This window comes from Lycium barbarum, chromosome 10, assembly GCF_019175385.1.
Source record: "Lycium barbarum isolate Lr01 chromosome 10, ASM1917538v2, whole genome shotgun sequence".
Classification (NCBI taxonomy): domain Eukaryota; kingdom Viridiplantae; phylum Streptophyta; class Magnoliopsida; order Solanales; family Solanaceae; genus Lycium; species Lycium barbarum.
The window spans coordinates 114146330-114218418 of NC_083346.1; the positions used below are offsets into that span (position 1 = coordinate 114146330).

A 72089-nucleotide genomic window follows, 5' to 3' on the forward strand; every position below is an offset into this window, starting at 1 on the left:
GTATTTTATCTCTCCAGGATACAGGTTGTGGTATTTCTTCATTCACTTCGGGAAATGAAACCTGATTGTTCAAATGTGCTTGCAATACGACATTCATCAATAGCTCGTTATTTTGCTCAAGCACAAGAAGACATTGCTCGGAATATTTCTCAGATATTTTACCCGTTCTTTCTGCTTCAGGAGTGAAGATTAAAATTTTACCACTTCGGGAGTAAAGTTTACAGGTTTACTACTTCGAGGGTAAATTTCAAGGTCTTACTACTTCAAGAGTAAATTTCAAAGTTTTACTACTTCAGCAGTAAAATTTCAGAATTCTACTACTTCGCGAGTAGATTTCAGAGTTGTACTACTTCAGGAGTAGAATTCAAAGCCTTACTACTTCAGAAGTAAAATTCATAGTCTTACTATTTCGTGAGTAGAGCTCAAAGTTCTGCTACTTCAAGAGTAGAGTTCAATGTTTTACTACTTTGGGAGTAAAGATAAAATATTCAGAATATTTCAGTAAAGATAAAATATTCAGAATGTTTCTTCTCAATTATTCTACCTCTTTTGGAAATGAATCGTGATATTTCATAATCAAATGCACGTTCATATTTATAGGCTTTATTACATACTATCACATTCACTTCAGGGAATAGATATACATTTATAGCTTTCATCAAAAGTTCTCATTCTTCAAGAATGGAACACAATCATCTGAGCGTGCAGGCCTTAAGCATTATCAAATTGTGATAGCTTAGAATCTCTTTTAAGATATTGCTACTTCAAGAGCAAATCGAGGCATATATATGATGTAGAGAATTTTTCTCCAACACATCTTCAATTGTAGCCACAACAATACATAGGAAATATTTTCACTTCTGGTGACCATATATTTCTTGCAAACTTTCGTTTAGCCATTAAGAGACATGAAATTAACATCATAATCCTTCTTAACAATATTGTTCTTCAGGAACAAATTTGAGGCATAAATGATCCAGAACCAATTAAGTTGCCATGGATCAAATGAACCCAACGAGTTGTACTATTAGTAGCAAACTTGTAATAGCCATATACACTCCTTGTGAGGCTATGCTTATTGTGTAAAAGCATAAATTAAATAATTTAAATATTCATTTGCAAGCTAACCTTAGTGTTGCAGAATATTAGTATAAAAGCTTTCGGCAACTTTGGTACCACAGACATGAGATTGAAGTGTTCAATGATCATATTTAAATTGGGTTACCTACCGTGATGACCAGTGGTATAATATCCATAGTTGACAAGGATACATAATTACATATAGTAGCTGCCAACAAGCCCTGCCGGGCAAGCAAATAAACAACGAATTCGGAGTCCAAATCTTCTCCCAACCATAAGTATTTGCAACTTTCCAAAGTAAACACTCAATTGGTTAGAGTTTCGTGCTGATAACGTGTTATAAAATAAAGATTATAAAGTAAATACACAGGAGAGAAGTATATAGAGAGGAATTGATTGTATATGTAACTTCTACAAATGAACTCCTATTTATAGGAGGAAATAAGTGAACAACTTGGTGGCCATAAGTGAATGGTTACCTACCGTGATGACCAGTGGTATAATATCCATAGTTGACAAGGATACATAATTACATATAGTAGTTGCCAACAAGCCTTGCTGGGCGAGCAAATAAACAACGAATTCGGAGTCCAAATCTTCTCCCAACCATAAGTATTTGCAACTTTCCAAAGTAAACACTCAATTGGTTAGAGTTTCGTGCTGATAACGTGTTATAAAATAAAGATTATAAAGTAAATATACAGGAGAGAAGTATATAGAGAGGAATTGATTGTATATGTAACTTCTACAAATGAACTCCTATTTATAGGAGGAAATAAGTGAACAACTTGGTGGCCATTAGTGAATAACTTGGTGGCCACACATACTTGGTGCCCAAGTATTTTGGTGGACATCCAACTTACAAGTAAATTCATGGACAAACATATTAATATTTACAAGTTTCAAGTTATCTCCCCAAATCTCAATTTTGAAAAAGGTCCTAAAATTTCTCACTCTCAAAAATTATCTCCCCAAATCTCTTCATTTATAATATAAAACTAAGCATTGTATTTGGACATTTCGACAAAATAGGAGAATGATTAGATAACCACTGTCCTTTATTCAATTTATTAAAAAAGGCGGACTGAATTCTTCATATAAATATATTTTTACTCGTTCTTAATGGTGTATAAATGTTTTCTTTTATAAACAAGAAAACATTTTGTTTAGAATATGTATACATATAGCATTAGTACGGTATACATTTGTGTATAAATGTTTTCCTTTTACCATTTACTTGAGATACATTAATGCATAGCTTGAAAATATGTATACATAGTATTAGTACTCTCTCTCCTAACTTTCAATCAAAATTAACCTAACAAATTAGTATACATTTGGTCTGTATTCATCTAATAAAATTGGTATACATTTGTTTGCATTAGTATCTTTAAAATTTTACATTGGTTTGTCACCTAACAAATTTGCATACATTTGTTTGAGCCAAGATTCATATCTATTGATCCGTATTCACCTAATAAATTTGTATATATTTTGTATTGTACACATTGATCCGTATTCATTTGTTTACATTAATATCTTTATACTTTTACGTTGGTATACATTGATTCGTACTCGCCTAACAAACTGTATACATTTGTTTGAGCCGAAATTGGTGTCCATTATGTATCAATATTTACGTATACCACGAACATCAAAAAATTGGATACAACTCATATTCAATCAATGCAATTGTATCAATATTCATGCATACCGTGAAAGCGTGAACATTAGAAATTGGGGATACAACTAAATTTAGTTTCAACATTCATTTTGGGAATATATCAAGAGCACGCCACGTTATACACAGTATAAAAAAATAGAAAATAAAAACTAGAATCGGGATTGTTGTTCTCTTCCAACAGAAAAAAAATCATGAAAACGAGAAATTGAAACACGGGATTCGCTTTTCTCATAGTGTGCTTACTGCGGGACTCGCTGGAATTTATAACGACCCCATTGGAACCCAATGACACCCAAATTGTCGTACAAATCTTGACAGCCCTCGCTTTTCAATTTTACCAGCACAAGTGCAAACATCAAGGCATCCATATTGACAAAGAAAAAGAAATACGAAGAACGCTCCTTTAAACTTTGCAAACAATTCCACCGATGAAATAAAGCATATGCTCTACAAATTTTCCGAAGAAAGTGCAGCTTGATTAACGTTGCACCCTTTTTGATAATATTAAAAAGAAAAAGTTCTTCCCCTATTTTGGGGGGCAATTTGCACGATTGCCCTTCGCTGGGGTGGTCTTTAATTTTTACCCCTCAAAATGGTGGTCTTTAAATTCTGCCCTTCAGGCAGAATTTGGCCTGCACAAGCAGAATTTCTGTCCGTGCAAATTCTGCCAGTGCAGCCCAAATTCTGCCTTAAGAGAGAATTTTGCTGGGCAGATTTGTAAAAAATTCTACCTTGAGGCAGAATTTTGCAAAGTATGTCTTGCGTTTTTTTTTTATTTTAACTGAGCTGGAGTTCGAACTCATAATCTTGGGGTGTTAGGTCAGGGGTAAAATTTAAAGACCACCAATTTAAAGGACAAAAATTAAAGACCACCCCAAATAAAGGGCAATCCGCGAAAAAAAAAAAGGATTTTTGGGCGTGATTGCGTGATATGAAAAAGAATATTCACTCCCCTATTTTTGTGCGGACTGGATACACAAATGGCTATTGTATGCCAATTCTTTTAGGTTTCATTTTGCCAAATAGAAAATTGGTTTAAAATATGTCAATTTTATCTAAGGAGGGTTGTATGTACATGTCAATTTCCCAAAATAAGGGGAATTTTACACCCTTTTTTTTTTTTTTTGCGTGGATTGTCCTTTAAAGGCACTGATCTTTAATTTTTGCACCTCAAATTGGAAGTCTTTAATTTTTGCTCTTCGCCTAATACCTCGAAGTTCTGGGTTCGAATCCCGGCTCAGTAAAAATAAAAAAGACTTTCACAAGATAAAGGTTTGTAGCAAAATTAGGCCTATTCAGGCAAAAGTTAGGCCTTAAGGCAGAGGGCAATCTTTACCCAAAATTAGGCTTTAAGACAGAGGTTTGCAAAATTCAAACTAAGTAAGAAAAAATTGTTTGCCTTATGCATGAAGGCAAAACTCTTGCCTTAAGGTAGAGTTTGCCTTATACCTGGAGGCAAAACTAAGGCAGAGTTTGAAACTCTGCTTGAAGGTGCAAAACTCTGTCTTGCGATTTTTTAAAAATATTTTGAAGCGGGGGTCCGAACTAGGAACCAAGAGGTTTTTAGCGGGCAAAAATTAAGGACCAACAAAACATTAAAGACCACCCCCGAATAAGGTAAATTTCAAAAGTCTTTTCTTCCATTCTTAAGTTGCGTGCCAAGTCAAACTCTCTCACATAAATTGGAAAGGTGGGAGTAGTTAAAATTCATAAACAATTAATTTTTTAGCCCCATAAAATAATTACTGTAACCAAATTTCAAACTTTACATTTAAAATTTCATGTAATATTTTTTCAAAAAAGAAACCGAAAAGTGGTCACTAAATGTTATTTCTAAAAATAATTCATATTGTTTACAGGATTTATTGGCCGAGGAAACAATTTGGTATTTTGGTGCCATTTTAGAATCGATTTTGTTTTCTCTCGTAAGTTGCAAGTGTTTGAAGGTGAATTACCAGACAAAATCTTATTAATTGTTACCTGGATTGGCTAATCTTTGAAAAGGATAATAACTGCAGTTAAATTGAAAAAAAATGTATTTGAAGGTTATAATTGTGTTTGTTCATGAAATTAAAAAAAAAATTGAAAACCCTCACAAATTTCCTATATTTAAAAATTAATATAGTAGTATTCCATAATAAAAAATTTACTTAAAAAAATCTTTAAATATTACTCCCTCCGTTTCCATTTAATAGCCTGTTTGGCCAAACTTCTAAAATCAGCTTATTTTAAAAAATACTTTTTTTAAAAGTACTTTTCAAAGAAAACACTTTTGGTGAAAAGCAGTTTGTATTTGGCCAATTAATTAAAAAAACACTTTTGAACAGCAATAAGTGTTTGACCAAGCTTTTAAAAAGTGTTTCTAGTTGTATTTTTCTCAAAAGAACTTTTAAAAGTGTTTTTGAGCAAAAACAGTTTTTTTAACTTCTGAAAAACTGTTTCTACTACTCCCTAAAAACACTTATTTTCTCTACTTTTGGGAGGAAAATAAACTTGGTCAAACGGGCTATAAGTCTCTTACCTTACTTTTTAATTTGTCCAAAAAAAGTATTTCTTTCTATATTTAGTAAGTTGACAGTTCAAATATTCTACATAATAAATTTATAACCACAAAATTAAAAAAATTTAATTTATTATACACATCTATAATTTGAAACCACTATATTCAAAAGTCTCTCTTTATTTTTTAAAATTACGTATGTGATCAAATTAAGACACTTAAATTGAAACGGAAGGAGTAAAAGATACTTTTCCATGCTCCATTTCTATTTATTATTTTTCTTTTCTTCTTTATCAACAACAACATATCTAGTGTAATTTCACAAGTAGGTATGGGTGTGGTAGGATGTACGCAGACCTTATCTCAACCTTTTATAAGGTAGAGAGACTGTTTCCGATAGACCCTCGGCTCAAAAGAAACAATGCGTCAGGCCGTAAACGAAGATTTTCCTATGAGTTATGTCTTTGTCTGCTGTTGATTGGATAAGGTTGTAAAAAGATGGGTGTGAAAGTGCTGTGTTTACTGCTAAGGTAATTAGTTGGTCTTTCGTGTAAGGTTCTAGAAGTTTCTGGATTTTTACGAGTAGTGGGTTCGGGTCGGGTCGGGTTATTGGGTATTGGGTCTTTTGTTGCTTCTTGAGTTTAGAGGGTGTAGCTATGGAATCTGTGTTCTTGATGAGTTTTCGTTTTTTTATGTTGTTTTTAGCAGCCATAGAAGTTTGAAGTTTTGTGTTGAAAGTAGGATTTTTGGGTGAGATTTTCTGTTAAAGAATGAGAGAAAAGAGGAAGGGGAGAGGGAGAGGGAGAGGGGAGAGGGGAGATGGGAGGGTTTTGGCTTTTATAATATGGAGAGTGATGAAGTTTGGTTTAAGCAAACAAGACTTTCATTTTTTTTGTGCGGATTGCCCTTCAAAATCACTGGTCTTTAATTTTTATCCCTCAAATTGGTGGTGTTTAATTTTTATCCTTAGTCTAATCCTTCAAGATTTTAGGATCGAACCCTAATTTAGTAAAAAAAAAAAAAAATCGCAAAGTAGAGGTTTGCAAAACTCTGCCTTGCGATTTTTTTTTTTATTGAACCCGGGGTTTGAACCTCAAACCTCATGGTATTAAGCCAAGGGCAAAATTAAAGCCCACCCAAAATCTTTTTTTTTTGCGCGGAGTGCCGTTCTTTTGGGCTGGTCTTTATATTTTGCCCCTCATTTATGTCTTCTTTAATTTTTGCCCCTGCCGCCTGTTTAATGAAAGTTTTTTGACGAAATTACCCTTACCCCATTAAAACCCTTTCTATTTCGTTAGTTGCCCTTTTATTTTTTATTTTTGCTTCTTCGTTCCTCCTCTGTTTTGTGTTTGTCTTATCTGTTCTAAAATTTAGGTACGAATTTGGATCTTTTGCTCGTTTCAATATTTGTTTTTATGTTAAATTGTTATTTGTTGAATTGATATCTTTGTCTTCGTCGTTTTTATATTTAATTGATCCTTTTTTATTTAAAATTATAGTGTTTTGTTAAAGTGTCTGTATGATTTTTTGAACTTTAGTTTCGTTCCCCATGTATATATTTTGATTTTTTGAATGTCGTATTATGAATGTCGTAATATGTTTTAGTTGATTTTGATATGCGTTTTGGTTTTCTCTTTGTTGAATCTTTGAAGTTTTGCCTGTGAACAACTGTTTTATGTTGTTGCTGTTGTTTTTGTTTAATAATATGGTTTTTGTGAAGAATGTGTTTGTGCGAGGCGGCATATGCCTGTTCCGGCAGAATTTTTGTTTTTTGAAACTGAATTTATGCCTATTCCGACATAATTTCGTGATTTAAGTTAGTTTGTATGTGTTTTGATTTTTTGGTGTTTTTTCTTTTTGTTAATAATGTTGGTTTTTATGAAAGTTTATATGTTTTCCTGATTATAAACTTTAGTTTAAGATTTTTGGTGTTTTTTTTGTTTAGTAACCTGTGTTTTCATAAAGACTGTGTTTGTCTGAGACAACATATGCCCGGTCCGGCAGAGTTCTTGGTTTTTGAAACTGAAGTTATGCCGGTTCCAGCATAAAGTTATGCCTGTTCCGGCATAACTTCATGAATTAAGTTAATTTATGTGTGTCTTGGTTTTTTGGTGTTGTCTTGTTAATAATTTTTGTTTTTATGCAAGCTTATGTGTTTTTAGTGTTGTTTTGTTAATAATGTTTTGTTTTGGTTATGAAAAATGAAAGTTTGCCTCTCACGGCATACTTTGTAATTTTGTAAACTGAAGTTTTTCCCCTTCCAACAGACTTTTCTAATTCTTAACACTTGCGTAAATTTTTGTTTTGCTCATGAAAATGAAAGTTTGCCTCTAACAGCATACTTTGTTCTTTTGTAAAGTGAACTTCTGCCTCCTCCGGCAGACTTGTCTAATTCGTAACACTTGTGTACTTTTTAATTTTGCTTATGAAAATGAAAGTTTCCTCTAACAGCATACTTTGTTCTTTTGTAAAGTGAACTTCTGCCTCCTCCGGCATATTTTCTAGTTCTTAACACTCGTATACTTGATGTTTTGCTTATGAAAATGAAAGTTTGCCTCTAACAGCATACTTTGTTCTTTTGTAAAGTGAACTTCTGCCTCCTCTGGCAGACTTGTCTAATTCTTAGCACTTGTGTACTTTTTTATTTTGCTTATGAAAATGAAAGTTTCCTCTAACAGCATACTTTGTTCTTTTGTAAAGTGAACTTCTGCCTCCTCCGGCATACTTTTCTAGTTCTTAACACTTGTATACTTGATGTTTTGCTTATGAAAATGAAAGTTTGCCTCTAACAGCATACTTTGTTCTTTTGTAAAGTGAACTTCTGCCTCCTCCGGCATACTTTTCTAGTTCTTAACACTTGTATACTTGATGTTTTGCTTATGAAAATGAAAGTTTGCCTCTAACAGCATACTTTGTTCTTTTGTAAAGTGAACTTCTGCCTCCTCTGGCAGACTTGTCTAATTCTTAACACTTGTGTACTTTTTAATTTTGCTTATGAAAATGAAAGTTGCCTCTAACAGCATACTTTGTTCTTTTGTAAAGTAAACTTCTGCCTCCTCCGACATACTTTTCTAGTTCTTAACACTTGTATACTTGTTGTTTTGCTTATGAAAATGAAAGTTTGACTCTAACGACATACTTTGTTCTTTTGCAAGGCGAACTTCTACCTCCTCCGGCATACTTGTTCAAAACTTTGCCTGATTATTTTTTGTCAACTGAAGTTACTGTAATTTCAAGTCTAAGTCATTGAGCACTGTATACTAATCAAATGGAACGTATAAACTAATCAAAATCAGAACAAAGCAATAAATTTGATCAATTCTATGTTGTTGAGTAAAATTATGATTCGCAATGTTGAATCTCAACTGAATATCAGTTGTTTAGTTCATAGAAGATGATTTGTTGTTATTTTCAAATATTAACAAATCTAAACTTAATAAAGCATCAAATTGAGTTGAATTACGTTCAATTGAAATGCTATATATTATGTATTTACCTTTTCCGATGTTGTAGAAGCAAAATCAATGGAGATTTCTCCGGTGAAATGTTGAAATGATGGAACGATTGAAAGGTTTGTTGTTGGAATGATGGATAGGTTTAATTGGATGTTTGGGGTTCGTTACAGACTTTCAGGTTTTTATATGTTATGGGTAGGGGTAGTAACATCTTTTTCTTATTACTTTTAGCTCAGAAGGGCAAATATTAAAGACCACGCATTACAGGGGAAAAAATTAAAGACCAGCGCATTTGAAGGGCATTCGCGCCAATTGCCCACCCAGAATAAGAGCATTCCTGCGAATTGCCCATAAAGAACTTATTTTGGGGTGGTCTTTAACTTGGGGGCAATTCGCAATAATGCCCTTATTTTGGCGTGGTCTTTAATTTTTTCCCTTCGTTAGAACCCCTTAGTTTTAGGTTCAAACTCTTGCTCAGTCAAAAGTTTTAAAAAAAAATCGCAAGGTAAAATTTTGCTAACTTCAGACAGAGTTTGAATAAGGTAGACTTTTGCCTTCATGCATGCCAAACTCTACCTGAAGGTAAAACTTTGCCTTAAGGCTTGACTTTGATCCGAACAGACCTAAATTTATTACAAAATTCTGCTTTGTGATTTTTTTTATTTTATTTTTTATTGAGCTAGAATTTGAACCTCAAATCTCATGATATTAAGCTAAAAGGTCAAAAATTAAATATCGCTAATTTGAGGGTAAAAAATTAAATACCAGTGCATTTGAAGGATACTCCGCACAAAAAAAAAAGACTTTTACTTCAATATTATTGAGGCCCACAAAAACGAACTATTGGCCAATGATCATATTGTCCACTAGCCATTAAAATAAAAGATAAAATTTAATTATCTATAGTTTAGAGCGTCATAAAAAATGTAGTTGTCGTTTGCATCGTTGTATCAGACGAAAAAGTTGTATCGGGCGGGTATCAACTATATTAGCAAACGGGTATTAGTTTTATGAGCGAAAGAGTTGTATTCAAGTGTGTGTATCAGCTAGTTGTATCAGCTCATACAGCTACACGTGTTATTGTGTGTTTGCCACAAAACTCAAAATATAGCTGTTTTTTTAATTTTATTAAACTTAGCTATGTATATAGTAAATAAAGTCTAAATGTTTTCCACGTTACATAATATGCTTAAGTAAATAGGCAACCATAAATAGCTACTTTTCAGTCCTGAAAAAAAAAATACTATATTGAATTGCTTTGTCTAATAAGATTTTCCGATGAGTTATGTCTTTATCAGCTGTTGATTGAATAAGGTTGTAAAAAAAAGGGTGTGAAAGTGCTGTGTTTACAGCTAAGGTAATGAGTTGGTCTTTTGTATAAGGTTCTAGAAGTTTTTGGATTTTTGTGGGTAATGGGTCGGAGTCTGAATCCGAATCGAAAATGGATTCGGATCGGGTCGGGTCGTGGCGGATTACGATATGGGTGTTTTTTGTTGCCTCTTGTTTTTCTGGTCCTTGTTGATGATCTTTCGTTTTTTTATGTTGTTCTTAGTAGCCATGGAATTTTTGTGTTAAAGGTAGGATTTTTGGGTGAGAGTTTTGGTTATGGAATGAGAGGAAAGAGGAAGGGGAGAGGGAAGGGTTTTGGGTTTGTAATGGTGATGAAGTTTGGTTTAAGATTTTTTTATGGGATAAGTACATGACATAATAAACATATAGTGGGTATTGACATTTAGTAGCTATAGTTTAACTTAATTATTTCTCATAGCAAACATTTCTATATTAATGACATTTAGTAACTATATATATATATATACACGCACACAAAGTAGAATACCCATCACACTATTCATTTCCAACACAACGCTCCCATCTCTCTCTCCTCTCTTCCCCACTGTTCCGCCGCCGGCCACTACTGCTGGAGCTTCGGCGAAATCGATTTGCTCTATTTGAACAGAGCTAAAGAGAATATTGACGCCGCCATGGCTGCATAGCCAGAAAGGAAAGCAAGCAGAGCTCCGGTGAAATAGATTGGCGCCGGAGACGACACAACAACCACACGCCGCCAACCACCGCCTCTGTTTTACGCCGCCTCTGTTGCGCCATTGTTCTTCCGTATCCGATCGGAATTTTTCAGATTTGAAGGTGACGGTGATGACGACGGAGAAAAGAAGGTGAAGGAGAAGAAGATGTACACATATCTTATTAGAATTTTTGATCGGAAGTTTTTTCCAAATCTGTGTATACATACACTGTATACATATTTTTTGAAAGTTTTTTTTCCCAGATCTGTGTATACATATGGTGTATACATACACGGCATATAATATTTTTTGCGTTTTTCGAAAAAGATCTTTTTGCATACAAATGAATAGAGTGAATTAACGCCTGTATACAAATGAATACAATTAATTTTATTTTTTGTATTCAATATTTTGGGTGTATTCATTTTTTTTGGTGTACATATGTTGTATACAGTGTTTTTCGCCTGTTTTTGTTAATATTTTTGGTGTATTTATGTTGTATACGCCTATATTTGTTGTATACATATCGAAAAATATGGCGTGTTGTTAATTTTTGGTGTACATATGTTTTTATGTATTCATTTTTTACTCGCTGTATTTATGAATACAACAAGTCAATTTATGAATACAGATAATCATTTTCATGAATACAGTGAAAAAACAAGATTTTTTTTTTCGTTGTATTCATGAATACAGCAAAAATAAAAAATGAATATAGTGGAAAAAAACGTAGACAACCGTTGGTATCTGGATTATTGCTACAAAATGTAAATATTTTGGAACATTTGCTATGTGGCTTGATTAAAGTCCAAATGTTTGTCATTTATGTAGTTTGCCCTTGTTTTATTTTGTTTTTTGGGTAAGTAAACAAGGCTTTGGTTCAATATTATTGAGGCCCATAAAGACGAACTATTGGCCCATGATCATATAATCCACTACAAATAATTGCACGGGTGATCCCTCAAATGGAGTGCTCTTTAATTTTAGTCCTTTAAAATGGAACTTATGACTATAGAGGCATAAGTTTTTAAGGACGCGGATATAACTTATGGATATTATAATGTGTAACTTATAATTCTATAAGCATAAGTTTGATTTTGAAGGATAAAAAATTGAAGAGCTAACACATTTGAAGGCCAAAAATTAAAGAGCAACACATTTGAAGGACAAAAATTAAAGACCACCACAAAATAGAGAAAAAGTGCAAATGACCCAATTAGCTAGCGAAAAAAATATATTCATAAATAGTTACCGTTTAGAGCGCAATTGCGAAACGTAGCTACAATCTACGTATTTATTGAAACTCAGATGGAAAAGCTGTATCAGCTCATACAACTATGTGTGTATTGTGCGTTAGCTACAAAACCCAAAATATAACTACTTTCCGTAATTTTTTAAAACTATAGTTATGTATCGTAAATATAGTCTAAATGTGTGCCACGTCGTGTAATTTTTATTTTAAATAAATGGACAACCATAAATAACCACTTCTCAATCCTGTAAAATTACTACTACCTCTGTCCTTATTTATGTGATACACTTTCCTTTTTGGTCCGTCTAAAAAAGAGTGATACATTTCTTTATGGGAAAAGGGTAAAAAATATCTTTCTACTTTGGAAAAAGGGCTAAAAATATCCTCCGAACTTATTTTAGGTCAAAAATACCCCTCCCATCCTTAAAGTTTTCAAATATACCCCTGTCTTGACGGAAATTATCCCTCAAATAACCCGAAATCCTTTTTTAAACCCGCTCCATCATTTAAATCCGACCTAACTAAATAATAACCAATAAGATCCCCTTATTCCCCAATACGTAGGTATAAAATTTGAGGGAATTGGGGGAATAAGGTGATCTTATGGGTTATTATTTAGTTGGGTCGAGTTTAAATGATGGAACGAGTTTAAAAAATGATTTCGGGTTATTTTGGGGGATAATTTCCGTCAGGACAGGAGTATATTTGAAAACTTTAAGGACGGGAGGGTTATTCTTGACCCAAAATAAGTTCGGAAGATATTTTTAGCCCTTTTTCCAAAGTAGAGAGATATTTTTGACCCTTTTCCCTTTTTTATTTGGCAAGAATTTAACTTTAAATTTTATTTTTTACGATTAACGAGATGATTTATAATCACACAAATATCATTGGTTTGTTTTAGATTACAAGGTTCAAAAGCATTTCTTTATTTCTTAAATTCTATATCCAATCAAATTATATCGGATAAATTGAAACCGTGAGAGTACTACTATATTGAATTTCTTCACCCATTACTAACGAGAATAAACGCACTCACAATTGACTATTTCCGCAAATCCCATAGTCATTAGGTTAGACAACCCGAGGGACGGACAATTTTATAGCGTTTGAGTTTCTCTTGTTTGTTGTCACCTCAACCTCAGACAACACAGGAGAAAACAAAACAAACTCCTTCTTAAACAGCCAGTAACAACAAATGATCAGAGACAGAGATACATAGCTGATATACATATATATACAATTCTTGATCATTTGTACAAATTCTCTCTGTCTCTGTTAACAATTGTGAGTGAAAAAAAAAAATGTCAAAAGAAATAGAAATGGGTGATCACTCAACAGAGTCATCTCCTTTGATCCCTCCTCCTTTGATCATCACTCAACCTAATAATAATAATAATGATGATGATGATGATGATGATATAATAGACCTTGAAGCAGGTCCTGTTGAACAAATTCAATGCCGTATTTGCCTTGAATCTGACGGTTAGTTTTTTTTTTTTTTTTTTTTTTTTTGAGATTTCTCATTCATTATTTTACTTAGTGGGGTTCAAAGTTACAATTCTTGAGATCCCTTAATCTCAAGATTGTAAAGTATCTAAATTTCATAAACTGGAAATTCTTAGTGGACCTAGTTAGGAATAAGAGATAGACCATGTTGGTTATATTTACATTAAAATCAGTGTAGAGATAAGTATGGGATTTTAGAGATTCTCCAGTTTTAGAAAATTGTCTTATAATACAAATTCTTGAAATTTGCACCAAAGGGCGTGGCCCGGTGTTTAATGAAGTGATTGAGAACCATGAAAGTTCAATTTTTCAAATTAGGTGATTTTTTGCCATCTGTCTAAGCCTTGGCGGACAGAATTACCCGTATTTGTGTTGTTGGAGGTAGCAGGTACCTTGTGGAATTAGTCGAGGTACGACAAACCAGCCTGGACACCACGGTTACTTAAAAAACACATTTTTTTATAAAAATTAAAAAAAAATTGGGTAGGGAGTGGAAAAGGGCCGCCAACTAGTTTGGATAGAGGCGTAGTAGTTGGTCTGTGTGTAGTAATCACGACTCGTAAAAAAACTGCCTTTTGCAGTGAGTTGTGCAGTCAGCTGTTCTGAAAATTCTTAGTGAAGTGGGATTCTTTACGTTCGAAATTGAAAGGTTGGTTATTTATGAGAATTGGGTGTCCAAAAATGTGGCTTTTGCCCCTTCCGAAAACCTAAATTGTCCCAGCCTAAGTGCACCGGTTGCATTACGATGTTCTTCACATCAATGGGAGAGTGAGGCTGACTGAAGTTAAATTTTGTCTAGAAAGGTGAAAATGCAGGGTTGGTTATGTTTGTGTACTCTCCCTTAGGAAAGAAACTGGTTGTTAGGTTGTGTAAAAGAGATAGAAGAAAAAGCATTTTTCAGGAAAAGTGTTGTGTATTATTGTAGATGCCTGATTCTTCTTGTTGAAATCCTTGTTCTTTAGTTTATTCAAGTGCTTATTAGCATACATCTATATGATGACTCCATGCTTTTGATAATTGAGATGCTTGCAAATGTTTCAATTTGTCCTTTAGGTAGGGATTTTATAGCACCTTGCAAGTGCAAGGGAACATCAAAGTATGTCCATCGTGAGTGCCTTGATCATTGGCGTTCTGTCAAGGTACATTTTCAGCCTTTTCGATCAGCTCTTTTTAAAGGAAGTTTTGACTTATTATCTAGGTTTATGTTTTTAATTACTCTTTCTGGTTCTTGGAACTCGTCATAAATTCATAGATGAAAAGGATCAGGATTCAAATTGTATTTATGCGTGCATATATCTTCTTTTGGACTTGTTGTTTTACTTATAAGCTTTTGTTTTGTGTTTGTAAGAGCCAAATATTAAAATGATGGTGAGGCTTTATGAACCTGGTTAAGCTCGAACCACCAAAATTGCAATGTTATCTGCTCATAGCAATTTTTTTTTTTTTTTTTTACAGGAAGGATTTGCCTTTGCCCATTGCACTACTTGCAAAGCTCCCTATCATTTGAGAGTTCATGTTCATGCTGATAGAAAATGGCGAACTTTGAAGTTCCGATTTTTTGTAACCAGAGACATTTTGTCCATCTTTCTTGCGGTTCAGCTTGTAGGTGACTGGCATTCTTTAGTTTTGTTATTTGATTATTGAGATGTCTCTTTAATTCACTATGCAGAAAATATCTTCAATTGATCGCTTAATTTTCTGTTGCAGGTTATAGCTTCATTGGGATACATAGTTTACATCATTGATACATACAAGATGTCTTGGCTTCGTTTGATTTGGGGATTCGATAGTGAACTAAGCTTCTACTACATATGCGGTAAAACATTTTGAGCTTCAGTAGTCCACGTATATGTTTAGCTACGTATCTTACTTTTAAGTGCTTTATTGTCATTAGCATTTTTTCTGTTAATTGTAATGTCCTCTTTATCGTTTCCTATGGGATTTAAATCTTCTTCTTTGTTTTCTTTCTTTCCATCTAAATTATTTTTATGATTGATAATGTTTTTGAGAAATTTATTCATAAAAAATTTCTCAAGGATGGGGGGTTATCTACTGCAAGAACCTTAAGCTGCTATCCTTGTTTTGCTTCATTTAATGGTAAATTCTTTCTATGTAGTGAGGATCCTTTGTTGTCCCTGCTTGGACGAGAACCTTTTGGCATAATAATTGTCGGTTAGCAAAACTAAATTGCTTATTAGTAATATTTTGAGTACCATCCATGGTTTTTGCTGGAGAGATCAGACCGTGCACCACTGCTTGGCCCCTATCATCATCTTTTTTTCCTCGGCAAAAGAGAAGAGGAAGGAGAAAGGGGGCATGGGTTCTGAAAAAATAAGCAGCTAAAAAAGCTAATGTATTGATGAATCGTTGCTTAACACAAATAGCTAATATTACTTTAGTCACATTCCAATCAAGGTCTTTCCTCCTCCTTTTTTGACTAAACTCTCCCGTCACGATCACCGGTGTCCAAGTGTCAAGTCCCGAGGGCTTGTGTCTGCCAAGATCTTCCTTTTTTCTTTTTAGTCTTTCCTCACAATGAACCGAAAGGTGAGCCAGGTGAGAGGCAGGCGTCTCAAGGTTTAAGTCATCTTTTTCCATAGTAGTCATCCAACAAGACAGGGAAAGAAATAACTATCACTCGAGAAAGTGCCCCCCTTTCTGCCTTTCTTGCTTGATTCGTCTTTCATGTTAGTGTCTTTCCCGGACTGCGAGGTGTGAAGCTATATTGTACTAAGACAAATGAAAAATTTAGAAAATGAGAGATTTTAAAAAAAATAACTCCTAAACTCAAAACTGGACCGGAAATGCCCATTTTGAGACCCTTCATAGCTCATCTGGGGCAGGGAAGGGATCATGGGAAGCGTATACTGGCAGTGGAAAAAGGGGATTGGGGGGAGAGAAGGGTTTTTTTAACTGAGGTAGGTGTTAGTTGGGTGCGGGGAGGGTACGAGGAAGTTATTGGAGGCTGGCAGAGGGAGTGATCTGATGGGATGACCCGCGAAGGTGGTTATTGGTAGGGCAGTTCGCAAAAAGGGAAAAGGAAATGGAAGAAATAAGAGAAGCAGGAACATTTGTCATTCCAAGCTTATCCAGAAGGATTATCCTCCTCAGCTTACACTGCCGTCCTCCAAAAGGATAGTTTTATCAGGTCTATATGAATAATCTATCCTGCTAATAATCAGCGAGAGTTTTGTCTGTCCTTCTAGCGCATAGTTCATTAAATAAAGATCTTAGGCCTGTTTTCCTTTTGATTTTGAGTTTCTATGGGTGATACATTTTGTCCTGATTATTAAGATTTCAGACACGGATTGGAAGACCATTTTCAGAAGAGTGTTTACTTAGCTATCCTAGGAATTTGTGGAGTAAGAGGGTTACATTTTCTTCAAATCAAAGTCTGAACAACTTAAACTAGGCACAAAGTTCTCCACCTTTCCATTCCTTGGATTTGGTGAGCCTATTATATCCTCCCGTTCCTAAGAAGAGGGACCAACTCAAAGAAATGGAGAGAAAAAGGAAGCAGAAAATCCAACTTTCAGAAAAAAAAAAAATTGTAACGATTGATCTGTTTCTTGCCTTATCCAGGGAATAAACATCCCTTTTTGTCTGCATCATCAGGACATGGAAGGAATCTCCATGCTGCATTCCTATCAAGATAAAGATAGATTGCCCACACAAAACTGTCTCCATATTTCTCTGTACTAAATAAATTTGATGCTTAGCATTTTTCCTTCGATATGTAAACCTTTGTATGCTGTTAAATTTATGCTCTTGGTCCTGAACTTTTGCAGGGGCACTATTGTTTTTTGCTTTGCTTGGCCTATCTGGTTGCTTTATAACTTGTTACGACCGAAGAGTACGCAATGATTTGGCTCAGCCCTGCCGTGAAGTGTGCCTTTGCTGCTGTCATCCTGGGTACATATGACGCCTTTGATAACCTTTACTCTCATTTTCTTACTTTAACATCATAATAACTATAATACTGCAGTACCTTACCAGGTTTTTTTTTTTTTTTTTTTTTTTTAAAAAAAAACTATATTACTGCAGTCTTCTTTCTTCCAGTTTTCCCTTCTTCAATTGTCAAACCAAAAAGAAATAGAAGGATGACCTGCAGGAACTAGTTGTTCTCCACATGGCTTCGGCTCTATACTTGATATTGCTAGACTCTACAAAGATTATGCATTGATAGTCTCCTGGATAGGAACTAAAAAGTCCTTGTTTCTTCTCTGAGAAAGAAGAATCGTATGGTTAATTTAAGAGTTACATTTATTTGGGACTTATGTTGCTCGGACTCTCCAAAAATGTTGTCGTACTCGTGCTAGATCCTCCAAAAATGTACTACTTTTGGAGGATCCGTACACGCACCCGACAACATTTTTGAAGAGATTGAGCAACATAGTTTGGGACTAGTCTTGCTGCTATAGGACATGCTTCTTGTGTAAAAATCCATTTTCTTTAGATTTTGTTCTATATTCGACAGTTGTATAGAGATTACCAATACTTACATGCTAAAAGCATCCTTGAAACGTTTTGTATATCAGTTTTTTGATTGTTCGTTTCTTCCTGATCTTTATCTGCTGTAACATTTTGTAGAATAGTAACTCCGATTTTTTTTTTTTTTGGTTACGCTACTTTTTGAGGTTTAATAATGTATCATTGTTCTTTTTCGTTGGTAATGTCCTTGCAGAGTCTGTGCCGACTGTCATTTGCCTGGTACACTCTGCATGTGGACTGATTGTACCACATGCTTTGAAGGTTGTGCTAGTATGGCAGGTGAATGCGGAGGTTGCTTAGGAGGTGCTGGTGAAGCGGGGTTGCCAGTTTTGTTTATAGTGGCTCTGGTCATGCTTGGACTGTTTACTGTCATTGGCATATTTTACAGTGTTTTGGTGGCTACGATGGTCGGACAGAGAATCTGGCAGCGGCACTACCACATACTTGCAAAAAGAATGCTGACAAAGGTGAGTGAAATCCTTCTTTTCTCTTATCTTTTCATTGTTCTGAAGTGTTCGATAGCATATCAATGTCTATCCATGAAGGTGGATGTTGATCCATTTTTTGTAACCATAAATAATCGCCAATAAGAATTAGGTCGGTTTTGTCGGAAAATCCAAGTTATGACAATAAATTTAGTTTACCAAACTGTAGTGTGGGATCAACCCCAAAGATTTCGGTCAGAGCCGGCATATGCAAGGACATGAATAGCATTCACCTTTTTACTTTTCTTATAGCTGCTTCTGGCAGTACTTTGGATAAGATTGCAGACTTGCAAGTTACCATCACCTATTCATACAAAGTGTTAAAATTCCCCAAGTTACTGCAGTAAATATGCCATCTGATATTTATTCAACCACTGCAAAATGTTTGCACCACCTCTTTGTTTGGGTTACTGTATTGGGGGAGGCATTTCAACGTTCCATGTCATTCCTATAACAAGAATCTTGAGACATCCATTGTTTGGTCCAATGTATCCTTTGTGTTACTCTCTCTATCCCAATCTATGTCGGTTTTTTGACTGGGCACGAACTTTAAGTAAGGACTTTCAAAGTTGTGATTTAAAACAATCCATAAACATTTGTGTGGCTATAAAACATCTCACTAAGGGTGTGTTCGATATGGAGTAAAACATTTTCCAGAAAATGTTTTACAATTTTCTCATGTTCGTTTGGTCAAAATTTTGAAAAATATTTTCTTTTGGAAAACATTTTCCTCAAAATTAGGGAAAATGACTTCCTTAACAAAAGTAGGGAAAACAAGTTCACAAGTTCATTCCACCAACCACCCTACCACCACCCAACCCAACTCCAACCACTCCCAACACCCACCCACCCCCCCCCCCCCCCCCCAAAAAAAAGTTATTTTTTTTGGAAAAAAGGTTTTGACATTATTTCCCCCCACAAAAAAATTATTTTTTTTTGAAAAAAAAGGTTTTGACTTTTTTTTTTGAAAAAAAAGGTTTTGACTTTTTTTTTTGCACCCCCCCCACCCAGCACCCTACCCCACCCCCACAAAAAAAATATTTTTTTTGAAAACAAAGGTTGACTTTTTTTTTTGCACCCCGCCCCACGCAGCACCCTACCCCACCTCCGTACCCCCCACAAGCCCCACGCCACCCCGCACCCTACCCCCCCCCCCCCCCCCCCCCCAAAAAAAATGAAAAAAGTTGACAATTAAAAAAATTGAAACTTTGCGTGGTTAAAAATTAAAACTTTTGGAGGGGGTCATCGGGTATTGGGGGGGGGGGGGGGGGAGGTGGGTGGTGAAAAGTTTTTTTTTTTTTTTTTTTGTAGGGGGTGTAGAAACCCGCAAAAGACAATAAAAAACTTCAAAAAAAATTGTTGGGGTTGGGAGTGGGGGGGGGGGGGGGTTGTTGGTGTGGTATGGGTTCCACGCAAGGGGGGAGGGGGGGGTGATGTGGGATGTGGTCGTGTAGAAAATTCAAAAAAAAAATAAAATTAAAAACTTCAAAAAAAATGTTGTGGGGGGAGGGTGGGTGGGGGTAGGGTGCGGGGGCTTAGGGGTGGGTGGGTGGGAGTGGGGTGTGGGTGGGAGTATGGGGTTGGGTTGGAGTTGGTGAGGGTTAGGGGTGGGGGTGCAAAAAACAAAAACAAAAAAATTAAAAGAATTTTTTTTTGGAAGGGGGGGGGGGGGGGGGGGTCGTAGGTGGATGGGTGGGAGTGGGGTGTGGGTGGGGGGTATGGGGTTGGGTTGGAGTTGGTGAGGCTTAGATGAGTATTTTCCGGAAAACCTTTTCTATCAACCAAACGAACATGAGAAAATAAGTAAGAAATTCACTTATTTTCCACTACTCAAACGAACATGAGAAAATAAGTGGAAATTCACTTATTTTCTAGGAAAACATTTTTCAGGAAAACATTTTCCTTGGAAAACATTTTCATCCATAGCGAACACACCCTAAGTGTAAAATGAGAATTTTAAGGTTAAATTGTTTCTAATTAAAGTATGATATTCTTTTTGGAACAGACTAAAATGGAGAGTATGACACGTAAATTGAGACAGAGCATTTGTTAGTTATGGAGGAAAACATTTTCCAGAAAACGTTTTCCAATTTTCCTATGTTTGGTTGGTCAAAATCTTTGGAGAAAATAATTGTCCTATGTTTGGTTGGTCAAAATCTTTGGAGAACATTTTCTCTAGGAAAACAAGTTCTTGAAAATGACTTCCCTAGTGGAAGTAGGGAAATTGAGTTCCACTAGTGTCATTCCACATTGATTGGGTCTCTTCCCCCACCTTCATAGCCCCCATCCCACCACCTCCAAACTCTTAACCCCCCGCCCCTACCTTCCATAGTGTTTGCATAGATTATATATAAATGTTTTTGCGATAATACTTACGTACCAAACACAAAAAGATAGGTAAGAAAACCTTTCTAAAAAGAAAATAGGTAAGTAAACCACTTACTTTCAACATTTTCCTTCATACAACACACACTGAGAGGGAGTAGCGTTTTTCTCAATTCCCTCTCTCTTCGTTCTCAAACCAGAAACTCTTAAGACCTAAACTTCTAAATGGTTTATTATGTTCAAACTTTCTTTTTCTATTGCTTAAGCTTCAATATTATTACTCATTCTTTGTCATGGAACCCGTTTTACTGAAAGTTGTTTAATGTAATGCTAGTTTAATTAATCATCACGAAAGTGGTTCTGGTGTCGGAGTTGTGAAGGCTTTCATGAATCTCTCATGATTGCTGAATGATGGGGAGCCTTGGTCCTTGGAGAACAGTAAAGATGTCTTCATGTGACCTATAGGTCACAGGTTAGGAATGTGTCAGGGTAGGTTGCCTACATCACACTCCGTTGGTATACAGCCCTTCCCCGCACCCTGTGTGAACGCGAAATGCTTCATGCACTGGACTCTCCTTTTTACTCATGATTCTTGAATGATGGCTATTTATAATCACTATAGTATATTGGATACTAGGCTCCTGAGAATGTTTCTCATTGTTGTTTTAGGAATACGTCGTAGAGGATGTTGATGGTGAGGATACTGGAAATGATTGGTCCCCTCCACCTCTCCCACAAGAGCATGTTCAGCAACTGAAAGCACTTGGACTGCTGTGAAACCTGAAGGACTTTTACATAGTCGACAGAAACTAGGAATGGACTGAAACTCCATCTCATTTGGAGGCCTCCGTTATGGTCCTCAAGTTTTTATGCATCTAGATAACGTCAGAATTTTTCTCATTGTTTGATGGAAAATCTCATGAGTTCAGTGTTGTCAATTTTGTTCATAGTTTATGAACAATCGCATGTAATTGTCAAGAAAACTGATCATTCTAGTTCTGAATGATCTCATATGCAATTGTCAATAAAGCTGATCATTAATAACCTAAATCAAACAACAGGAAGTATTCTATATATAGTTCCCTTCAATGACTCTCTACAAATACTTCTATCAGATAAGCTAAGTTAAAAAGAAGTTGTCAATTTTGTATGTAGAGAGTTATACTATTATCCTCCTAGAAGACAGAGCTAGAGGGGCGAAAGGGGGTTTATCTGAACCCTCTTCGCTGGAAAATCATATTGTATATAACTCAATTTTTTTGTTTATGTATATATAGTAAATGATGAATCCCTTTAATGAAAATTCTGCCTCCGCTACTGCCTCCTAGGACTTAATATTCCACATTCTGATATATGGTCGAGGATGGATTCCGGTAAATCCAGTCCCCAAATGCCATAGTTGTGAACATTGGTGATATTATGGAGGTACATCAACAACATATTCATACTTGTTTGTCTTATAATAGTATCCAACGAATACTAACAGTGTTCACTTTTGACAAATTTAAAGGACCAAAATTGTTCAGAAATATATTTGAAGGGCTACTTTGAATCTACCTTCAAACATAAGGAACCATTTTTGTCATTTTCACGTATGCAAACATTTAGGAATATTCAAAGTTGATGGTTGAATTGTTCCTATTAAGCATGTTTGGAGCAATGGGTGTAGGGGTGCTTATCGGGCGGTTCGGTTGGATAATTGTGCTTAACGGTTCGGCTTATTGGATATCGGTTTTTAAATATCTCAATCCGCTAACCAACCAATAAGATATCGGTTGGTTCGGAGTGGATTTAGCAGTTAATGATCGGTTAGCGATCAGTTTATCGGTTAATTAATAAAGCATATGAGATTTTTTTTTCCTCTCTTTGCTCGGACTATTGCATCAATGCAAAATTATCGAAACACAAAAGGCGCAATATTGATAGTGTATAGGTTGCAAACTCACATTTGACCCTATTTGCTTCACATCACAAGGTTTAAATGGATGTATTACTCATGGTGGGTATTCTTGGGACACATGATTTTAAATTATTGGAAATACGAATTAAATTTTCACTAAAGTACCGTTATTAAATAAACTGTGTAGATTAAGTATCATATTTTCATATTAAAGCATGTCAATGTCCATAAGAAAACTTATTTTTCTCAAACAACCACTAATAATTCTATCTCGTTCTCATCTTCACTATAGAAAAGGGAAGAAACATCCAAGGAAAGTAAAAACGTTTTGAATGATTCTAGTTGGTAACATGAGATAATAAGAAACAAACACCAGGCAGAAACAATAAGGAAAATGAGAAATTGCTACCATGTTGCGGGAAGAAAAATGAATTTTAGGCTCAAAGATTAGTATTTCTAATCTTTAGTACTTTATATACATGGGGATTTATTTATAATTTAATTATTCTTAACGGGTTAACGGCTAAACCGATAAGGAAAATAAGGAAATCGCCCCCCGCACCGTTAAGCCGTTAACGATAAAATTCCAAACCATTCCCCATTCGTTAATCCAATTACCCGATACGAATAAACCAATAAACCTATTTTGCGGTTGGGTTATCGGTTGCGGTTCGGTTTTGAACAGCCCTAAATGGGTGTACAAAAAGCATTGAGCATGGAGCCTGAGGCGGATTCAAAATTTGAAGTTTATGAGTTTCTACGACGATCTCAAGTTAATATACAATAATAATAATAATAATAATAATAATAATAATAATAATAATAATAATAATTAGGTTTACAATCAAATATTTATAGATATACTGAATTTTTAATGCATATATGATTTGAGAAGAAGCTACTAAGTTCACGTGTGCACCCATACATTAGAAGCTAGATCCGCCTCTAATAGAATTGTTCTACAAATGAGTAAAAAGGCAAGAATGTCAATTTGTGCAATCTTTCCAATTCTAAATGAAGAGGTGGAAATTGGTCCAGTGCTGGAACAATTTTTTATAATTATAATCGTAAATTAGAAGAAGATTAAATGTGGTGATTACCTGAGAAATACTTTGGCAAGGAAAATGGAAAGCAACTGGAAAGTGGAAGAACTCCAATTTTATTTTCTTTATTAAGAGCACGATTTAAAATTTACTTAGTGAATAGTAGCACTTAATTACCTAAAGTCAAGTTTGAAGATCTACTAATTTCCTAGAAAATAAACCTCGTGTTTAAATGGTACGTGAAAAATATTTTTCAAAGAAATATGTGTATTAAAAATTTACAATAATATTAGCAAATCGGGTAGTGTTTTCCTAAAATTGAGTCTTAGAATTTATAATGATATCTAAAGATTTGTTGGAGCAAATGATTTAAAAGTTAAGATAAATTGTGAAAGAAATGAGTTTCATCCATAAGAGAGAGTGAATTATATTTCTTGAAAAACATTTTTCTAGTGTCCAAACATAAGAAAATGACTTTCTCATCAGAAAGTATTTACTTCCATCATACCAAACACGCCCAAACTCTAAACGGCTAGCTGCCAAGCCGATTCAACATTTTTTCAGAAGTGACCAACAACAACATACATAGTGTGATCTCACAAGTGGGGTCTGAATAGGGTAAGATGTATACAAACTTTACCCTTACCTTTATGAGATAGGAAGGTTGTTTCCTATAAACCCTCGGCTCGAAAGAAAAGACAGTGATGTGACAACAAATATCAAGGTAAAAAGCATGATTGACGTATATAGCAACCAACAACAAGTTTTACCTGTGTGTGCGTCCATTTTAGGTTCATTTTTTTTTGTCTCACAAAATGTTGCCTCACACTAGGGCTGTGCATGTTAACGGTTAAATCAATAACCCGAACCGATAATTGGGTTATTGGGTTAATGGTTCGGGTTAGTGGGTTAATGGTTCGGGTATCGGGTGGTGTTCTATAGTTATTGGGGTATCGGTTAGGGTCTCGAGTTCACCACTTTTGTTAACGGGTGAACCGATAACCCGATAACCATTTATTTAATTACAATTATATCTTTCCATATATAACCTTTCATATATAATTTGTGGAGTCCAGCCCAGTGAATTCATTCCATTATTACCCTTCCATATATAATTCCTTAGTAAATCCTAAGTCAATTTATTTCTCACTGGTGAAGTTAACTGTAAGGTTTTACAAGAACTTAACCCGAATGTCAAAGCTTCTAATTGCTTCCAAAGGTGTGAAACAAACTTTACCAAGCATCAAGTACCAAATGCTTGTGGAAATAACTTGCAGGCAGCTAACAGCTCCTCTCTACAATTTTGTGCCACTAATGCAACGAGTAAAGAGAGCAAAAATGAGGAGAGTTGTTGAGGACTCCAATGAAGAAGCATAAAAAAGACAACATTGTCAAATTGGAAAGCAGTCAGCAGGGAACTAGGATTCATGTAAATATGAAGAAAAAGTTTCAAGTTTTTAATGTCTTGGAGATGCCAGTCAGCTTCCAGTTTCAAACTCCATTTATAGCTAACTGTTACAGGCACTTTCTTTTGTAGCTACTTTATTCATTTTGCATCTCGTTAATTCGTTTCTGATTCTTCTTTGAAGATGAATTCTTTGTTCTTGAAAAAATTTCGTGTGATATCTTAACGTTTAAACCGATAACGATCAAAAACCGATTAACCAATAGCCCATTAACTGATATTTTAATGGTTCTTTAACGGTTTAACATGTCTACAAACCGATAACCGATAAGATTCACCGATAACTTTCAAACCCGAACCGAACCACCCGATACACGGCCCTACCTCACACAATTGATAGTTGTGTGAGGCACATATTAAAAAATTTCGCAACCATGCAATCATGATTTCCTTATTTACAACTCTGGCAATATAATAGCAATAGGTAAACATATTCTGAAAGAAATCAAATCAAATATGAGGGAAAAGAGTTACTCTATAACCAAAAAAAAAAAAAAGATAATTATCCATCCATACATTATAATTTGCTACCTAAAACAACAGGCTCTGCACATGGCAACATTTTGTACAGTCTCTAAGAAGAAAATCGCACTACAGTTTTTTTCTTTCTTTACACCCTTGTACAGTTACTCTATTTTCCGCGGCAGGGGCATCAGGTATGTTTACCATCTGAGCCTCACAGTTAACCTGCTTATATAGATATACCTCAAAACTATAATGTACAATGTTACAAACACCACATACATTTTTATTTTTAGCACAAGTTCCATCAGCAAGAGGTAGAGCTAAAGCTCTGGACACGAAAACAAAGACGAGGGTTACTCGTTCTAGCCTCAGTTAGCTGTACAATTTTCCTTCCTACACCATCTAAGCAGCAGCAGAATATGACGCCAGGAAGCTGATCCTCCTCTCTGCAAAGTAATTTCAAGAGCACATCAAGAATGGAATACGATAAAAGCTTCCACAAAGTAGAGAAATATAAGAAGCTCAAATTAAAGACGAAATTGAGAGGAAGGCGAAACAAAAACTGGAAGTCAGGTAGTGGGGTGGTTGAAGACTCAATCGAAGGGAAATGTTTTCCTGGAAAATAAGTGATTTTGCGAAACAAAAACTGGAAGTCAGGTGGTGGTTGAAGATTCAATCGAAGGGAAATGTTTTCCTGGAAAATAAGTGATTTTCTTACTTAATTTCTCATGTTTGGTAAGTACGCAGAAATTATTATTGTCCCAAAAGCACTTACATTACATATAATCTACACAGATACTACCAGGAGGGGGGTGGGGGTGGGGGTGGCGTAGGGCTGTGATGAAGGTGGAGGCTATGGGGGTTGTGGTGGAACGGGGTGTGTCGGAAGATGGGAGGAGTGAAATGCTACTTATGGAACTTAGTTTCCCTACTTCAACCAAGGAAGTCATTTTCCTCCCAAAAAGTTTAACCAACCAAACATGAAAAAAGTTGAAATTCTCAAATATCACACACCCAAAATATCGGCAGCCTACCATGCAATGATATATCAGTTAAATGAATTATAGACCGGTCAAAAATGGAACACTGGAAGTACGTTTTTTGACCCATGCTAGTTTGAAACGAAAGGACTCTGAACCCCCTCAACTTTACTTCTACCAACAGCCACAGACCAATACATCATTACATGTCATTTCACCCACCAACAATTCTGAAAATGATCTCAACTATTAGCTGTTAGAGAGAAATAGCTTTGACTCCTTACCGACACTCAGGTCAGGTGATTGCCAAGTGAGCAATTACATGCAGATAATATGACTTAAGATCATCAGAATGGTAAGTAATTGTCCTTGTGCAAGAGGTTGGGATATATCATATAGTCTTGAAAAGGAGAAGGGAAAAGAAAAGGCAAAAGAATACCTCCAGCAGCAACCAGTTTCTCTACACGGGCAACTATATGCTTTCCGTAAGTATATTTCTTCAGAGCATTTAGATGAACCTTGATTCGGTTGAGAATGAGTTCAAGTTGCTGGTCATCACAAGTCTCCAGCACTTTCTGTACTACATAGTTCGCAAACTGATCTTTCATCATCGCCTGTATATCAAATTAATAAAAGATTCAATTTGTGAACAAGTGAATAGATTTCCTTTCTTTATCCGATCAACCCAATTACCTATAAATATGTTGTGCTCTTAAAGCAGTCTTTTTTACTGACCTTGTTTCCATCTGCTACATGTGGACTAGTAATCTGTCTCTTAATTTTGGTCATCTATTAAACTCTGGTTAGTTAGTTTGTTCCTTTATCTTAGATTTTTCTCTACATAACTCTCAATACAGATACATAAATAAAGGAAGAAGTCTTATAAGTGAATAAATCGTTAAGAAGTGATATCCCATGCAAAGCACGGCTTATAAGCTCCCTCAGGAGGAAATTAGTAATTGTACCTGTTTTTTATCGGTGGCAAGTATATAAGTTATAGAGTACTCACAACCAAATCAACAGCACTAAACGGATCCAGAAGACTGACAAGGCCTTACTCATTTTAGTTAGTCAAATCCCAGCGCAGCTGATGTTGCACTTTCTCCAATATATACTTGTTAACTTCAATTAAAAGAGAAGAACTGGAAAAGTATATAGTTCTGCTGTAAAAGCTAAATGCTCCTACAAGGATTAATTGTTCTCACTAGACCATCTAAAACATAAACTTAAATCAGTCACATAGAGCAATTAAATCTAATTATCCTCCGAGAATCAAACAGTCACCGCTAACAGAATTTCCTGAAGCTCGAGTATGGCACTACGGAAGAAGCATCTGAGAAATTAACAAACCTGAAGAGGTTCATTTTCATCAGTGGTGCCAATCATCTCATTTACCAAGGTCTGACGTTCTTCGGGAGTTCCAAAGCTTAAGCACTTCTCCACAACATTGGAGGCAAATTTCTGCTGGCTCATCTGAACTATCTGTCCCTTCAGCTTACTAATTATTAAAGAACGCTCTTCAGGCTTCCCGTGTTCCAGTACATGCTGTAACAAAACTTGGCAGGATTAGAGAGGCAAGTAGAACATCTGAGCTAAAATAATAAGAGAAATAATCCACACGGGGGAGTTGATGACATTTGTCCCGTGTACTCTATATCCATTGAGACATGAAACTCATATGTCCATCGAGTGCAAATTGTGAGCAATAAATTTTTTACTATGTATGAGAAAATTGATGGCAATTCTAGAACACAACATCGTGTAGTTTTAGCTTGTATATAAAAACGCATATCCAAAAAATACGAGTAACTAGCACTAAAATTGTATTACCATCAAAGCGGAGATATGAATTAAGTAGTGAATACCCATCCATTCACATGTCAAGTAGGAGATGATAAAAAGGTTTAGAAACCCATTGAAAGGAAAGATGTCTAGTAATTCAAGGAAGGACTTCCTTGTGCCAAGGAGCTTCAAAGAAGTAGCAAAATACAAAAATATTGAGTAAAAGAACCAATAGTAGCTGGTCAACCAGCATTTTCCAAACACAACCTCTTGGAATAAAGGCATCAGTTGTTTCAGTATTCCGCAGACAAGTTGCACTCTCCTTAAATTAGCATACTCCTGACACTAGTTCGGTAAGGATGTTCACATGTAAGCTGAGAAATAGACAAACCTGAACAACATAATTTCCATATTGATCTTGCGCCAACATGCAAACTGCTTGCAAAATCTCATTCATCACAATGCTCTGGGTTTCAGGATTATGGCAATGTTCCAAGACTCTCTGTCATGAGAAAGAAAATTTAGATACGGATGTCATCCCATTGACGAAATAATGCACAAAAGAGATCCACAGATACTTAATTCTTTGACCTGTATGACCCGACATCCATACGGATGGGTGGACAATGTCACAACTTGATCGTAAAATGTGGAAACGATGAACTGGATAGCATCCTCTGGAATGCATTCGATGCACTTCTGGATTACATGATTCCCATTCTGATCTCTAACACAGCGCATAACATGGCCATCAAGCTCAGCGACCATTTTAGTCTGTTGATCCAGATCAACCACCTCTATGGCCTGAAAAATTCATAGAAGATGTGAAAACCTATGCCATTCAGCAATTCTACGGCATCGGAAGAATGATTAATACCAGCTGCCACTCAACTGAGATTACTCATCACAAGCAGGGACCGCTCGGTGAAATTTAGTAACATGAGGTAGACTAGGGATGTACAAACTTTTCAATCAGATGCATACAGGACAGATATACAGATCAGATGAATTCATTTTAAGTTCAGGTTTTAAACATGCCAAGACAAGAACATCTTATATATTTGCAGGGGAATTTTTTTAATCTGGATATATTTGAAGGGGAAGTTATGAATGCTATCACATTCCGATATTAGAATAGAAGGCAGGAGTTGGAGAGTTGTCAAAAGCTCAAGCAGACAGTATCCATTCTGGAAATATAATTCTTCAGTCTTACCAAGACCATTCAAAAGGTGTGTAAAGGAAGAAAGAAAGAAGGCAATATCACATAAAACCAGAACCAGCAATGTGAAATTCAAGCATTAGAACATTTCCATAGTGAGATGACAGTGGAATAGCACCAGTTCACAATTTCAAATAACAGCAACTCGATGAACTTCCCTAGTTTAAGACAGAAAACAAGATATCAAACCATAAATAGCAACGAGATTTGAAGACAATAAAAAAAACATTATTGTGAATCAGATAACTTTAAGAAATCGGAAGGATTAGAGCAGAGAACATGATGGCAACATCACTATAACTACAATAAAAGAAACTAAGATACCTTCTGGATTACACGGCAACCATACATCTGAAGGCTAAGGGTGAGTACATGCCCATCGAGCTGGTCAGCCAGTTCTCTTATCTGGGATGAACTTCCATGCTCGAAAAACTGGGAAATGTGAATAACAGAAGGCAAGAAGAAGGATACAAGACCCATTTGAGTAACAACACACTTTTTCAACGTAACCTAGAAGTGAAGACATAACATGAAAAAGACTTAACAAAGAAACACTGAGGAACATACCTTCTGGATCACATAATTACCAAACACATCAGTCATCAAAGAAAGGGCTTGCGGCATAATTTCATGGAAGACCATGTTTTTCTCTTCTATGGTAGCAGTCTCAAGTTTTTGTTGAATGAACCGACTCCCATACTGGTCCGCACTGCTCATACAAAATTTTAAGTAATGGTAAGAATTAAGAGGTTAATATGACATGAAGGGCAGTGCTGCTAGCCAAAAATGTATACCTGAACTGAACAACATGTCCTTCAATTTCTGATAGCTCAAAACACTTACTCTTATTGCTCTTAAACTCATCTAGTAACGAGGAAGCAAAGGTTTCACCCAAGTTAGAAATAGACTCGGAAGGCCAAGCACCCATGACACCACCAGCTAAGTTTCTCATCCCTGAATGAAAATGCATGTTTCTTTCCCCATACCTTACAGGACTACCAGGTCCAAATGGGGAATTTGGAAGACCTGCACCTGCCAAAGGGCTTCCAGGATATGACATATTAAGGCCAAGTGCTGGGTTCCCATAGTAACCATGATTTAAGCCACCGGATTTGCCAAGATAAGGAAGACCATATTGTGATTTTTGGGATGCAAGCAACGTCTCAAGATAAGCTTTCTGAAGCTCAATCAAATCCATGTATGAAGTCCCCAAAGATTCCCTATTAACCGTTGGATCATTGAGAGCTGCTAGTTGAGCAGCAAGATACTCAGTTGACCTCAAGTACTGTTGTAGGTACAACGGATCAACCTGAGACATTTGAGAGCCTCCCAAGGTCTGATTACCGAGTCTATTAAGATTCTGCAGTTCAGCTGCTGCAGCCATTAAATTAGGACCCAGACTCAAACCGCCTCCCATTACACGAGCATCAATTCCACATGCACCCACCGGAGAAGCTACATTTCCCAATACGGAAGGAAAATTACCAGCCCCAAGCTGGTTTTCAAACATGGACGGTGATGAAGGGTTCATACCATAACCACCTAAAGCATAAGCAGAAAACGCTGAATTAGGGCTATCGACAGTTGGATATTGAGATGGAGAATTTCCTCCACCGTTGTGAGTTGGCGTAGAGGGCCCTATCAAGTATGCAGCAGAGGAACCTGCACACTTTTTTGCATACGGATGTTGCTTCATAGGATTCTGACCATTCTGCAATCGGAAGAGGTTCTGATGATCATCAATTTCATTATGAATTTGAGACTTTTGATGTTTCCCTTCATCTCCCATATTAAGACTCATGCCAGACAAAGCAGCAGCCAAATCAGCATGCTCACCCATATGAGATGAAACATCCTCTAGTGATGCCATCCTCCCTCCTCCAGCAGAAGGAATACGAGGACTAGGAGCTCTAGCCACACGCTGAGGATCAGGGGTGGTACTTCGTGACAGTGCTGAGCTGACATTCTGGAGGGTAGACATGCCTTGAACCTTTCCCCGAGAATGTAATGCATCCAAAGATGCCATATCATGATGGAGATGAGCAAATTGGGACTCAGAAGGATCAACAATATCATCATATGCGCGGGAAGCAGGACGTGATGGATGCCTCGATGTTGTCTGGCTCATATTATCCTACATTTTATAGAAGTCTCAGAATCAGAAATCCATAGCCAGTAAGATGAGACTCTAAAAGAAAAAAACAGAACTTCATTAAGCAAGTACAAGTTGACCTCTTCTTTAAGATATTATTGATTTAATGAAAGCAAAGCTGACTCAACATCAAGCAGTTGTGATTAAAGAATACAATTGCTGCTACCGGACCTTCACAATACACTAGAAGTGCCATGTTTGCAACTTTAGAATGTCAGAACTTGCATCTTAAGAATGCAATATGATTTCTATGCAGTGACTCCAATAAGGAGATGAAATAAAAGCTGCCAGCTCCAAACTTCCACAACTAGTGAACATGAAAAAGAATTAAATGACATCACGAAATGAGACTTTTGCTTCTCAGAAAAGAGGATAAAGCAGAGATGGACACTCTCACTAACATGTGTGACTTGAAAATTAATGCACATTGAAAAAGATAATGGTTCATGAAACTCTATGAATGCCCTGAGTACATGCTCTTCCAATTAAGCAAACAAAATATTGCACAGGTTAGAATTATAAAGCCCGAGAACAAGGTTTCCCAAGGCACCGAAGCAAACCACACAACCCTAGAGCCAGAAGAAACTGCTGGTATATTTTCTTAAGAGCTAGAAGAACACCAAAGTGGAAACACAGATATCCAACAATATTTGGATAACATTTTGTATCGACAGACCCCCCATATAGATCAATATGACGAAGACAATAATCTAAGACTCAAACTAACTAGCCCAGAGATGTTCCTCAACATGCTGCAAGGCCAAATCGGTGAAGCATGATGCAAACAGTTCAACAATGCCAATAACAGACCCGTGGAATACACAAACATGTCATGTAACGACAAATAAAAATGCTAGAGATGAACAACCCTATATTAATACAACAAATTTCGACAAAAAACATTGGACACTCTCTGAAAAGGAAATAAGATTCAGTATTAACTTAATAAGCAATCCCACAGAAACACTATTAGTTAAGACAGATCAGCATTAATACACGTGATGCAAACCATTCAACAATGCTAACGACAAACAACAATGCTAGAGATGGACAAAACTATATTAATACAACGAATTTCAATGGAAAGCATTAGACACTCTCTGAGAAGGAAATAAGATTCGGTATTAACGTAACAAGCAATCCCACAGAAACACTGTATATAATTAATTAACACAAATCAGCATTCATGGATTTAAAAACCTTCAAACATTTTGAACCAAAACAAAATACTTTATCATTTAATGATATTTTCCATTTCTCTTTCACCTGAATAAGATTTTGACTCGGTATCAACTTAACAAGCAATCCCACAGAAACACTGTATATAATTAATTAACACAAATCAGCATTCATGGATTTAAAAACCTTCAAACATTTTGAACCAAAAAACAATTATTTATCATTTAATGATATTTTATATTTCTATTTCACCTTAATAAGATTTTGATTCGGTATCAACTTAACAAAGCAATCAGTTAACACAAATCAGCATTCATGGATTTTAAAACATTCAAACATTTTAAACCAAAAAACAATACTTCATCATATAATAATAATAATATTTTTCCATTTCTCATTCACCTGAATCATCTCACTTACGCTCTTCTGTCGACTTCCTAATCCTAATCCAGGCAATCCAATAAGTCCATCACCACCCCACTCACTTCCATTATTTTCTCCATTTTTCACACCAAATCCCATCGGCATTGAAAAAAGCGATTCCTTATCACCATCATCACCACCGCGATTAATTCCTTTCCTCCTATCTCCAATCCCCCCTAATAATGCCTGTGAATTACCACTACTACGCTGCGCCAACCGCCAATCCTCTTTAGATAAAAGAGGTGGCGGTAACCTAGGGTTTAGATTCACATTCGAGTAATAATACGATATATATGCTGGATCAGACCTTAATTCCTCTTCTGTAAGTCCACTAAAATCACTACTACCACCTCTACCTATGAAAGCATTCAACGATCCTTCAACTGTAGGTGGAGCTGAACCGCTTCTATAAATGCTTAGATCATTCAGTAACCCTAACTCTTCGCTAAAATCGTTACTATTTCCTCCTAACATTGATCGCATTCCAATCGTCTTAGCATAACCATCAGTAATCATCGAAATAATAACTAGTAAATGCACGTATTATAAACAAACTTGATACCCAGCCAGCTAGCTGAAAATGTTAAACCTGAACACAAAGTGTTCGACACATTGTTTAGAGGGAGAAACAGAGAGTTTTTTGAGTGAGAGAGAGTGCACTGAATAGTGTGAACTGTGAAGTAATAAGAGTGTGATAAGCACGAGTACTAGGTGGAGTATAAGCCGTTGGATTGAATTCAACGGTTGCGATTAAAAGTTATTGTCTAGGCTAAATGTTTCTGTGTTATTTATGCAGTGTTGGCTTGTTACTGGTTAGGGTTTTTATTGTTGGATTGGGCTAAATTTTGGTATATTTAGAATTTTTTTATTTGTTTATAAAGTAATGTTATTTTAATTGAGATTTTTTCAGAGGCATAATAAATAAATTATTTTTCTGACATATGAAGAGTTTTATATTTCAATTTCAATTTGGATATAAGACGGCTAGGGTTTGTGTAAGGTATAGTTTCATGTGTTACACTTATATTATGATGATATCATTTTTATTTCAATTTTCATTTTGTTTTTGGAAACTTTACTGCTAGAGGTTTCATAATATATAAATCTAGATTAGTCGAACAATAAATTTCAAATACCAAGCAAAAGCAAAAACTAACTAATGTCAGAAACATAAGATGAATGTGGATAAGATAATTAAGAAGAGTTATGGTCGCCTCTATAGATCCGATAATCTTGTTACAATGAAACTAATAATCTCAAATTTGTAAATGGTTCATCTACTTATCAATCAGAAAAGAAAAAGAACTTCCACAAAACGTGGAATAAATTAGTAACCCTTACTGCTAATTAACATACGTGTCAAAAGAATTTAAAGTAGACGTAAAAAATTACGTACATATAAACTTCGATTTCTTTTAAAAAAAACATCTATTTTTATTTAATTACACTAAATTTTTTAAAAAGGTTACAAATAATGACTTGAAAATATTCATGAGGTACGTAAATTATACGTATTTCTACTAAATTTTCCTCCTTTTGACCAAAATAATCACATTATTTTATTCCGACATCTCTTTAATTACATTTAGATAGCTAAAATAGCACACACTGTGATTTTCAAAATAATAAATAAATAAAAAGATTTGGAATAGTATAAAATCATCAATTAAGTGAATAAGAATATGAGCACAAGGAGTAGAGAAATATACTTATAAATATAAAACAATTATAAACGCATATCAACATTGAAAAAAGTTCAAAGAGCTAAAATCTCGAAACAAATTCTTTTAGCATAGAATTCTTCAAAGTACAAAGAGATAAACGTGGACAAGTTTGTTACAACTTTTACAAAATATTCTTAACCATTTCAATTAAAGTTCTACATTTCATTTACGGACTTCGAAAAAAAATTAATTTCCTTTACATGTTTTTAAGTTATTGTACAATAGAATTTGCGTAATATTTTAGAACTTTGAATTTAAGCTACTCAAATCTTTATATTTGTTAATAAATTTTTTGACAAAAAGAACCAATGTAGTGTATTGAACAAATGGCTAACATTTTGTTAAGTTGAAATAACTCTTACAGATATAAATAAGTATTACTAATAGTTGTTTCTTGTGAACTTAAGTTTTGTCTCTAGTAAGAATACTATAGCTATAAACTATGACCACTGACCACACACATATAGAGTTTGACTCAATTCTCACACTAACATTTTGATATGAGACAATACTAGTTTGTTTATAGTATTACATTTACTACTTTTTATAGTAATAACCTTATTTTGGGTTAATCCGGTCATGAAGAGTTTGACACAACTTATTTTATAAGGATATCTTTTAAATTTACTTTTTGATTCCTCTAAAATAATTAAATTTCAAGTCAAGTTTTTCATAAACTTGAAACTAATTGAGAGTTATCTCCTTAGATGAAACATATTGAACTTCTAATATATGTATGTGATTTTAGGGATTCTGAAATTGTAGATGTTTTTGTCAACTACATCACGGGTACAGTGAAAGAATTACTAGCCAAAATATGTCAAAAAAAACATATACCGTGTTTGCTAAATGATTGGAAGTGAGTAAAATAAATTTTAATATAGTTGGTTCAACTTTGAATCAAGTAACAATAATATTCGGGGCATATGTTTGAATCAAGTAACCACAATTTTCAGGACATATGTGTCCCTAATTTAATGAAAGCATAATAATTGATTATCTATATTTAATTAGATAAGTTACATATATATAAATGTTGAAATTTTCATTTTAATTAAAATAATATATTTTAAAATTGTTACAAAAATAACTTGAAATATGCCTGAGGTAGGTAAACTGATACGATATTGCTATTAAATTTTTCCTCTTTTTGACCAAACTAATTACATTGTTTTGGTCACATATCTTTTTAATTATATTTAGATAGCTAAAGCAATACAAACCGTGATTTTTTTGAAAAAGTTAAATAGGAAAAAAGATGTGGAATACTATAAAATCCTCAATCAAGTGTGATACAACCCAAGTTGCATCAAGGTCCTTTACTAGAAGTCAAGCTCGTGAGCTCCAAAACATGCAAGGGTTGTTCATGACGAGGGATGTGCTTGAGTACACTTTTAAGCCTCACCATAGGTCCTAAGTCCCAGTGTTGATGATGGTTGCATGGGGGAATGAAGGAGAGAAGGAAGGCATCAAGAGGGTCGTTTGTGTAAAGAGGTGGCTATGCATGCAAAGAAGGCCATTACTTAAATTGGAGATTTCAACAAAAAGGAGACTAGCCAAACAAAGCCCTTACTTCATTAAGGGTAGAAATGTAATAGCTCACTAGTCTTTTTTCTCTATCTATGGATGGATTGACGCGACCAATCCAAGGTCAGGTGCCATGGTGTATGTTATTTGCAGATGACATAGTTCTGATTGACGAGACTCGCAGCGGAGTTAACGCTAAGCTGGAGGTTGGAAGACTAACCTTAGAATCTTAAGTGTTCAGGTTGAGTCGGACCAAGACGGAGTACTTGGAGTGCAAGTTTAGTGGCATGACATCTAAGGCTGGAGTGGAAGTGAAGCTCGGTACCCAGGCCATCCAAAAGAAAGGAAGTTTCAAGTATCTTGGGTCTATTATTCAAGGAAATTGGGAGATTGATGATAATGTCACATATCGTATTGGTGCAGGGTGGATGAAGTGAAGACTAGCCTCAGGAGTCTTATGCGACAAAAAGGTGCCACTGAAACTTAAAGGTCAGTTCTATAAAGTGGTGGTTAGTGTCACGCCTCAAATCTGAAGCGGCGTGACCGACACTTGGTGCCAAACTAGGCCCGAGCGAACCACTCTAAATCTGAAACTCTGCTAAGGCCTACCTGCACACAGACAATACCAACAAGCCGGCGAGGCCGTAATCTGGATATATACACACAACTGAGTACACACACACCCAAAATATATATACACAACTGAGCAAGCCGACGAGGCTGCTATGTAAGCTGAGCAACAATACTGAGAGCCAATAAGGTTACATAACATACCAACTACATACAACTGTCTACAGACCTCTAGGGAACACGAGCTGCAGAAAGGACAGGACAAGGCCCCGTCATACCCATATATATATATATATATGTGTGTGTGTGTGTGTGTGTGTGTGTGTGTGTGTGTGTGTGTGTGTGTGTGTGTGTGTGTGTGTCAAAATAGCATACCAAAAAGGACTGCAGCTCCGAACCAAGTGGAGCGCACTGACTGCAGCTGAGTGGAAGGCCTACTGAGCTGGATCATCTATCTGGCTACCTGAACCTGTGGCATGAATGCAGCGCCCCCAAGCAAAAGGACATCAGTACGAAACAATGTACCGAGTATGTAAGGCAACAGATAACTGAAACTGAACTGAAAATGTAATAATTTGGAGACCAAACAAATGCTCTGAATATCTCACCTGACCAAGTGGCCAGGCAACTAACAAATTCTCACTGACTCGTCGACCAGGAAATCTGTCTCACTGACCCGTAGGCCAGGCATTCTGTCTCACTGACCCGTAGGCTAGGCATTCTGTCTCACTGACCTATAGGGTAGGCTAAAGAAAATGTCTCACTGACCAAGTGGCCAAACTAAAGAAAATGTATATATATGTATATCATGCATGTGCTGAAAAATACTGACTCTGTAACACGTCTCTTCTGTCTCTTTATGAACTCAAGGACATAGGAAGGGGATATGTCCCCTCAGAAAGAATAACATAACACTCAAAAGTCAGGCAACAATATGACAAGCTCTACTTAGACAAATCTCTAGTCACAAGGTTCATTACGCTCTTGCCATGTATGGAATCATGCCAAGAAAAGAAGGAATAACCTTAACATACCTTTTCGGTCGCCTTAACTTTAACTACTTAATGCTTGTCCTCCCAAGCTCTCAAATATTATAACTTGAAGAACTTCACCTCACACAATTCGCCCTAAAACTTATCTACCACAACTTCAATTAGAAGTATGAACAAGCTCCTTCCATAAACTAGTTAAGAATTTTATAGGTTGATCTTCTCTTGATTTGATTTGGAATGGTTTGGAGTGTTGGAGAGAGCTTATATCGTCTAGAAGGTTCAGTTTTGGTGAAAATATGAGCCCAAAAGTCGTGGCCCTTTTTTGATTCGTCAAGATTCATTGTTAATCTTACAAACCCGAGCTTAATTTGATGTAGGAACTCCTAAATTTACTATATTTTGGTGTAAGAATATTGGATGAATGTTGTGGGAGCTTCTAGAGAAGGGTGGAGATGAGAAAATGGTTAATAATGAGGTGATTTAGGTGACTTAAGGAGGTATATATAGTAGTCCAATTCGGTTTGGGCTGATGGGCCAAAAATAGTGGGCCTTTTTAAGTGGCTTCTAGAATTTCGGCGTAGGTTCGCGGGCTTCTAGCAGTCTGTTTTAAAATGCCTGTAACTCCCTACTCCGATGTCATATTGACGAACGGTTTGTTTCGTTGGAAACTACACTCGACGAACTTCATTTTAGGCTCTTGAAACACCTCAAAACTCCTGATATACCAGGAGATATACCTCTCTGAATTTGACCCAAAATTTCTATCCAAACTTTTGCCAAATTTTCCCAAATTTTCGACAAACTTATTTTCTTCGATTTTCTTGATCCCTTAATCTTCCAAAACTTTCCATACATGATATTTATCATTAATTATACTTGATAAGGGTCATGTCCTTTGGTTCCAAGGTTGTCTTTCCTTGTTACGACTTACAAGATCATAATTCATCCTTTACTTTATTATTACGTACTTCCCATGGCTTGTACCTTTCAAAACTTCATGGGACGTCTCTGATACTCCATTAATACAATGAAATACGTGGCTCATGCTCTAAAAGTGCGAGGTGTAACAGTTAGACCAATCATGTTGTATGGGGCAGAGTGTTGGCCAGTCAAGAACTCTCATGTTTAGAAGATGACAGTAGCGGAAATGAGGATGTTCTGATGGATGTGTGGGTATACTAGGAGGGATAAGATGAGAATAATGATATTCGAAACAAAGTGAGGGTGGCAACGGTGGAGGACAAGATGCGGGAAGTGCGACTGAGGTGGTTTGGACATGTGAAGAGGAGATGCCCGGATGCCCTAGTAAGGAGGTGTGAGAGGTTTGCTGTGGGTGGTTTCAGGAGAGGTAGAGGTAGACCAAAGAAGTACTGGGGAGAGGTAATTAGACAGGACTTGGCGCAGTCCCAGCTTACCGAGGACATGACCTTAGATAGGCGGTTTTAGAGGCACAAATTAGAGTAGAAGGTTAGTAGAAAGTTGAGTATTGTCGTACTTATCCTTCCATGCTGGTAGTTATAGTATTACTCTTGTAGTTATTTATTATTTCTTTTACTTTGACTATTGTATTACTTTGTTTTCATGGTTTGTTCGTTATTTCTTTTTAGTTTTGCTTTGAATTGTTTGTTCTTATGCCGAGGGTCTACCGGAAATAGCCTCTCTGACATAGTAGAGGTAAGGTATACGTACATTCGTCCCTCCCCAGACCCCACTTTGTGTGATTTCACTGGGTATGTTGTTGTTGTTGTAGTCTTCTTTCTCTATCTAGTATAAGTAGTAGTTCTTTTATTTTGAAAACTTAGATTATGTTGATTATTGAAATTGTAAAACTCTTGGGAGTTGAGTGCTTGCTAACGCTTGTGATTGTGAGAATTGATGAGAAGTTGGTTGTTTGGGGACTTTGTTTCCCTTGAGGTCAACTTAAGAGTTTGGTGCTTCTTTTGTGCTTCGTTTGGAGGTCGTAGTTATCTAAAGAACTTTGGTTGCCAAATTAGGTCTTTATTTGTGTCAATCTGTTTATCTTTCTTGTTTCTTGTCTTTATTCTTGTTTTTCATATCCGTTCTTGTATCAATTGGTATCGTAACTTAACTTAGGTTTGTCTCAAATCTATTCTTGGATTTTGTTACTAAAAAAAAATCCAAAAATTTCCACCAAAAAAACCCCAAAAATCTTGTGTTTGTTTTGTTGATTTGACCTTAGAATCTTGTCTCCTAATATTACCAGAGTCTAAATCCTAAGTTTTGTATCTATTAAGTCATTATTGAAGGATCAACCATTGTTGAGTTGAAGCTTTTTAAGAAAATTAAAGAACAACTTGGTGGGTTTTGATTTGTGACGAAATTCAGAGTTGAAAACCATTGGGATTTGTTTTACTTGATTAGGGGAGCCTAAATCCAAAATTTGGGAGAAAAATGAATCGATTTAAAGGTAACTAGAAATTTGAATGTTCATGTATTCTTAAGCCACCTTCATAAATTCAAAGTGAAGAAGAAGACCCAAAAGGCAAATTAGATCCAAAACTTTACACCCAAATCTTAGAAAAGTGTTTTCTAGCCCCAAAAGGAAAGATCCTAGGTTGAGTGGGTCCATTGTATCAATAAAAGTCAGCATAATCAGCCCAAGATCCAAGAAATCACGTGCAATACGTCATCCCTGAAGTAAAGATACATACCATCTTTACGGATCATAAAAAATACGACATGTCAATCTTAGCCGTCAATTGAAGCCTCCAAAGTTGAATACTGTTTGAGATTTCTCAGTTGCCATAGCAGACCGTAAACAAAATACGGTCCATAGATTTGAGAGCAGTCCTAACCGTAGATTGGAGTGAAATTCGCTACGATATTGTTGCTGATATACGCTGACCATATACGGACCGTACAATTTATACGGAACGTATATGGACCGTATAATTGAATTAAGTTCCAACCGTAAATTTGAAGTCCAAAATCTTAATTGTTCCCTATTTACGGTACACATTTACGGTTCGTATAATACTTCAAGTCCAACCGTAAATTCCAACAACAACAAAGGTACGTTTGATTCAATTCCTTTCATCTCCATTTCACTTCTTTGATTCGTTAAGCTACTTAGCAACTCGTAATCATCCTTACGTGATTGTTAACTCGTCTTGAGTCCATAATTCATTTTGTACTAATTCCTTCGTTCTTTTCTCTTTTAATTTCGTTGACAACTTCTTGATTCAAGTCAGTTAGTCTTGATTGAATCGTCCGTCCTTCTAAGTTCAACAAGAATCCATTCCGCTCAAGACTAGAAACGAATTCCCTTATGACCGACCAGAACTAACAAGATTACAATCATTGGCCGAAGCAATTGTGCAGCAATCAAACGTGTACATACTTAAGAGATTGTGAGTTGATTTTTACTAACATAACGTGTTTGCTTATTTTGTTAAGTGTCTTGAATAGGTATCATGACGATGGAAGATAGAACATAAGTTCTCACCGAGGAACCAACACTTGTTGATCTGATGAGAATGTTGTCATCCATGAACAATCGGATAGAAAGTATGGATAGTCGGATGGAAAACTTGGGTAGTAGGGTAGAAGCGATTGAAATAAGTAGTAGGGCGGTATCCTTCTCAGTGCGAGTTCAATATCAAGATGATACAAGTGGCGTGCCTCGAGACACTTCACCTACCTTGTCACCCGAAACTATTCACCGATTGTATAACCCCACTCCCCAAAACACCCCTCAGGACACCACTCTCCAAAATACCATCCTCACCACACTAAACAAAATTCCAATACACCAACAGAACAATCCATCTCCACTTCCAAATGGCCAACCACAACATGAACCATTGCCACCTCGAAAACCGTCTAAATGTCCAACAACCAAATCGGGATGATCCAACACTTGATGATAATGAGATAGATAATGCCATTTGTGAGCGTTATGCAAGTGCCAATCAAGCTCGGGGGCGGTCTGAGACTCCATCCACATCGGTTGCACCTACCATCATTCTGAGGCCTGTTAAAATCGGTTACGGGAGCGATTGCTACAAATGGATAATGTTACTGCTCTTAACAATAGAAGCTGAATAATCTGGTGGTGTCAGTTCCGAAGTGGATAGAGAAAGATCCTTTTCCCATCCGCCTGTCCATAACAAATCTTGAAGTAAGGGTTGACTGCCTTGAGGCAAAAAACAGGGCAATGACATTGCAGCCATCAGAACTGAGCTGGCTAAAGTCAAAACAAATGTTCAGTTGCTGAAACCTGACTTGAGCATGTTTGATACCCCAGTGCCACCATCGAAAAATGTGACAGGATAATGTGACAGCTTGTCGAGGAGCATGTGGAGGCCTCAGATTCTGAAATAGATAAAGAGATTAATCACTCAGATGAGGTTGAGAAAGGAAAAAAAATTGCTGATGAGGTCGTTGAGGTGCAGGGATAGCAGAGTTGCCCGAGGAGGCACATATATAGTTTGTGACAACCTTTTCCATGGAGGAATATGCGAACAAAATGAAAGGAGCTGGTTCAAGCTCTTAGCGAGCTACTGGGTAGTCATCGCAGGATGGTAGTTCGGACATTCCCGAGCCCTCCATTACTCCATCAGCACACTTAGAGGCAACAGATCCTCCCGCCCAAGCATCATCTGTAGTTCCGACCACCACCGTATTAGTTACCGACCCCAGTTCTACCACCTCTGAGGTCTAGACCGGTCAGCACGCCTAGTGCGCCGCGGGTAGTCCTCACCTTAGCTTATACTCAATTTGTTGCATTGGGGACAATGCATGCAATTTTATTGGGGGTGGGGATATTTGGTTTTTGTGTATATATGTGTTTAGGACCCCCTCGACTTTTCTTTGCTAGAGTACTTTTCCTGAGGGGTTTTATTTCTGTTGAAACTGGCATGTTTAGGTTGTTTAGGTAAGATAGAATAATTATGACTTAGATGGTAGTGGTTAATGAACTTATGGCATGGCATGCTTGAGATGTATTTTGATGAAAAATGACCACTCTCCAAAAAAATTGTATGTACTCGGAATGTGTTAGTGAATTGACATGCATATTTCTTTTTATGACATCTTGAGTATTGAGGTCTCATGTGTGATGAATGTTTTCTTGGGGAGTCACTTTGCTTAACGATCTTTATGCCATTGTGAGTATGAGATGTTAGCATTTGTTCATGCACTGCTTTTGCAATCTACAACTTGTCCGGTTTGTCATGCTTGAATTCTAAGGATAGTTTTGTTGTTGAGGTGATCTTAGGCTTTCTTTGTGTAAATTTGAAGCCACTTTGCCTTATAAGCCTTACCCGTTCATATATATAATCCCTAGTCTTCGCCTTTGAGCCTTTAACCTTTTCCTTGACTAGCCGCTAACCAACCCATACCTTGTTTGAAATAGTTCCATCTTTGTACCCGTTTCCTCCTTGACACTATAAGAGAAAAAAGAGGCCAAAAGCCTAAGTTGGGGTGGTGTGAGTTACCTAGCTAGTAGAGGATTCGATGTGGTTATGTAGTTGCTGTAAATTATTTATAAAAAAAAGAGAAAAATTAGAAAATCGTTGTGCAAAAAGATAGTTAATATGCAGTAGTTTGTTAAACCACATCGAAGTTGAAGAAGTAAAAAAAAAAAAGGGAGAAAGAAAGACAAATAAAGGAAGGAAAAATATAGTGTTCAAGGAGGGTGAGCCACTAATAGCCAAAGATCTATCCTACTCATCCCTAAGACTACATTACAAGCCGAGAAAAGTCCTAGTGTGATCACAGCCGAACCGTCCGAAGTTGATGACATAGAAAATAAGGGCAAGTATATGGAATTTGCATTTGTAGTGTGTGAAATTCCTTGTGAGTGTGAGTGTTTCTCTCTTTCTTTGTATTTGTCCCATTTCTTCTTGTAAATATGTGTTTGGGATATTCTTTGGTCTTTGTGAGGGCATAAAAGTTGAATGAAATGGTGAAAACAAGTGATTGCCCAAAGTAGAGTTTGTATATGCATTGATAGTCCCAATAACTTTATGTCATGGATTAAAGCTTCATTGTTTATCGTAACATATTTTGAGTGATACATCTTGTTTTGAAATTGAGAGGGTCAATCGTGAGAAAAATGCATGTTGGTAGTTCTTAGCCCAAATCATTGTAGACATTTTTACTTTGTTGCATCTAAGCTTTTAGTTGAGTCATTTGTGTTGTATTACTTTCTTAAGGACAAACAAAGACTTTAAGTTGGGGGTGTTGATTGCGCCGTAATTTTGGCACATTTGATGCATTTTGAAGATAAGTTTTACTTGTTTTTAAGCAAGTTTGTGCTGTTTTGATGTGTTTGTTGTGTTTCAGGAAAGTAGGACCAAAAATCAGACCAAGCAAAAATGTCAAAGTACAGCTGAGAAACTAAGCAAATGCGTCGCATATGGCACATGCCGACGCAACAGCAAAGACAGATGTGAAACAGAAACATAGGGAATATTGTAAATGAAATGCGAAAGAGAAATGCGATGCATCTCGGCAGATGCGTCGCAGATGTGTCAAGATTACCCGCATTCTCCATGATGATATGCATTGGAAAAAGATGGAAATGCATCGCATATCACCAAATGCGGTGGCATATGCAATGCAGACTTGTCGGCGGGATATTTTTGTCCAGATTTTGTGAACGACTTTTGGAGGCTTTAAATACATATTTTTAGGGGTTTTATTTCACTATTCATTGTCAGACTTTGTCTTTTGACTTGTGAGCATTGAATACTTTATTGTTTTGAAGCTTTTGAGACAGAATACAACTTTTTCATCTTCTTTATTCAATACGTAAGCATTATGAATTCTTTAATATTTTGTTGTTCGTTCTTCAATATGAGTAGCTAAATTTCATGCTAGGGTCGTGAACCCAATGATGGGTGTTATGTGATTGGGAATTGGGATTGATATACGAATAATGGATTGTTAGGGTTTACTTATTCTTTATTTTTCAATGTTAGTTGATGGTTGCAAACATTAGCCTATACCATAAACCTTACTTTTTATTTGCAAAAAAAAAGAAGAGTTTGGTAAGAACAAGTAATAAGAACTTGAGGCGTTAACCCTTTTTTAATAAATTCACTTAGGAATAGAGGAATTTACTTGGCACATATTAACCGTTCTTCATATCGACTTTTTATATTTGAGAAAATCATAAAGAGAAATATTCCTTAACTATTGGTAAATATTAGGCATTCAATTAGAGGTTAAGTGCATTCGTATAACGATCCATTAGAATTATATCAAGATTAATACCCATAGCATACACTTCATCAAAAGGGGGACACAACCTTGATTTCTTGAATTAGTTCTATTAAAATCAAAAGCAAAATAGTTAGTAAACAATCTTTTACAAACTTAACGGGAATCCGAAACTAGACCGCAAGAAAGTACTCAACTGCATTAGTAACCTTTTCACACCCTATTCCTTGTGGGATTCGATCCCAACCTAGCTGGGTTACTATATTTGACAACGCTCGCTTTACGCCATTTATTAGGTGTAATTTGAGTGTATCAAATTTTGGGTCACCCGCGTGATAGGCTGGATACTTACCACTATACTACAATATCAAGTTTGTATCAAATTTTGGGTCACTCGCGTGACAAACAGGAATACTTACCACTATACTACAATATCAAGTTTGTAAAAGATCGTTTGTTTACTAACTATTTTGCTTTTGATTGTAACAGAATGAATTAAAGAAATCAATGTTGTGTCCCCCTTTTGATGAAGTGTATGCTATGGGTATTGATCTTGATATAATTCTAATGGATCGTTGTACGAATGCACTTAACCTCTAATTGAATCCCTAACATTTCCCAATTGTTAAGGACTATTTCTCTTTATGATTTTCCCAAATATAAAAGAGTCGATATGAAGAACGGTTAATATGTGTCAAGTAAATTCCTCTTATTCCTAAGTGAATTTATTAAAGAAGGGTTAACACCCCGAGTTCTTGTTACTTGTTCTTACCAAACCCTTCTTTATTTTTCCAAATAAAGTAAGGTTTATGGCGTAGGCTAATGTTTGCAACAATCAACTAACATTGAAGAATAAAGAATAAGTAAACCCTAACAATCCATTATGCATATATCAATCCCAATTCCCAATTGCATAACACCCATCATTGGGTTCACGACCTTAGTATGATATTTAACTACTCATATTGAAGAACGAACAACAAAATATTAAAGAATTCATAATGCTTGCGTATTGAATAAAGTGTATTTAAAGCCTCCAAAAGTCGGGCACAAAATCCTGACAAAATACCCCGTCGGTACGTCTGCGTCGCATATGCCACCGCATTTGGTGATATGTGACGTATTTCCATCTTTTTCCAACGCAGATCATCATGGAGAATGTGGGTAATCTTGACACATTTCAGCAGATGCGTCGCATTCTCCTCCGCATTTCATCTGCCATATTCCCTATGTTTCTATTTCACATCTGCACTTGCCGCTGTGTCCGCATATGCCATATGCGACGCATTTGCCTACTTTCTCAACTACGCTTTGACATTTTTGCTTGGTCTTGGATTTTGGTCTTACTTTCCTGAAACAAAACAAAACACATCAAAATAACACAAACTTGCTTGAAAACAAGTAACTTATCATCAAAAGGCATCAAATGTGCCGAAATTACGCGACACATCAGAAGCACAAGGAGCCTATCAAAGAAAAGGTGGTAGGAATGGTCCACACTCTCAAATTGGATGATAAGGAGGTTATCAAGCCCGTGATGATCATCAAGACAATATGTTTGTCGAGATCATGAATTCTCTTTTGATGACTATGGAGGAGAACTGTATCGTTTGGTGACATATTTATGCTTCAATATACCATTCACACCTAAGTGGGAAAAGTTAAAGGGTATATTGAAGCATAAATATGTCACCAAACGATACAAACAAGAGCAACTCAAAAAGGTATACACCTTGAGGCAAGATAAGAAGAGCGTGGAAGAATATTATGATGAGTTCCAACTTGTAAAAATGAGAATCGACTTTGAAGTGGATGGATTGAATTCTATGACTCAGGTCTGAGCCGGGTTAAATAGAGAAATTGCTTCCCAAATGAGACTCTACAACTACAAAGACATTGATGAAACGCTTGAAGCAACTATTAAGATAGATGAGGGTCTCAAAGAATACAAGATAGACAAGATCAATAAGTCAAAAGATTATGGAAGTTCATGGAAAAACAACAAGGAAAAAGGGACTTTTTCCTCCAATTGGCAAAAGAATAAGGGCCCCATGCAAGAATCCAAGAAGCCCTTTGTGAAGAATACTCAAGTTAAGAAGCAACCTGAAAATTTTGCTCCAAAAGTATGAGGTGTGAAATCTAAACCGATCTGAGGTTATAAATGTCAAGGCTTCGGCCATATAGCAATTGAATATGTCAATCGGAGAGCCTTTATTTTGAGAGAAACGGGTAGTGATGATGATGGAGAGAATGAGAAAGAATATGATGAGGGTGATCATAAACATGGTGAATATGGGAGCTATGAAGAGAGAGATGATATAGAGGGCGACGGAGATGTCACCGTCCCAATTTGTTTAGCAAGGAAAGTGATGACATGTATGGCCAAGCTTCAAGAAAGGGAGATAACCATCTAGAATTATGTGGTGAGGAGAACGATGATAAGAAAGGCCATGGATGATCCTAGCCAATGGGAGAATCTTTTCCATGCTAAGTGTATTATTAATCAAAATGTGTATGTCATGATCATTGATAGTGGGAGTTGTGCAAATGTTGCAAGCACGACACTGGTTAACTTCTTAAAATTCCCCACCATCCCTCCTGAATATCTTTACAAACTCTAATGGCTCAATGAATATGGTGCATTGAAGGTAGATCGACAAGCTATTATTAAATTCAAAGTGGGGAAGTACCAAAATGAAATCCTTTGCGATGTTGTTCCCATGCAAGCTTGTCACCTTCTACTTGGAAGACCTTGGCAATATTATAGGTCGACCAAACATGATGGGAGAACCAACCGGTATTTACTTGTACATAATGGGCTCAAGCATGTGTTAACTTCTATGTCACATTCACAAGTTGGGGAAGTTATACCAAAATTGGGGAGTTGAAGAAGAAGGGTAGGGTTGTACAAAGGAATAATGAAGGGAGTTATACTCAAGAGGGAAGTGAGAAAAATAAGAGTCAAGAAGAAAGGCTAAGTTGGCCCTCTTGGCAAATCTAGGGGAGATTAGGGAGGAGTTGGAGGAGCGACAACCAGTGATCTTCCTCACACATAGGGACTATGCTTTGCACACTAACGAACTAACCCCTTTTTTTGCCTAGTTCTATTTTTTATCTTTTACGTGTTTATGATGATGTGTTCCCAACGGAACTCCCAAAGGGATTGCCACCCTTAAGGGTAATTGAGCATCAAATTGACTTCATCTTGGCGTCCCAATTGTCAAACAAACTTGCTTATAGATCCAACCCGAATGATACCAAAGAGCTTCAAAACAAGTAGATGAACTCCTTGAAAAAAGAGTTGTGCAAGAAAGTATGAGTCTATGTGTCGTACCCGTGATCTTGGTACCAAAAAAAGATGGAACATGGTGCATGCGTGTTGATTTCCGAGACATCAACAAAATCACGTTAAAGTATCGCCATCCCATCCCTTGTCTTGATGACATGCTTGAAAAATTGAATGGTTCATGCATATTCTCTAAGATTGATCTTATGAGCGAATACTATCAAATCCGGATGAAACTCGGAGATGAGTGGAAATGACATTCAACATCAAATTTGGTCTATATGAATGGTTGGTGATGCCTTTCGGTCTTACTGATATTCCTAGTACTTTCATGCGCCTAATGAATCATGTGATGAAACCTTTTATTGGCAAATTCGTGGTTGTTTACTTTGATGATATATTAGTATATAGTGGAACCATGGATGAGCATGTTGAGCAATTGAAATGTGTGTTTGAAGTACTTAGACAAGAACAACTTTATGCCAATGTGACTAAATGCTCTTTTTGTGTTGATAAAGTTATTTTCTTGGGGTTTGTTGTGAGTTCAAGGGGCGCTGAGGTTGATGAATCCAAAATAGACGCTATTAAGAATTGGCCAAGTCCTAAATCTATTGGTGATGTGAGAAGTTTTCATGGATTGGCTAGTTTCTATAAGTGATTTGTTAAAGGATTTAGTACCATAGATGCTCCTTTGACCGAGGTAATCCGAAAGGATAAACCTTTTTCTTGGGATGAGGAGCAAGCAAGGGCTTTTGAAACTTTGAAATAAATGCTTAGCGCTACATTGTTGTTGGAATTATCCGATTTTGATAAAATCTTTGAAATTGAATGTGATGCTAGTAAAGTAGGTATTGGTGCCGTTTTGAAGCAAGACTAAATATCCATTGCCTATTTTAGTGAAAAGCTTAAGGATGCAACGTTGAATTAATCCACCTGTGATCTTGAATTATATGCTTTGATTAGAGCTTTGGATAATTGATAACACTACTTGTGGCCTAAAAAGTTTGTGATTAGGACCGACCATGAGTCCTTAAAACACCTTAAGGCCCAAGGTTAGTTGAATAAAAGGCATGCCAAGTGGGTTGAATTCCTTGAGACTTTCCTTTATGTAATCCAATACAAAAAGGGAAAGGACAATGTAGTGGTGGATGCCTTATCAAGAAAACATGTTTTGATTAATAACCTGTCTTCCAAATTGATGGGTTTTTAAAACTTGAAGACATTGTATCCCGAGGACCCCGTCTTTGTGAAATTCTTTCTAGAATGCGAAGAATGGGAAAGGGAAAGGTAGATTAGGGATAGGTCTTCTACTCCCTATTCAAAATTTGATGGTTTCTTGTTCAAGAAAAAGCGACTATGTGTGCCCATGAGCTTTTAGAGGGAACTATTTGTGAGGGAGGCACACAATGGAGGATTAATGGGACACTTTGGGATTAATAAAACCTTGAGAATTCTAAAGGAGCAATTTTATTGGCCCAATATGCGTAGAGATGTTACTAAGATTTGTGGTCAATGCATTGAGTGCCATGGTGCTAAGTCTAGGATCCTTCCCTATGGATTGTATACCCCTCTCCCCACCCCAAAACAACCTTGGCTTGATATCTCAAATGGATTTTGTGATGGTGCCGAGGACCGAAAGGGGCAAAGATAGTATTTTTGTTGTTGTTGATCGATTTTCAAAATGACTCACTTCATTGAATGTCATAAGATTAATGGCGCATCTCATGTTGCATTATTATTTATTGAGCATGTAGTAAAATTGCATGGTATTCCAAAAACCATAGTGAGCAATAGGGATCCCAAATTCCTTAGCCACTTTTGGAAAGAATTGCGGGGATGACTTGATACTAAATTGTTGTTTTCTACCTCTTGTCACCCGCAAACCAATGGACAAACCGAGGTTATGAATAAGACCTTAGATTCTATGCTTAGGACCATGGTTAAGGGAAAATTAGCATCTTTGGAAGATCAATCGCCTTTAGTTGAATTTGCTTATAATAGAGTCATTCATAGAACTATTGGTATGTCCCCATTTGAAGTGGTTTATGGTTTTAACCCCTTAAGCCCTTTAGATCTAACCTTTTTGTCTCAAGATGTTGTGTTGAGTTTAGATGGAACAAAAGGGCTGAGGCCATGAAGAAATTGCATGAGAAGGTGAGACTTCACTTTGAGAAGAAGAACCAAGAAACGGTCAAGAGAGCAAACAAAGGCCGCAAGAGAGTTGTGCTTGAACCAGGTGATTGGGTTTGGGTTTCGCAAGGAGAGGTTTCCCAACAAAAGGAAGACCAAGTGCCTAGAGGAGATGGTCCATTTGAGGTGCTTGAGCGGCTCAATGACAATACATACAAGATTGATCTTCCCCCGGAATATCAAGTCCATAACACTTTCAATGTATGTGACCTCTCTCATATGGATGTGAATGATGATGACCACTTAAGTTTGAGGACAAATTCTTTTCAAGAAGGGGAGAATGATACAACTCAAGTTGCATCAAGGCCCTTTACTAGCAGTCAAGCTTATGACCTCCAAAACATGCAAGGGTTGTTCATGAAGAGGGATATGCTTGAGTACACTTTTGAGTCTTACCATGGGACCCAAGTCCAAGTGTTGATGACGATTGCATGGGTGAATGAATGAGAGAATGAAGGGCATCAAAAGGGCCGTTTGAGTAAAGAGGTGGCTATGCATGCAAATAAGGCCATTGCTTAAATTGAAGATTTCAACAAAAGGGAGAGTAGCCAAACAAGGCCCTTACTTCATTAACGGTAGAAATGTAATAGCTCATTTGTCTTTGTCTATCTAGTATAAGTAGTAGTTCTCTTATTTTGAAGACTTAGATTATGTTGATTATTGAAATTGTAAAACTCTTGAGAGTTGAGTGTCTGCTAAAGCTTGTGATTGTGAGAATTGTTGAGAGGTTAGTTGCTTGGGACGTTTGTTTCCCTCGAGGTCAACTTAGGAGTTTGGTGCTTCTTTTGTGCTTAGTTTGGAGGTCTTAGTTATCTAAAGAACTTCGGTTACCAAATTAGGTTTTTAGTTGTGTCAATCTATTTATGTTTCTTGTTTCTTATCTTTATTCTTGTTTTCCATATCCATTCTTGTATCAAAGTGAATAAGAATATGAGTTCAACAAGTATAGAAATATACTTATAAAACTTAATATTAACACCAAGAAAAAGTCCAAAGAACTAAAATTCCGAAAAATTCTATTAGCATTGAATTCTTCAGAGTATTAAAACTTAATATCAAAACCAAGAAAAAGTCCAAAGGACTAAAATTCCGAAACGCATTCTTTTAGCATAGAATTCTTCAAGCATTAAGAGAAAAATATGGACAGGTTTGTTCCAACAACTTTTACAAAATAAATAAATAAATAAAAATTGACCATTTCAAATTAAAGTTCTACATCCCATTTATTTAGTGTTTTGGTTTCTTATTTAGTATTTCCTTTGTCTCATGTTAAATTTATACTTTTTATAAATAACTTTAGGGATATTTCATTCATTTTATTAGAAAAAATGCTTACTAACACTTATTTGCCAAACACATTAACTGCTTATTAGTAATTTCAACACTTCTATTGAAACATGTGTATTATATATTGTATAAAATCATCTTCAACACCTAAAAGTGTTTTCAGCTAATTCAAAGGGCTCTAAATCCTTTCACTTAATATGGAAAGAATGGACTAATTGTTTGAAAGGACAATGAAAAGATGAAAAATTATAAAAATAAATTAACCTGATATTTGTTGTCTTTCTTTCATTAGCTTGATGTATGAGAATATAATTTCTTATTAAAGTGTTCGTAGTAAAAAGTGTGAATTTTATTTGCAATTTGGACCAAAGAGATAAGCTTTATCCTAACTGCCTTTGTTATATATGACTGTACGAAGCAGATTTTGTTCTGAAAAAGAGTTTTTTCTTAATGCAAAAGTACAACGTCATTTCCTATATTTAGGGAAACTCTTTCCCAAAAAGAAATAATGCCCGTTTTTGGTGGCTTATTTTATAGAAGAAGAAAAGGTGAAAAACATTATGTATGCTGTTATAACAAAAAAAGAGATGAAAGCGTAAAATTTAATTTGTGGTTACTTGGTTCAAACATATGCGAAAATTATGGTTTACTTGATTCAAACATATGCCCCAAAAATTGCGTGTACTTGATTCAAAGTTGAACAAACTCCATTAAAGTTTAATTTTATTACTTTCAATCATTAATTTAGCAAAAACAAAAATACTATTTTTATGAAAGCGTAATAATTTATTTTCTTATTTAATTAAACCTATAATATGCGACTTTTAAATATTGGGAAGACATGTTAAGTTTGTTTTCTTTAACTATTATGATTTTAATCGTAATTTTTTTTAAAAGAAAAGGAAAAATAAAACTTCTTTACAATAACTTTTTACCTATAATAGCAATATCCATCAACATAATAGTACACTATACATGGTTGTTGGCCGTCATTAATGTACGATTTATATTACTTTGTGAATATAATATTTGGATAGATTGTATTGTTTGTTATGATTTAATAATATTGTTATTGTTTGATTTATTGTATATTGCACTGCACAATAAGTGATAAGTTCAATATTAAAATACTCTTACCTGCTGTCAATATTAAATTTATCAAAAATTACTCGTTAAATAATTTAGGATAATTTGATTTTTGTAAATTTATCAGTAATTTTTTATATTTATCTCACTTCCAACATACTACAGTCTCTGCCTATATATTTGAGAAGTGCATCCTTAATCACTCATATTCTTCAGTCTGTTAACAAGGAATTAGTACTCAAAAGACTGAGAAAACAAACGGAAAAGAGATCTAGATCAGAATGACAGATTCAGAGAGGAAAAGATCGGAGGGGGTCAAAATCAATAAGGATGCTGATGATTGGCTACCAATCACATCATCGAGGACTGCAAAGTGGTACTATTCGGCTTTTCACAATGTCACAGCTATGGTTGGTGCTGGTGTTCTTACCCTCCCTTATGCCATGTCTCAAATGGGCTGGTATGTATTTTTACTATCTCTTCACTCAGACATATCTAGGACAAATTTTGTGGATCAATTAAATCATTATTTTTACTCGAATAATGTTTACTATGAACTTTTCAATTCAATATATATATATATTCACAGTACTAGTACTATCATCAGTCACAAACTATAGATCTTAAATTTGGTTTTGATGCCGATTCGTTTTATTTTTGCTTACACTTAATTACTTCTTATACATGAAAAACAAATTTGACAACATGTATAGCACATTTTCAAGTATTATGAGTTCAAATTATTCCTTTTTCATGCAAGGGGTTACTAGTCATCTAATCTAGTGATGTACTATTAATTAATTTTATATGTACTATATTTCTTATAACAGGGCTTGGGGAGGCGTAGTAATGGTAGTATCATGGGTGGTAACATTATATACCTTATGGCAAATGGTGGAGATGCATGAGATGGTACCGGGACAAAGACTTGACAGGTACCACGAGTTAGGCCAGGCGGCTTTTGGTGAAAAACTTGGGTTGTATATTGTGGTTCCTCAGCAGCTCACGGTGGAAATTGGAGTGAACATATTGTACATGGTCACTGGTGGTAAATCCCTCAAGAAGATTTATGATACAGCTTGTCCTACTTGCAGGCCTTTGAGGACCACCTATTTCATCTTGATATTTAGTTCTGTTCATTTCTTCCTTTCTCATTGCCCCAATTTCAACTCCATCTCTTTTGTCTCCTTCTTGGCTGCCCTCACGTCGCTTAGGTAATTACATTTAATTGTCATTTCGTTTCAATTTAATTTATGTATCCTGACTATATTTTTTATATTATCATGTCATTTAACTTCTTTAATTGTTCATAGAAAGGTAGATTCATAGTGTGAAAATTAAGTATGACAGACTATTGCTACAAGTTAAAAGTGCGATAATAGCATAGAAATTATTTGCACTTACCATATATATAAAATTATAGATATTCCTTTTATAGGGTAATGTTTGTTCACTAACAATAGAGTAAAGGAATAACAATTTAATTTATTCCTACAAAAAATCTAGTAGTAAAACAATTTTTACTAATTACAATTTACATGTAAGTGTTCATAGCGAGTGAGGAATAATTTAAAAAATAAGATATATTATCTGTTACAGTATGGTAAACTAGGTGTAGTATAATTTTCATCCATTTTCTTTTCGATTGACTAACTTGGTTATAAATTGAACTGTCATTTTGTTCCTTCGATCTATGGAAAGTCTCCTTTAAAACAAAGAGTATCTTATTTTTCATTTCAATTTGAATCAGAAATTCTCTAAGCAACTCTTAATTACATATGAATTTGATCATATATATATCATCCATTTCAATAAATAATACCAAAAGAAAAAGGAGACACTTTGTGATACCAATACTAAGTACGTTAAAAGGGCAGTCCGATGCACTATGCACGAGTCTAGTGAAGGGTCGGACCACAAAAGTCTATTGTATGCAGCCTTACCCTGTATTTCTACAAGAGACTATTTCCATGGCTCGAACCCTTGTCCTTCTGGTCACAGGACATCAACTTTACAGGTACTAAGTATGTTATTGATTAGAAATTAATCGTTTTTTTTTTTCTTCATGGGTGCAGTTATTCAACCATAGGTTGGGGAGCATCAGTACACAGAGGAATAAACCCATCAATTACTGATTACAGTCCAAGGTCTTCAACAACTGTAGGGAGAGTGTTTGGTGCTTTTCATGCTTTGGGGGAAGTTGCTTTTGCATATGCTGGCCATAATGTGGTCTTGGAAATTCAAGCAACTATGCCTTCTACTCCTGAAAAACCATGCAAGAAACCTATGTGGAAAGGAGTTATTGTTGCTTATATTATTGTGGCTATATGTTATTTTCCAGTTGCTTTTCTTGGTTATGCATCTTTTGGAAGAACTGTGGAGAGTAATATTTTGATCTCCCTAGAGAAACCTGCTTGGCTTATTATCATGGCTAACGCCTTCGTCGTCATTCATGTTATTGGAAGCTATCAGGTCAAACTTCTTTTATTATTCAGCACTTAGCTCACTGATCCGCCTAATCTGGACCACTAAAAAAGAAGCGTTAAGTTCTTCTATTCTTAGGGTGAAGTAGTTTTATTTGTTCCATATCCTTGGGTGGTACCCTTATTGTTTCTTTATTGTGATAATAATCGAGAAATTTTCGAGGATCCATAACGAAAATCAAGTGTATTTGCTTGATATATATATATATATATATTTTCAGATTTTTGCTATGGGTGTGTTTGACATGGCCGAATCTTACTTGGTGAAAGTAAAGAAATACACTCCATGTACAATGCTACGAGTTATTGTTCGGACTACTTATGTTGGTATGTCAACATTCCACTATTTTTATGTTGATTATTAGAGTATTAAGATTTGCTCAATATATAAAGCCATCACTTATCGTTCTATTATTTTGTATTGTGCAGCCATAACATTGTTCCTTGGAATGACATTTCCATTCTTCAGTGGACTACTTGGTTTCTTTGGAGGATTTGCATTTGCCCCTACTACCTACTTTGTAAGCCAAAGACCTCGTATATTACTTTTTACCGATCTCCTATAACTAAAAAAAGGAAAAGGAAAGGAAAAGGGTCATATATACTCATAGTATATATATACTCCCATAGTACCTGAAAGTAGTTGTACCTATCCTACGTTATATTATTTGATGGTCCTTATCCCTGTCATTACCATTTTTAATATATCTCTACTCCCGCATCTAACAACTCATTTTCCAAGGATACGTGACAAGATCTTAATGTGTCGTGGGAAACTGAGCCGTTAGATACAGGGGTAGATATGTTAAAAATGATGATGGCAGGGGTATAAGGACCATCGAATATTATGACGGAGGATAGGTACAACTATTTTCGGGTAGTACAGGGGTATATATGACCTCTTTCTGTAAAGAAAAAAAAAAGGCATAGAACTAGAATAACATTACCGACCGACCATAAAAACAAATTTCTCAAATATTGACATGACGTTTCTCTATTGTTGCAGCTTCCTTGTATCATTTGGCTTGCCATCTACAAGCCTAAAAGGTTTTCTTTCTCCTGGTTCACAAATTGGGTATGTTACAAAAAAAAAAAAAAAAAAACTTACACATTCTTTCGAGAAATTTATGAACTTTATTGGTTCTATTGTTGATAATATTATTTTGTCTTTGTTTCTTTTACGCAGATATGCATCATAATTGGTGTTCTTTTGATGATTTTAGCTCCCTTGGGCGCCTTAAGGCATATCATACTGGAAGCCAAACATTACAAGTTCTATTCTTGATTGTAGGGTCATTTGAGAATTAATTTTAAAATAATACTAACAAATAAATTTCCTCGTGACAAAGGATTGTTAGTATTTGTTGGACGACGTTTTAAATGTCTATCTATTTTAGTTTAATTATTGTATTAGTATTTAATGTAATTTTCCATATCAGACCATTATTCTTAGTGGATGTTTGGTTTATATTTGCCGATTATTTGAAATATTCCATTCGTAGATACATATATGATCAACTCTCTTAGCAGCTTGCCACAATTTATAATCGTGGTTATTACACACTAATATATATGCCCGCACTTTAATTACGCCCTTCTTTCTATAAAAATGAAGACGTTTATAAATAGCATCCATTTGAGTTAATTCATAAATGTGAATTTAGAGAAGATACTGCTATATATATATATGCATGAAGTATTTAATTTTTTTATCTATTTAAAAAATATTTAAAGAGTATTAAAATATATAGACCGCAAATTAAACTAAAGTTACATTAAAAGAACCTAGCTTTTACCAAGAAAAATATTGGTATTTTAACAGGACTTTAAGGTCGAGATTATCAACGACCTCAAGGATTTATCGGCCCAACATTAGTAGTTGTGATAGAACTCTGACCCATTTGTGTGAGGCCCAAACATATATAACCTTTCCTTTCATTCATTCTTCAATGAGTTAGTGGTCAAAAAGTACACCTGAACAATTTTTTTTCTTCTGATTTTTCTATTTGAACTATCAGGTATGCGAGATAATGAATTATCACCAACTATTTATCAAACAACATCTCAATTATATGTTGTTCACCTTTCCTATATAAATGATGGTGATAGTTCAGGTAGGAAAAGTGAACAATTGATAGTTGAGATGTGTTTTAATAAATAGTTGGTGATAGTTCAAGTATGAAACTCGTACAGCTGATAGCTCAGGTAGAAAACTCACGAGAAGTGATAGTTCAAATGACCATTATCTCTTCTTCAATTCAAAATTTTCATCATCAAACTTTAGTCTACAGATGTATTCTCCCCCGGTACAATCGCCAACAGAAAGTACGGATCACCACTTTGTACCATGAAATTCTGATCACATGATGAAACTTTGAAAGAAATTTTCTTGATTTTTCTATTTGCTTTGATTTTTTAATGAAGAGAGAATATTCACTTCATATATACCAGCGCTTCGTGTGTGGCGTACAAAAAAAAAAAAAAAACGGATTACATGATGTACCCATCAAACAACGAAATTTTAAATTCAAAAAAAGAAGTGAAAGAGCACTTACATTACGGAGAAAAGACAAAAGTATAATAGAAAAATAGATTTTCATTTCATTATAATGTTGCTGAAAAAAAAAGTTGTTTTCTAATCATTACAATATAGTTGTTATGTTAAATGTATTAATCGCTCTTGAATAAAAAAATAAAATAATAAAACAAAAAATTACAACCAGAATAATAACAAAGCAGGACAGATATAATACTCCTAATATAGCATGACTTCTATGTTCCAGCTTACTGAGGACATAAATTTAAATAGAAGGTTATGGAGGACACGAATTAGGGTAGAAGACTAGTAGGTAGTAGAGTATTATCTCGCTTATCCTCTCATACTAGTAGTAGCAAGCCTGTCAAGTGGGCCGGGCAAGCCCGGACCCGGCCCGGTAAACCTGGGCCACCATCGGCCCGGCATGGTCCCGGCTAAGGGGGTTAGGGGCTGGGTTAGGTGGGATTTATTAGGGAGATGGGCTGGACAAGGTGGACAGCCTGATAGCCCGGGGGCACCGGCTCGGCCCGACCCACTTCAATTTTTTTTTTTAAAAGAAGCTAAAATTATCAGCTAATAGCCAAATAAATCTTACATCATATAACAATTATCAATTATTATACAGAACATATAGATTTGTAATACTACCGTTTGAAGTTTGATCTGTTGGAAGCTGGACTGCATTTACAACATCTAGCTTCTTTAATTGGACAACGACTAAATTTTGTTTTTTGGGTTAGTAAATATATCATTAGATGTAAATGTTAATTTTATTATTATTAGTAAATGAAAATGTCTATTTTAGTATAAAAACCAAAACTCGGCCTGGCCCACTAACTAAAACCCGGCCCTGCCCGATTAGCCTGCATATGTGTATCTCCAAACATTTTGGAGATAAATACCAATTAGAAGGTCTGAGACGACCCAGAAATCACTTGATCATATCATGATCTAATTTGTAAGCTTACTTGGGTCTTGAGTATTTACTTGTAAGAACAGAATTCTTTGTTTTGTAATGGATAGTTGCAACTCCGTAAAGAAAATAAAGTAATAGTAAAACAAAGTCATAGTAAAATATAACGATTTTTCTAAAGTGGGTACCCCCTATTTGGGTAAGGGCTGGGCCACCTTTTTCCCTCCCTAAGCCCGGCTTCTAGCCCGGCCTCTTAACTATGACCCGGTCGGGCCCCGTGTGGCCCACGTTTAAACTGCCCGGCCCGGCCCACTTGACAGGTTTAAGTAGTCGTAGTATTACTCATGTAGTTTCTTGTCCTTTGATATTTGTTACTTATATTTCTTGTAGTTACTGTTCCTCTTTCTTAAGTGCTTTGATGTGGTTTTTTCACTTCGGTTATTTCTTTTTCTAACGTGTTTTGAGTTGGTTTTTTTGAGCCGAGGGTCTATCGGAAACGACTTATTTACCTCTCAATGATAGGGGTAAGGTCTGCGTATACTCTATTCTCCCTAAACTCCATTTATGAGATTATTGTCACGTCCTTAGTCTTCAACTAAGCGCACGTGCGGCACTTGGCAACTCGCTCACGTTCTTGCACAACTTGCTCACGATCTTGCTATGCCAAGTCAGCCTAGATTACTATACTCAAGATCGCTAAGGGAATAGTAGGTGAATAAGACGAGAAATTTGCTAGAAGGAAGGTTTTTTATTATAGAATACTTGATTGATTTTTGCTTGATAGTTTACAAATGAATGACCCTCCTATTTATACTACTCACCTAGGGAATAGTATGTAAATAATAATTATTATACAAGTCCCTACATATTTACAAATAAGCTCCTATTTTAGAAATCTTTACACAACTAGACTATTCTAAGGACTTTCCATGCAATTCCATAAGATTCTAAGGTCATGGTCCATGAGAAATCTCCATATTTCTCTAAAACCTTCTTACATAAGCTAGTCTCCTTTCCATGTAAGCATCCACATAAGCTTCTTACATGGCAAAAATAGTTCCACATGGCGCCTAGGTGGCATGATGACGTGGCGGGTCATCACACTACACTGAGTATGTTATTGTTGTGGTGGTGGTATAACACGACTTCTGTAAAATCAAAACAAATTAAGAAGTAAAATCAAAACAAATTAAGAAGTAACATGAAGTTGACCACTATCCAATATCAATAAATGAGGCGATAATGACAATCTAATATAGTCTAAATTTCATCATATAACTAAACTAAAAACAATATTTAAAGACATTGTTGTCGGAGTGTTTAATCATTTCAAATATGTAGGAAAACATTATTGGGCTCCACATCATACACACCCTTAGTTATTAATTTGACAAAAAATTAAAATATTTTAAAATCTTTAGACCTTAGTTATCAATTTTGCGAAAAGATAATAGTAGTTTAAAATCCTTGAAATGCATCTCAAGTATACAGCTTATGTCAGAAACATAACTATAGTTGCAAAAGAGAAGGAAACAATTGTTTTCTATAGTTATTTCTTGGAAGAGCCTTTAGTAATGTTGGGCCTGAAGGCTTACAGTTATATCCACTTTTGGGACCGTCATTTAACTTATGCCAGTTTTGTGATAATATTTTTGCAAGTTTACTCGCTTCGGAGGCAGTTGCGTCTGAAGCATTTTCAGATATTTGCGTTGAAAGTGTGGCTTTGTGAAGGCCAAACATTAGATGTTTTTGCCTAGATTGCCAAGGCAAAGTTCAGACATTTTTTACTGAGATGCATGTAAAAATTGGTCAGAATTTCAGTTATGTGTGTCTGAATCTTTTTCGTCAGACATGATTTTTTCATTTTTTTGTGCGGAGTGCCCTTCAAATGCACTAGTCTTCAATTTTTGCCCCTCAAATTGTTGGTCTTTAATTTTTACCCTTCGCGTAAAACTCGTAGGTTCCGGGTTCGAACCCTCGCTTAGTCAAAAATTTAAAAAACATTCGCCAGGTAGAACTTGGATTCGCAAGGTAGAGTTTTGCCTGCGAAACTCTAGCCTTAAAAACTTTGCCTTAAGGTAGAATTTAGCAGGCAAAACTCTGCCTTAAGGCAGAATTTTAAGGTAGAATTCTGCCTGAAGTAGGCAAATTTTGCCCGCAGGCCTAACTTTAGCCCGAATAGGCCTAAGTTTGCTATAAAACTCTGCCTTGCATTTTTTTTTTTTACTGAGCCGGATTCGAACCTCCAACCGCATGGTATTAGAGGAAGGGCAAAAATTAAAGACCACCAATTTGAGGGACAAAAATTAATGACCACCCCAAAATAAGGGCATTCCTGCGAATTGCCCAAAATTTTTCATGTATATTTGCACCACAAATACATGTAAAAACACGTTGAAATTTTAGGCATGTGCGTCTGAACAAAATATAATAATTTTTTTAAATTTCAACAATTCAACACACGATTCAACGTCCAAACCTACTCTAAATAAGTTTAAATTTGAAACATAAGTTCGAATATCATAAAGGACACCCTCAATCATCAATTTATCAAAAACACAACAAATCTAACAAATTCATTTAACACCATTGTTAATTTTTTGTGCCTGCACTTTAGTCATGCATACGTGCATGAACTACACGTAAAAATGGTCTGAACAAGGAAAACCAAGCAAACACAGTCACTAATATCTGAAAGTTATCTAAAAAGTGGGTATTCGTGAGAAAAAAATTAAGGTGGGTACTACTTAAATGGGGCGACCAAAATAGGGCGCCCCGTTAAAATTTTACCATATATGTAAGAAAAAAAAATATCCAAGAAATAAATGTGTACGTGAAGTGTGAACTTATTGGTAAATGCAAGAGTAATTTATTTCCTTTGCAAGGGAAAAAAAAATGGAAAACGACGAATAAATTTTGCAAGGAGAAAAAAAAAAAAGAAATAGCTCGGAATCTTTAAAGTGTACCTCAAGTTGACTTGCTTATATTTGAAGCATAGATGTAGTTGCAGAAGAGAGCAAAACAATTGTTCTTGCAGATTGAAAAAAAAGGGCAGAAAATATTAGCTATATATGAGGAATAAAAGGATAAGAAAATAAATTTCTTTCTTGGAAGAAATCAACGTACCTGTGAAAGTGTTGGTTAAATGCAAGAATATGTAAGCGTCTGGCAGTTATCTGCGAAGGAAAAAATAAATAAGAAGATGACTAATGAAAAAATCTCTAGTGTAAATTTTCACGACCTTTTCCGCTTTTGCACTACCATGCATCATAAATTAAAAAGAGTTTATGTCATTGACTGAACACATAATTGCGAATGTAGGTTATACAATGAAATGACAACAGCAACATACCTAGTGTAATCCTACAAGTATGGTATGGGGAGAGGCAGTCCGGTGCACAATGTTTGAAAAATAGGTTTTAGAAGTAATCTGATTTTGATAGAGTAATCTCTATCCTTAAAATTTAAGCCTCCCACTTCACTGCTGCAAGGATGGCAGAATGCCTTCAGGATTTTACAAAGCCTCCGAAATTCGCATACCAGCAATTAATTCGAATTTCCCACAAGAACAGAATGTTGTAATTTGTAGTGAAAGCAAAAGAGAGAAGAATAGAAAATCTGTAATTGTTCATCAGTTTTGAAACAATACTAGGTATTTATAATATCTTAGGAATTTGTTCGCAACAGACACATCCATTCAAAGAGACTTTTCGTAACAGACATATCTTTTAGAGTGACTTTTCTTTTCTGAAAAAAGTGATTTTCTTCTCTGTGAAAAGAGTGACTTTATTTTTTTTAAAAAGTAACTTTCTTCCCTCTGAGCTAATCCATCAACACTAACTAATATAATAATCTCCCACTTAGTGATTGATGCTGTTATTGAGATTTATGCATATAGTTGGTCTCTTTCGAGTTGAACCTTCTACTTGTAGAAACGATTCAAATCCTTCTCGAAATTGATAGTTAGATTAATTTCTATTGAACTACAATTCCTTAATGACAAAGTCGGAAAAGCTTTATACACATGAATTGTAACAACTTCACAACTTGTTTACCTTGAGTTTTAGCACCCGATTATGGCCTTGTGCTACCTCTTGAATTCACAAACACTTTACCAAGTTTGTCCCCCCAACTTTGACCGAAATGGCACCACTTCAAGTGTTTATATAGGTGAAGTTTTAAACCAAATTCTTACCCTGGACTTTACTTAATTCTCAAACCGAACTCTGTTTCTTCATTAAGAGTACTTTTGTACTCACCCTCCTTTTTCTAAGTACTAAATTTTTGTACTTGCTAACAATCACAGAATAACTTCTTGTTACCTTTTGAACCTTTAGTACTGCTGTAGAGCAATAGTAGAGGTAAGGTTCCTATTACCCGTGACAATATAATTTGCCTTAGACCTAAGCACTTATAGTGCTATAATCATACCTCTCAAGAGGTCGTTAGACATGACATAAACAACTGGTGATAATTCCACCAACATTCAGTTATCTTCTACATGATTCAAGCAATATGTCTAGCTTTTTATTTTTGCTAAATGCCTTAGACACAGTTGGTTCATTATAACAGTGCAAAGAGAACAATTGATTTCCGTTGTGGCCACAACTTTATAATAACTTTTCCAGCCACTTTGTCTCTCTTTCTTCATCTATAAATTCAAATTTCATAAAGAAATGAGTAACCCACTTCTGTTTCTCAGAAGCTCATGAAACTGCTTCTCCATCCAAAATAGGATCCAGTTAGACGCTAACCTATTATCATTTACACTAGTTATCCAGCTAGCATCACAATATCCTTTAATATTAAAAAGACATGTTTTAAAATAAGGCAAAGGTTTTGTCCTTTTAAGATAAGCAAGTATCCTTACGATACTTCTCCAATGTTCACTTCTAGGATTATGAGTATATTTCAATATTCACAAATATCAAAGGCAAAACCTAGAGCAATTTAAACTCAGAAACCATTAAATTACCACTGCACTAGCATAGTCTTATTGACTAATAAATCATTCCCATTTCTCAATCAATTTATAAAACCTTCAAATTGAGTATAAATTTCCTAATACCCAAATGATTAAACACCCTGGAAAGAACCTTTTCAATGTAGTAATATTCACATAAAATGAAACCCCCACTACATTTTTAATTTTGATACCTAAGAGATAGTATCAACTTCTCTCAGATCTTTCATCTAGATTTGAGCGTTCAAAACTTCTGAGTTTCATTCATGCCTTGTATATTAGTTCTTATAGCACGTCACCAACATAAAAATATATTATCACTCTGTAATCCTTTGTGAACCTGAAATCCATTTATCCGCTCCGTTATGTATAAAAATCATTTGATAATATTACCTTATCAAATTTTCATCCTTTTTGGAGCGTGCTTAATCCATACAACAACCTTATAACTGTCTTCTCATTGCCAAGAAGCACAACCTGAAACCATTGCTTCACGTCTTTTGATCCTCATCCAGATTCAAGACAATAGTATTTTATTTAATACTTTATTTGTACTTCCATCAACTAAAACAGAATTTAAATTCTTATTCTCAGTAAGTCCTCCACTCCTCCTAGGTTCAATAGGATATTCAATCTCTTTTCTTTATCCAAAGAAGAAACAAGTTTCATACTACATATTTTCCAGAGTTAATATACTCTTATTCACAATTACCGTAATATCATTCTGACTTACTACATTATGAATGATCGTTGTAGTATTATCTTGGGTTAATTTCCGATTAAAAATTTCTATATTTATAAATAAATTATTATGCTTCATTGGAAAGTACTTCACATCCTCGATCACTTCGTAGGACTTTTTTTTTTCTTTTCTAGTGGCTTTTCCACTAGTCCTTAGTAACCCTTGAACATTAACCATGACCTTTTGTTCAAACGAACAAATGTATATCTTCACTCATCCAAACTAATATACAAAATATTTCATGATCTCAAGAATAAATATTTCAAGTATCATTGTAAGCTTAATTCATGCCTTACTATCTTGAAAATAATCATTCACATATTTCATGAATTCGATCAAGTTATATACCAACTAATTAGTTTCATGGTATGCAATTAAAATATATCTTGAGATCATCACATAATAAACACCTGCCCTAACATTCATAAAAACTGAATTTCATAAATCATAAAAAGTAGAAAATTAAAAGACGAGCATAGTAAGAAAATAGAATCCTTATTTTACTTTCATCGAACCACCAATTTTCGAACAGCGCAACGATGCAAGACAGTTTCCTTAGATCTGCACCTCTTCGTGATTTGGGTTCTCTTTAGACACACGTTCAATATTCTTCTAAAATCCACAAAGACGTCTTGTCATCATTTGTGCTTTCTTTATTATATTTATCCATTTCTCTCAGGCATCCAAACTGAACATTCTTCCCATTTAGAAGGCGTTTGGCCATGAAAATCAAATATTTTTCACTTTATTTGGAATTTTGGAGTTGGATTTAAAGATAAAGTTGTGTTTGGTTATAGTTTTTGCAAATAATATTTGGTTGTTTAATGTATTGAAAGTGAAAAAAGTGAAGAAAAAAAAGTGAAAACAAGGTTTTGGTTGTTTTTCAAATTCCTAATACAACTTCAAGTTGTATTTGAGATGTTCATGGCCAAACACTGATTTCCAAATAAAGTGAAATAATTTTGCGGAAAAAAGTAAAAAACTTTCATGGCCAAACGATGACTGTGTATGAGTGCTACTGGTTATTTGATTGTGATAGTCAAACTTTGGATTTTAAGAGGGCCTCCACGAAGCAGGAAGTTTGTTCTTTATAACTTAGAAGTGATAATCTCATTTTCTTGACCCAACTGATCATCAATAAGTCTTACATTCACTGCTTCCGCTAATTTGGTGGGAGAGCAATTTCTAAAATTTAATCATTAGCAGTATGTTGCTAACCTTTTTCTCAGTTGGATCATGGGTAGTAAGGTACTATCCTTATACAACAAACTCAACAGGAATGGAGCATTCACCGTCCTCTATCGTTTAAAGCCAGACAAACTTTTTAATGGATTTTCACAATCGCATAATGTAATCCATTCTCTACATAGAGGAACTCTAGGCCGACAACAATTATTTCACATATTTACGAAGAAAGAAATTGAAAGGTATAGGCACGGAAGCAGTCTAGTACAAATCACAACACAATCCAAAATCAAGAACAATACACATGATATAAAAGCCATAGCAGAATCAATGATATGGATGAATGAAGTAAATAAGTGCATATGCAATGCAATGAAATGCACTGGCCAACTATCCGTCATCGTACACGTATGCTACGGACGGAAATACTTCACTTCTCGATAGTCATGACTCATGGGGCACCCGCGAAGTCCATGTACCAGTCACTCTGCACACAACCCAGAGATGACTTCCACAATACTAGCCACTTCGCACACAACCCAGAGATGACTTTTTGTTAAAGGCTATGCATCCACCAAACCGTAAATGAGGGACCTGGTTATCTACCAGTTCCTTGAGACAATGCAGTAAGAAAATAACACAAGATTTTTACATGGAAAACTCTTTGCTCAAGGGATTAAAAACCACGACCTACCCCAGTAGGATTTCAATTCCACTAACCGAGCAAACTCAGGTTACAACTCTATTGCAAGCTAGAAGTTAACTCCCATAACCCTTCACCCTTACAATAACGCTTATGCAACCCTCACACTTGACTGCCCCTAGCCAAGCACACTAATACACCTAGACTAACTCTAGCCCAGTGTACCACTCAAAGTTCTTTTAAAGACACTTTTCCAACAAGCAACCTTTGAGAATTCAACTAATACGCCTAGACTCACTCTAGCCTAGCGTACCACTCATGGGCACACCTTGAGAATTCACCACAGTGACTAGCACTAGCCATCCATACACTAATACAACTAAGCTAACTCTAGCCTAGTGTACCACTCAAAGGCTTGAGAAAACACATTTCCAACAAGTAATTTTTTAGGCTTCAAGACACCTACAATCAACTACTTTTTAAGGAAGATTAGGTTTACAGTTTAAGCACAAAAGAACAAAGACCTAACAGTCCTAGAACTCAACACATCTTTAGTTGTAGAGAACATGTCCTTAGCTTGGATCTGCTAACGCCTTGTTCTTGTACACCCTTTGGAGAGTGGAGACTTGTACTTGAAATCAACATTTTTGTGCAAGAGTGAATCTTCACTTGAACATGATGTTTGTATATGTAGAGGACGAGTGAAGGTGACAGCCTATAAATCAACTCTGCTGCTGTACTACTGCTGCACTGCCGCACTGCTACCGTGTCAGCAGCTTTACAGCCGTAGAGTTGACTTTTCAACGATCCAAGGACCTGGTCCATCATTTTGGAGGAACCTGGTCCCTCATCTATTCTTGAACGGGCTGCAACAACTCTACTGTTATGCTGCTACACTGCTACAATGTCAGTAGCTTTTCAGCTGTTCAGTTGACCAAGCAATAGCTGGGACCTGATCCCATCTGGTCCCTCTGAAGACGTATCTAGTCCCTTTGAAGACGTATCTGGTCCCTCTGAGGACGTATCTGGTCCTTCATATATGAACATATCCTGCTGGGAACCTGATCTCATCTGGTCCCTCTGAACATGTATCTGGTCCTTGATATATGAACATATCCTGCAGCTTATGTAATGACTGATTGTATCTGATTCTTCAAGGAGCATGTCAACATAGCAGTACATGATATATCAAGAGGAGGTCAAATGCAACAAGTGAACATGATCATATCTGGTTTATTAAGGTTTGTCAAATCATCAAAACATAAGGTATCAAAACTCATCACTTTCATATCAACCTGCACACAATCTTCCACTCTGATCACAATCTCGGATGTTTCCTTTCTCACTTAACATCACCAATACCAAGTCACAGTTCATATCAATGTATCATGTAAGATGTGTACGAATGCTATGCATGATATCAATATCAAGTGTAAATCATAATCAAGATCTCATTCGTGCCTTTACATAAGCACACATTACAATACCAATCCTAAATCATTATCCTTTCCTTTTCCTATGATAAGTGACATGATAATTGAGAGGTGAATGCATCACAAACACAACATAGTAAACGAGCGACGATCCCAACACATCACACATGGAGACAAACGAATCAAGATAATAAGGCGACAAGCCCACATAGTCATAAGAATACCAACCTAAGAGATTTCATCTTTATCCTTCAATAACTAACTCCTACATATGCTTCACTAATTGGAGTCTAAACTAAAAGTAAGTCGTAACTTACCTCGATGCCGAGCTGGTGCCACGAACTGCCAAACGTGAGCCTTGGCCATCCAAAGAGCCTCTGAATACTCAAAGTCTAGTCATTATCGAAATCTAAGTTAGAAACAGAGATTAACGATACCCATATTGCTATACATTTGTTCAAATCGAAAATCAACTATAGAAAGGGGGAAATCGGACCCACGAGGGTAAAACAGGAATTTCAAAATTGGAAAATGGTAATCCAACGCTCTAGAAGTTCAATTCCACTCTCCATTTGCTAATTAAACTCAATTATTGATCAATTTCATCATTTAAGAGAAAACTCCAAAATTAGGAATAAACCCTAAATGTCCAAAATCAATTCCTTAATCTAAGTTAGAGATTCAAGCTTATTACCTACTAATTCATGAAATTCCATATTTAGACTAGCCAAATTCATCAATTAAACTGATATTCAAGCATAAGATTCAAGTATCAAAGTTAAGGTTGAAAACTCATCTTCTCCAACTATCTCACTAGTTTCCACCATAGATTCTAGCTTAGGAAGATAGATAAACATAATACAAGGAGAAAGAAACTTACCCTAAAGTGAAATAACTTTGAAAGCTCTTCAAATCGCCCTTAAGTCACTTAAAGGTTTAATTTTGGGAATGGGAAAAGAGTGGTTCAAAATGGGTCATTTAACACTTTCTGATTTAGCGACGTTCGCTTCCGCGACACCACATCCGCTCAAGCAATCTCGCCTCTTCGGAGAATCGTCCGCTGGGGTGGACCTCATTTAAAATCCAAACCTCGCTTTGCGGGCCAGATCTTGCTAAGACGGACCCATAGGGGCGCAACTAGTCTCACTGGGACGATGATGAGTCGTGAAATTACGCGATATTCGATGCTAATTCCTTAAGTTTTTGTGACTCTTTAAGCACTTTTGTTGTTACTTTTTATGTTTTTATGTTGTTTTGTAGGAAAAGATACCCGGAGAGCATAAAAGAGCAAAATGGACCAAAATGGAACAAAATAGAGCAAAACAAGCCAAGTAGCTGAAATGAGTGATCGGAAGAAACCAAGTGAAAAGAAAGTCAAAAAAGAGGCCAAACTGGACATTTTTGCAAAACTGTCAAAACTGGACAGTTTTGCAAAAACGGGACAGATTTGCAAAACTGTCAAAAGTGGACAGTTTTGCAAAAACGGGCAGAATTGCAAAAACAGAAATATGGGGGCAGATTTTGACATTCTTTTAAACTTGGAAGAATTAGAGGAGCTACAAAAGAGAGGCTTAGGGAAAAACATAGACATCTTTGGTCATTTTGCAAGTTTTGGAGGCTAGGGTTTTCACCTACACCATTGGAGGAGAAGATTGGAGCACTTTAATGAGATAATTCTTAAACCTTTCTTCAACTCCTTGTTTTGTATTGAATATTTTAGTGTGTAGTATTTCATTTCTAGACTTGAATCTCGTTTATGAAAGTATTCTTGATTAAAGTTTGGTTTGAAACTCTTGTTATGCTTATGTATTGAATGATTCTTATTGCTATTGAAGTGGGTCTTTGTTGATTTAATTAATCTCGTTCTTGAATGTTTCCAAAGGGATTAGCTAACCCTAGGACTCACCCATTTACTTAGATTGAGCTTGGAAGAGGAAATCTAGGTTGGGAAAGATTAATTAACAAGAATTTGGGTCATTAAACTCATCTAATAACTTGAGCTCGGAAGAGGATAGTTACTTGAGGTTAAATTGATTGTACCTAATATCACACTCTAAGGCTTGGAAAAGCTTAGAGTGAAATTCATTGATTTGGTTGGAAGACTTTCAATGAGATTTTAGATATCATTATCTATCAACACAAATCCGCTCTTAGTTGTAAAATCGTAAAATACGTTGGATCGTTACTTGAGTGTAATCTCCTATTATCCATGCTTGTGGCCATTGATCATTTTACTCGCTTTCTAGGTTAGTTTACATTTCCGCATTAGTTATAATTTTCTCAAACAAAAACCAAAATATTATCTATCGTTTGGCTTTAGCGTAGTTGGTGAAAGTTCCTTACTTTCTTAATCGCCTAGCACATTGTTCCCTGTGGGATCGACCCCGACTCATAGTTGGGTAAATATATTGCATACGACCGTGTACACTTTCTCTTTGAGGAGTGTATTTCGGACGTTACCAAAAATGGCGCCGTTGCCGGGGAACAATTTGGCGTATTTGAGTTAGTTTGGGATTTAAGCTTTGCTTGCTTTGGTCCAAATTCGTAAATATTAGTGTAGTTGTTTTTCTTTGCTTGATTTTATTTTTATATAAAAAAAAATAAAAAAAAATATATGGCATCATTCCATGAAAATGGGTCGGATGGAAGTTGTTCATACTTTGATGACCCTTGTCCCTATTGTGGAGGACCCCACTCTTGGCAAAATTGTTTAAAGTCTCCCGGGGGAGGATAGTGCGCACAATCGCGAACCCATGAGTGGAGCATATGTGATAGATGTGGTGGTCAAAATGGTCATTGGGCTAATTGTGCTTATGTATCCTTCCCTTCCCCGAACCCCCACTATGACGATTCTACTTTTTGTTGTGACAATGATAGGGAAATGGAAGTGGAAGAAGTTGAGAATGGACAAAATGGAGAGTTCAAGCTCATGATGGAATGCCTACTTGAAGGAGGAAATGAAAAGCAAAAAGCCTTGGAGGAGTACTTGGAAACTGGTCTCCAAAATGACTTGATGAATGAATACAAAAATCTTCCGTGGGCATTTGAACAAAATCAAGAAGAATTCTCAAATGCTCAATATGAGGAGAGAATACCCATGTTGGAGGCCAATCATGAAAAGAAGGAATCAAGAATTGAAAATCCTCCAAACGAATCCATTTTCATTATAGATGCCAAAGAAGAAAAGAAATTAGAGTCAACAGTTGTCTTGAGAAAAATGGTGGAAGTTGACTCTAGTTTGGGGGAAAATGAGAATGTCAAAATCCGAAAAAATTTACAAATTGGGAGGTTGAAGTCTCATTCCAAGCATTTTTCAACATTGGATTTGTATGGTAATATGGGAATTGAGCCACATACATCCATGTTGGATGGTGAAGAAGAAGGACAAGTGCCTTACATCTTGCAATTCGAAAGAGTAAGAAGGCAAAATGACATTCCTCATTTGAAAGCCAAGAAGTGCAAAATGAAGAAATTAACGTTTGGCTTGTTCATCTACTTACCACCCCCCACCGCTCGTGGTCACAAACTTGAGTCCAAGTTGGGTGCCCAATTCATATCTTCCAAATGGAAGGAAAAGTGGTAAAGGTAACCGTCGTGCCGCGACGTTAACTTAAGCGCTTGGTGGGAGGCAACCCGTCGTTTTAAAAATTTTAAATCGTTTTTGAAATTTTATTTTTTAGAATAGTTTAGTTTATGGTTTTTGACTAATCTGCAAAGTTTCAGAACTTTTGGAGTTATTTTGAGCATATCGGATACCCGGACAGCCCCCAAAACCAGTAAAAGCTGCAAAAAAATATTTTCTGGTGTCACAACATGCGATTCGCATGTCATACATGCGAATCGCATGTCATACATGCGAATCGCATGTCATACATGCGAATCGCATGTTGCGTCGCATGTGGTGACAGACACTAAAAAAAAAAAAAAAAAA

The 72089-nt window shown here is 35.8% G+C and overlaps 3 protein-coding genes across 4 annotated transcripts; 2 read left to right on the top strand and 1 right to left on the bottom strand.

Annotated features, from left to right (window-relative positions):
- Positions 1–13028: 13028 nt before the first annotated feature.
- On the top strand, positions 13029–21852 carry LOC132615205 (uncharacterized). The gene is made up of 7 exons (XM_060329768.1): positions 13029–13477; positions 14555–14640; positions 14957–15103; positions 15209–15317; positions 17290–17413; positions 18186–18459; positions 21472–21852. The coding sequence occupies exons 1-7, from the start codon at positions 13297–13299 to the stop codon at positions 21577–21579; spliced, it is 1029 nt and encodes a 342-aa protein (XP_060185751.1). The 5' UTR covers positions 13029–13296; the 3' UTR covers positions 21580–21852.
- A 3815-nt stretch (positions 21853–25667) lies between these two features.
- Positions 25668–34082, bottom strand: LOC132616189 (pumilio homolog 1-like). Of its 2 annotated transcripts, none has more exons than XM_060330803.1 (9): positions 33408–34082; positions 30451–31790; positions 30224–30365; positions 29981–30088; positions 29029–29241; positions 28829–28939; positions 28006–28200; positions 27095–27269; positions 25668–26121 (listed from the first exon to the last, which is right to left on the bottom strand). In XM_060330803.1, the coding sequence occupies exons 1-9, from the start codon at positions 33924–33926 to the stop codon at positions 26078–26080; spliced, it is 2847 nt and encodes a 948-aa protein (XP_060186786.1). In that variant the 5' UTR covers positions 33927–34082; the 3' UTR covers positions 25668–26077. The 2 variants fall into 2 exon arrangements, with proteins under 2 accessions (XP_060186786.1, XP_060186785.1); XM_060330802.1 differs by having other exon boundaries at positions 33390–34081.
- Positions 34083–53460: 19378 nt separating this feature from the next.
- LOC132614380 (lysine histidine transporter 2-like) lies at positions 53461–57253 on the top strand. Its single transcript, XM_060328827.1, has 7 exons — positions 53461–53720; positions 54091–54474; positions 55336–55732; positions 55965–56070; positions 56173–56264; positions 56750–56818; positions 56930–57253. The coding sequence occupies exons 1-7, from the start codon at positions 53542–53544 to the stop codon at positions 57026–57028; spliced, it is 1326 nt and encodes a 441-aa protein (XP_060184810.1). The 5' UTR covers positions 53461–53541; the 3' UTR covers positions 57029–57253.
- Positions 57254–72089: the final 14836 nt, after the last annotated feature.

Coding starts and splice junctions, on each gene's coding strand:
- LOC132615205 (XM_060329768.1), top strand. CDS start 13,297: ATGTCAAAAGAAATAGAAATGGGTGATCACTCAACAGAGTCATCTCCT. Junction 15,104..15,208: donor TCTTTCTTGCGGTTCAGCTT/GTAGGTGACTGG, acceptor TTTCTGTTGCAG/GTTATAGCTTCATTGGGATA. Junction 15,318..17,289: donor AAGCTTCTACTACATATGCG/GTAAAACATTTT, acceptor GAACTTTTGCAG/GGGCACTATTGTTTTTTGCT.
- LOC132614380 (XM_060328827.1), top strand. CDS start 53,542: ATGACAGATTCAGAGAGGAAAAGATCGGAGGGGGTCAAAATCAATAAG. Junction 56,071..56,172: donor TGTTCGGACTACTTATGTTG/GTATGTCAACAT, acceptor TGTATTGTGCAG/CCATAACATTGTTCCTTGGA. Junction 56,819..56,929: donor TCTCCTGGTTCACAAATTGG/GTATGTTACAAA, acceptor TCTTTTACGCAG/ATATGCATCATAATTGGTGT.
- LOC132616189 (XM_060330802.1), bottom strand. CDS start 33,926: ATGATTACTGATGGTTATGCTAAGACGATTGGAATGCGATCAATGTTA. Junction 29,242..29,980: donor GTTGCCGTGTAATCCAGAAG/GTATCTTAGTTT, acceptor TGAATTTTTCAG/GCCATAGAGGTGGTTGATCT. Junction 27,270..28,005: donor ATGAAAATGAACCTCTTCAG/GTTTGTTAATTT, acceptor TTTGATATACAG/GCGATGATGAAAGATCAGTT.